This window comes from Vigna radiata, chromosome 5, assembly GCF_000741045.1.
Source record: "Vigna radiata var. radiata cultivar VC1973A chromosome 5, Vradiata_ver6, whole genome shotgun sequence".
NCBI lineage: Eukaryota > Viridiplantae > Streptophyta > Magnoliopsida > Fabales > Fabaceae > Vigna > Vigna radiata.
Window position 1 is genome coordinate 14,437,341 of NC_028355.1, and position 72,089 is coordinate 14,509,429.

The 72,089-nt window shown below is 31.3% G+C and overlaps 3 protein-coding genes and 2 non-coding genes across 7 annotated transcripts; 1 reads left to right on the forward strand and 4 right to left on the reverse strand.

Annotated features, from left to right (window-relative positions):
- Positions 1-780: 780 nt before the first annotated feature.
- Positions 781-4,632, reverse strand: LOC106761085 (protein ROOT PRIMORDIUM DEFECTIVE 1). Of its 2 annotated transcripts, XM_014644585.2 has the most exons (3): positions 3,378-4,632; positions 1,039-1,073; positions 781-953 (listed from the first exon to the last, which is right to left on the reverse strand). In XM_014644585.2, the coding sequence occupies exons 1-3, from the start codon at positions 4,488-4,490 to the stop codon at positions 917-919; spliced, it is 1,185 nt and encodes a 394-aa protein (XP_014500071.1). In that variant the 5' UTR covers positions 4,491-4,632; the 3' UTR covers positions 781-916. The 2 variants fall into 2 exon arrangements, with proteins under 2 accessions (XP_014500071.1, XP_014500070.1); XM_014644584.2 differs by lacking the exons at positions 781-953; positions 1,039-1,073 and having other exon boundaries at positions 3,017-4,628.
- A 27-nt stretch (positions 4,633-4,659) lies between these two features.
- Positions 4,660-4,744, reverse strand: TRNAY-GUA. The gene is given in 2 exon segments: positions 4,660-4,695; positions 4,708-4,744. It is a non-coding gene; the product is annotated as a tRNA-Tyr (tRNA).
- Positions 4,745-5,930: 1,186 nt separating this feature from the next.
- LOC106762510 (probable pectin methyltransferase QUA2) lies at positions 5,931-14,204 on the reverse strand. 2 transcript variants are annotated; one of them, XM_014646473.2, is made up of 9 exons: positions 13,870-14,204; positions 12,295-13,124; positions 12,077-12,209; positions 11,263-11,503; positions 9,855-10,068; positions 9,186-9,361; positions 8,753-9,056; positions 7,168-7,306; positions 5,931-6,419 (listed from the first exon to the last, which is right to left on the reverse strand). In XM_014646473.2, exons 2-9 carry the CDS (start codon positions 12,993-12,995, stop codon positions 6,261-6,263), a joined length of 2,067 nt encoding a protein of 688 aa, XP_014501959.1. In that variant the 5' UTR covers positions 12,996-13,124; positions 13,870-14,204; the 3' UTR covers positions 5,931-6,260. The 2 variants fall into 2 exon arrangements, with proteins under 2 accessions (XP_014501959.1, XP_014501958.1); XM_014646472.2 differs by having other exon boundaries at positions 13,729-14,204.
- Positions 14,205-30,705: 16,501 nt separating this feature from the next.
- On the reverse strand, positions 30,706-30,790 carry TRNAM-CAU. The gene is given in 2 exon segments: positions 30,706-30,741; positions 30,753-30,790. It is a non-coding gene; the product is annotated as a tRNA-Met (tRNA).
- Positions 30,791-59,048: 28,258 nt separating this feature from the next.
- On the forward strand, positions 59,049-63,353 carry LOC106761191 (RNA-binding protein 38). The gene is made up of 6 exons (XM_014644716.2): positions 59,049-59,649; positions 59,743-59,866; positions 60,144-60,252; positions 61,799-61,838; positions 61,964-62,219; positions 63,195-63,353. Exons 1-6 carry the CDS (start codon positions 59,401-59,403, stop codon positions 63,269-63,271), a joined length of 855 nt encoding a protein of 284 aa, XP_014500202.1. The 5' UTR covers positions 59,049-59,400; the 3' UTR covers positions 63,272-63,353.
- The last annotated feature ends 8,736 nt before the right edge of the window (positions 63,354-72,089 follow it).

Below are 72,089 nucleotides of genomic sequence, written 5' to 3' on the forward strand. Positions count from 1 at the left end.
TTAATCGAACTATACTCCCAGTTGATATTATAAGATGTAGTTATGTTGTTTAACATGATAAGTGGGGGGATTGGGTTCATATTAGCATTACACCAATGTGTCCTTGTGTTAAGAACATGGTTATGGTCATGATAATAACTATTTCTGAGAGTGAAATATGAAGTGATAAGACAATGATCCCTGGTGTGCAAAACTCATAACCGAAGTACCCACTTATTCGAATTACAGTCCCTGTTGATTTTATAAAATTACTTATGTTGTTTAACATGATAAGTTGGGGGGCTTGGGTTAATATTAGCATTACACTGATGTGTCGTTGTCTTAAGAACATGATAATGGTCAGGATAATAACTATTTTTGAGGTTTAAAAATGAAGTTATAACACAATGAACCCCTGTGTGCAAAACTTCTAACCCAGGTACCCACGTATTCGAACTATAGTCCATCTTAAAAAAACTGAACTTAAATTTCATTTTGAGAACACAAATTTTAGAGTAAAATTCCAGATTGCTAACCAAATTAATTATTTGTGCGTAATTAATTTTTTTCCATTTTAAACAACTAAAGACAGTGACAACATATAGTTTAAAATTTCCCATTGTAGGACGTAATAAATTATTAATTATAACTATAAGAATAATAAAGGTTTGAAGTAGAACAAAGTTAGAAATACCTCCGTAATTAAGACAAAGAAGTAAGACAAACATTTTCATTCAAACTTAAATAATGAAAAACATGAAGGTAAAATTCATGATGTTCTTCGTGGTTTACACTGAAATAGGATCTATTACATTACACGAACATCCATTAATATAAACTTCAACTATTAAATCATCAATTGCACAATTATCAACCTCAAACACCATCACATCTCCCTCCTTCAAGCCATATTCTCGTAATATCCCATTAATGTGGACTATAGCTTTTGTATCACTCCAAGCCCGAACTCACAACTATAAAGCATTATCAAACCAAAAACCTATTACAAAATTGTTTTCAATCAAAGATATTAAATGTCAAAACAGTTCATGTACTTACATTTTTATAATCTTCATTTGTTGTGCAATCCATAACTGTGAATTAAACAAAAACAATTAATCAACATTCACTAAAGTAATCCACATTTACGAAGTAAACTAACTTAATCAACAAACAATGATCAAAGTTCATAAACAACCTTAAATCGACAACAAGAACAAATATTAAGTCATGTTTCCAACCACCACATGGAATTCTCTTGAATAAGAAAAATCATGCTATCACAAAAGGTATCCGTTGTACATCACTCATTGTTGGTGTAGTGGAAAATTATTTAGCCAAACATCTTGTGCAATTGGACCCTTCTTTAATTTGAATCTTCCAAACATAACAAAGCAATCCGACAAGGTAAAATTACCTATTTGTCAACCAATACTAAAAAAAATTAAATATATAACACGTTTGACCAATTCTATCACTTACCTAATGACACCATTAAATTTGAAATAATCTCTTAAGCTAAACTCACTTCAGAAAGAAAAGCCTTTCACGTGAGTGGGGAAATACGATATTCCAGAATACCTTAATTATGTTCTGTTTCAGGTGATGTTAGGGACAAAACGAAGTTCAAATGATTTGCTTGACTGCCCAAAACCGAGTTAAGCTTGTTTTGTTTTGCACAGTGACTTTTGTAACCATCAATTTTGGTTGGGACACCTTAAAACCTAGAACAGAGTAAGCGACCATTTTGGAACACGCACCTAACTGCCTGGGAGACTCTTTCAAATTTGGAGTTCCATCACATTACTCTATGTTCATCATATTTCCTTTTTATGCAGCTTCTCATCAACAACAAACATAAATAATATAACATTACAAGGTGGAACTTCAATCAAACCCCAACATTCACGAATCGGAGAAGACGAAAAACAAAAAATCATTGTTTTTGCACATTAAGCACATGCCTCAGAAAACAATAACCACAACTCAAAAAACCAACTCGACAAACTCAAAATGGTACCGTACCAAGTCACCGGGATTAGGGTTTAGGGGGGATTTACCTTCGACCAAATGGAAGCGAAGGTTCCCGGCGGTGATGCGGACGGTGACGGACAACCGGAGTGCGGCGGCGACAGTCTTTCCGGTGAGCAGGAGATGGTCAGAGGTTGGTGACGAAATGGAAGGAGTTCGAAATGGGTGTGACGAAATGGGAGGGGTTGTCGAAAATGGGAATCCCAAATTTGAAACCAAAACCCTACACAAATTCAAATTTCAGAACCAAATTCACTTTCCTCTCTCTGCCACGCGTCATGATCTGAGGGAATGTTCAAAAAGCAAGCCATTTCTCTCTCCTTGCCACGTGGACCAATGAGTGTGTGACACGTGGGGTGTGTCTAAATGTTGTCTGAATCTGTTGTCTACATATCATTTTCCATATTTTTATATCTTTAGCTTTGTGAGAAAAGTTCAGTACAACTTTTGAATTATTTTCAATTCAACTTTTGCATTTTTAAATCTATGTATTTAAACGTATCTAGTCTTGTTTACTTATCAGTCTATGATTTCCTCAAATAAATTTTATTTCCTGAATCTTCGATAGAAATGACCGAAATCGATCACAACTTTCTAATCCAATATTAGATTAGTAGATCTTAATTCTTGCGTGCTCAATATTTCCACAGTAGTTTCAAAAAGGGTTTAATTGATAGACTATTTCATCCACCCATTAAATTAATAATTTTCCAGGCGCTGTTTATGATGTTTAGATTACTTTTAAATAATTGCCTACCTGAGCAACACCAGTGGTTGCTGGTTACACAATGTCACGTATGCAATAGTAAAGAACTCCCGAAGCAATTTGCTTCAAGCAGAAGCAAAAGATAAAGAAAAATAATGCAATAGTATTCATTTCAAGGGGAATGTCAGCAGACAACATCTCATGGTTATCACATTTAAAAAAGTGACAGAGTCTTGAAAGAAGAAGTCAAACCTAACAAATTTCAATCAATAACAGAAAAACTACTGAATTTTTATGCAATTGAGGAAGTATTGATTGTATTTATTTTACTTTAATAAGTAACGAAGAATTACAGTGCAAAAACTATGGAATCGAAGAGGAGCCGTGAAGCAATTAACCAGAATTGGTTAAATTGTTCAAAGACACTCTAATCTTTTTCAATTCCATTATGAAAAAATCATTTGATTTCTGTTTAAGAGCACCCTTCCAATCAGTCTTTCTTTTCTTGACTTTCAAAAACCCATTTCATTCTCCTCAGTCTGCATAAATTTGTCTTCCTGGGAAGCAAAAAAAATCAAGTAAAATGCTGCACTTCCACGGCGGGATCATGTTCCATTTGGTCTACCTGAGCATACTTATAAAGCTTCTCATTAAACAGTACCTGGGGATCCTTGTCAATCAAAGCCCCATTCTCGTCATAGGCATCCTTCAAGAACACAGCCCAATTCATCTCAGTCCCTGCCAAGTAAAACGCTCTGGGCTGTTTCCGCAGCATCTGATAAGTATGCTTCGTCAAACTAAACTCCTCCTTGAACTCCACAAGGTGATGAATGGAAGCCCTCTTCTCCAAAGTCAAGCTCAAGAACTCATGAATCAACCCGACCCGATACTTTTCCGCCTCCAACGTCCACAAATCAAACCTATGCCCATCCGAATAGGGAGACACCAAGGGAAGGGAGTTCAGCAAATCAAGCTTCCTATTATCGTCCAATTCCAATTCCAAATCCTTCCCATACTTCACCGGAAACCTAAACCTCCGCTTAGCCGAATCCTCGTCAACAACGAACTCCCTCTCAAGAGCACTCACGGCGAGAAGCGGGTCCCACTTCACCAACTCCAGCACCCTCTTGCCGTCGCTGTCAACCACTACTTTGAAAAAGTCAGGGTATTTGGCGACCCTGTCGCGGAAATCATCGGGGATGCCAAAGAGGGTTCTGCAGTGGTGGATTTTGCTCAAGGGGATGCGGTTGCGCGCGGACATCATAAGGAGTTTGCGAACCTTCTCGACGCGGTTCAGTTCCATTGCGTCCATGAGGGAGTGCTCCTCAGCGAGAAGGTCCTCCATGAGATCAGTGAAGCCGAGCCAGGACTTGCCGTCGGTGTGACGGTAGGTTTGAAAGAGGAGGGGGTGGCGCTGGAGGAAGCGGGAGACCTTACGGCCGCGCGGGAATCCGAGCTCGCGGTGGAGCTTGCCGGCGTCATCGAGGCGGAGGACGTGCTCCGGCTGGGCGGAGAGGAACTGCTTGGAGCGCGTGACGAAGCGTAGGAGGGCGTCGCGGTGGAGAATGCGCTCGAGCGAGGGAATGAGGTTGGGCTGGGTCTGGACCGGAGAGGTTCGAGGGCTGGGCTTGGGCTTACGTTTTTTCTTGAACTTTTTGGGGGTTTTGGTGACAAGGAAGGAGGTGGAGAATGGGGCTGTGGAGGAGAAAGGGTTAGGGTTTAGGGTTTTTGAGGATTCGACGGTGGAGACGAAGGAGGAGAAGCGCCAAGCCATTAATTGAGATGAAAATCATTGATCATCAACACGAAGGAGGAGAAGCGCCAAGCCATTAATTGAGATGAAAATCATTGATCATCAACGGTTTTATACGTGAGGATAGCAATCAACGGTGATTAGATGATCTAAAAGTATGTTATTAAAAAAATATATACAAAAAATATTTTCCGACCTGCCGGATTCGAACCAGCGACCTAAGGATGTCTGTTAACAACTACAGTCCTCCGCTCTACCAACTGAGCTAAGGTCGGGATTTGAAATATTAATCAACGGTTATTAATAAATAAAATTATTTGATTTAAAAAAAATCATTGTAAATGATCTTCACAAAACTTTTTTAGTTTAAATTTGGTGTTAAATAATGCATTTTTTTTCTGTAATATCATCAAAACCCTTGTTGTATATACAGAATATGCAACTCTTACTTAGCACTTGAGTTTAACTACTTCTGTGTTTATTTTAGTCAAACTCTCTCTACATATATAATACTTCTGTATGGAACGTATAAGGTTTTCTAATAAGGGAGTTAGAATGCAAATATCTTAACTTATAATTCTTCTTATTTTGTTTTACTTGTTGCCTTCTTAAAATGATATTTTTTTTCCAGATTAAATGTGAATTTTATATATATACTCAGGATTTGTTCTTAGTTATTAGCCCAATTCAATTCCAATCAATGAATTCCTGATTAAGTAGTTTTAATAGGATTCTCATTATTTATTAATTCTGATTTATCTTCGAATTAGGAAGATGGAAACTACATATCCTTTTACATTTGATGTTAGACCACCATCCAATGAAACCAATCCTTAATACGTAGTGCTTCAGTTTTAAACTATTATGATGATGGAACTTGAATTATAATAAAAAAATGTTAAATTAACTATTAACTGAAATTATTATATATATATATATATATATATATATATATATATATATATATATATATATATATATATATATATATGTAAAAAAACACAAAGATGCGAGTTTATATAACATAGCCGGACATGCACATAGTGAAGAGGTAGTTATCATTAACTGTCCAATTCAAGTAATAACCAATTCACTTCTTTAATGTGACTAAAGATGGCATTTATACTAAAATTTTCAAGTCAAGTGAAAGATTATTGAAATTAGCCTGAGATGGTGAAAACCAGACAAAAGAAAAGTACGCATACACTGCGCCTTAATTTGGAAAGAAATGAAAACTTGGATCACACACTAAACTGATTCTCCAAACACGGAAATATAACTGAGTTTTAATCATATTAGGTAATTTTCACAGGCTAATGTTGAAAATGAGCTTGATTCCACGTTATATATATTGACAAGATTTATCAAAACATGGTTTTTCTGGGGTTTTACAGGAATGAGAGCAGAAAAATAATTGTATAGGGATATGAGGGAAATTTACTTATTCTATCATCATTCATCTTGCCAATCTTAAATCATCATGTGTGTAACTGTAACCAGATATCACATGAAAAATTGAATGAACCAGTATATACTTTCTTCATTTCATCCGCTCTGCTCTGCTCTGCTCCTCGTTTGATAATTACAAGGCCCTATGTATATATGCCTTACGGCTACATAGGAGTTGGATGGTATCATTGACGAGAATTCACTGTTTCCTCTATGATTTCTTTTTTCTGTCCAAAATTTTCAATCCCCACCTTCTATGGTGGAGCATTATGATAATAAATGAACACTGTGAAAATGAATATATGAATATTATGGTCTAATTTACTCTGGACTTTTAATGAATTAATTTGCCTGTTTCTTAAAGAAAGGTTTCTGACAGATCAGGAGTCTCTGATCGCTGTCACTTTCAATTTCTACGACTCGAGCATCCCACTTTAGCCGTTTCGTTAGAGCTCTGGCTGACTCTATTATAGGAACTGTGTCACGAATTATAATCCAACCCTGCAAATATCATCACCAATTGTCACCATATCAAATGGCCTAAAAATATACCAATCCATTCAATAGGAAGTACCTAAGCTATCTGCTAATAGCCTCCTGCAAATCTAAACCCCTTAGTACCTAAGAAGAATCCATTTTAGCTTTATGCTTCCACAGGTGAAAAACAAAAGTTAAAGCTTTCCCAAATGCACTTAATTTGATGATCACATTAGAGTTACTGGGCTGACCCTAGTGATTCTTAAATGGAGATTGAACTAACTGCACAATGAAGATGCATACCCTACATATATATATACACAATACCATGCTGATAGTAAAATTTTTAAAACTAGCGTCACTGACAAAAAAAAAAAAAAAGTAAGGCCATAAATCACACAATATTAGGCAAATTGGCAATAAATCTTCAGCCAAATTAATATCCAGTTAGTATTAAATCATATGCTCAAATCCAGGCCATTATGATTTAATTTAATAAAGAAACAGAATCTATTGCATTGCTTTATGACAATAAAACCCAACCAAAGTGAAATCACGAGACTCCTTCTTTTGTTAAGTGTTTAGCTATGGTTATGAAAAGGTTATCCTCACTCCAGTGTTTATAACAAAAACGTATTCACGTATGTTCATAGCTTTATATATTTATACCTTATAACATTATCGGATGAAGTGAGTAGGAAAACAAAACACTGTAAAGTTAAAAGTTAAAGGACCACAAATGGAAAGTCAAAGCCCGAGTATATTTACATACCTCCGGCCGAAGTATCCTGTCAATTTCAATGAACACGTCAAGCATCGCACATCTGTGCTGCTGAGCGAATTCAAGGGACAAAAGTCCTGCTGCATGCACCAAGTCATACGTTCTAGGGTACGTTGGAAAGGCCTCACACCTAGAAACCACAGAAGATCAAAATTGTAAGAGATATGTAACTGGCGACAAGTGTTCAGAAACAGTGCCCTTTTCAATTATCGGTGGCCCTTTCACAAGGAAGATAAGTTTAGAATATTTAATCTAATATGCAAAACTTTGGCATGTGATAGAGTTTAAAGATATAAACGCATTCCAAAGCATCGTTTAAAAGCTTAAGTTTAAAGATGAGTCAGTCCTTACAGCTCCTATTCACAATTTAATTTAATTTTGGCGTTGAGTGGTATAAGGTTGTTCACTGTTCATGCTTAAGCCCGAATAGCTTTGTGATTAAGGGAATGTTAGAGATAGGTTAAACTAGTCCTTACTGATACAATCTTCAATATTTGTCAACTATTTTCCAAGAAACAAAAGAAAATAACTTGGGAAGTAAAAACGGGAAGAGATGCCATATCACAAGTTTTGAAATTCAAATTTCTGGGATCGATATTTCAAATGCTAAGATGGATAAAGGACGATACACAATATTTCTACACAAGGAAATATAGCTGTGATACCATTTGAGTCAAGAAATTAAGGAAATAAACTAGTATTTTGACATGTACAAAAAGGCCATTTGATCAATAATAAAAAGAGTATTTTTTATGAATTTTAGTCATGCGAAAAGGGGGAGAAGGAAATCAAGAAGGACAGTGGAGAAGGCTGCAAGACTAATCTCATCGTGAACGATTATCTCCAAGGATTTTGTCTTTTGACAAAACCAAATGACGTCATGATTCCTGTGGTCATCTTACCCAATGAGATAAGGTTTTTGTTGCTGGATTACCATAATTTTTCAGACAAAACAGTCAGCAAACTGAATTTACTTATTTTACATCAAACAAAACTAAAAAACAGAGAATATTCAAACTTAATTGCAAATGTCATATCCTCCCCACCAGAACTTAAATAAGTTCTGATATGTCAGTACAAGGCATTGACCACGGAAAGCTTATGTCACAAGGAAAAATTGAGTAACTGTAAGAAGTTAGTTTAGAGGGGCAATTATGTGTGGATGAGTTATTTTATCAGTTATGTATTGTCATAACATAACTATTTTACTGGGCAGTTATTATATTAGACAGTTACAGATGTTCTAGTGATATATGGAGGTTTGAATGTATGTTCGAAAGAGAGAACTATAAGTCGTCGGGGCTTAGGCCTAACAATCGTTGTCAATAGTCGGTGAAATCTCTTCAGCCTAATAAGTACGGTACACACAACCTAGTTCAATGCCCTAATGGTTACATTTTACACAAGGAAATCTATAGTTCTATGTATTATGAAGGTATCAAAATGTTAAAAGAAAATTGGAAGAAAAGGCAAGGAAGAAATACTTTTAGCACATGGCCTAGAATTTCAGCCAAACAAGAAAAGGGCAAACAAAGAATCATGAAATTCTAAAATAAGAGAAAGAAGCTTAAAATACCAATCATGCATAACGCCAACATATCCTCGGTCCAGGATCAAGGGAAGGTAGTTGGGTGCATTCAAAGGTACCACATTCATTACCCATACAGATTTTCCAGCGTGCAACAGTGCAGAATTAAAACCACCAAAATGAGCATTCATGTCTAGCACATTTCTTAGCATGTTATAAGGTGGCGGAGGATCCTCATCACCAGGTCTCTTTGGATGATCAGAAAATATTAATGGTGATAGAAGAGACCAGTAATTATGGACTGATGCTCTCCAGCTCTCAGAATCCTCAGAAAATTCATCAGATTGCAACCCTAATGCAAGTAAATAGATACGTATTAAGATAACCTACCTGACAGCAGATTTCGTTCAGTTATATAGTACAGTTAAATCCTTCCGTTAAGAGAAATGTAAAAGTAAATGTCAAAGAACATAACAATTACCAAAGTGTTCAAGATCCTTTTTGTTCAATTGATCTATGGAAGGCCAAGTTTCCCTCTTTTCAATAGAAATCCAACGGCTGCTATGTGTTCCTCCTATGCAGTTTTTCAATTCTCGATAATATGGAGACTCTACATCATACCCTCTGCCACATAAAGGAGGGGGAGAACTGTTCTTTCTGGAAATCCAAACACACAGAAAATGCAAAGTATTAGGAACGTTATAAAATTGTATGCATTATACGAATTTGGAATAATGTGTTGAAATAAGTGTATAGCGGAGATTGAATAATTATTGAAGATTTATTTAAAACATTTAGCAGTCCAGATGTGACTCTTTATATTTATAACTGTCAGAGCATTGTTATAGCATTAAAGTTATTTTTCAATCTTTGAAATGTCCTTGAATGTCAAATTGTCATGAAGAATATAAGCAGAAAGGAAAAAAAAAAAGAGTGATTCAGTTTCAAATTATCGCCCTCTTGTTCTAAATTTTCAGCACAATTTTAAAGAACGTATTTTTCTTGGGTGTTAAATACCAGCATCACCTCTCGAACAACACCAACACAAATTCATATTCTCATGTAAAACAGATCCTGGTTGTTATAAATTTCTTCCACGGATATACAAAGTGTAATATATTTTTATCAATACATGTTACAACAGTGATACCTTGAGCTGTAGCAATCCTTTGTACTTGTTTTCTTCCATACGACAGTTTCATCTTGCTGTGGAATCATGTCCCAGCAAAGATTTTCAGCAAAACTTTGTATGAACTTCCATCTTTCTTGACTAACTCTGTCACGAGCATTTGTAAGCGGTGAAGTCCACACAACATAACCCCCTGGCCTTAAAAGTCTATCAGCTTCAATCATGAGAGTGCCATCTATGACATGGAATATGAAGGTTAATAAGATTTAAGCAAAGTCCAGATATTCAGGGAATTCACCTCACTGACTACAAGGTAAAGTAGCTTGCAAATACCATTACAAAATGCAGAAATTAAGGCCAAGTTAAAGATTGCAACTAAATTATCGGATTCTTAAATTTAAACTTTGAAAAGGGAATACTAATTATGAAAAGAGGCAGCTTGATGGATGAAATGCATGCAGAAATGTGACGAATACATTAGCAAGTAAACTCCAGTTTGTTGGGAAGTTCAATGACTAGGAAAATAAACATATAATGTATGACCATATTTTTTTACTATTATGAAGTTTGCAGTTAGAGAATGGGAATATTATTTAGTAATAACTCTAATCTAATGGATTTTGAATAAACATTTTACAATACTAAACGGAAAAAAAAAAAAAAATATATATATATATATATATATATATATATATATATATATATTTTAAGTACAATGTTTTAGCCTAAGATGGTTCAGACAAACATTTATTTATAGTGCAAGCAACATAAATGGATAGAGTAATAATTTAATAAAAATGGGAAAAACAATTTGGATTAGTTGGAACATCCAGAAAGAACATAGAAGGCCATATTTAACTATCATTATTTATTTTTGTTTCCCAAACAGTAATGTAGACATAGGTGGGGATCAAAATACAACACAGGAGGAAAAACCCAGTTGAAATAAATCAACACATGAACTGTGTCCAAAATTTCAAAATTAAAATAAAATTAAAGAACATAAGAATGAATACATTGCAATAAGAAAAATACTTAGATTGAAATCGGAAATCCATGTATAATCATATTTGGAAGATAACCATAAATGTTCTATGACTGTCAACAGTTAATATTTTCCGTGGTTCCAAAAGAGTGTCGATGGATGGTCTAAGTTTACTTGTGAAACAATGGAATACCACAAGAGACAACCAGCCCTCAATGTTCAATTCCCGAATATACAAAAATGGAAAGGTATAACTTGAGAAGCAGAACGAATAAGTACTACAGTCTATAAGAACAATTTTTTTCTTAATTTTTGTTATCTAATTTTTTCTTTTACTGGTAATCATAATCCAACATCTTCTTTGGTGTTGCCAAATAAATGTGCAGAATGACAGAATTACAATGACCTTATAGAAAATAGTAGGAGGTAGGTTTTCAAAGATACCCTTTCGGTCCCAATCGATGCCACATCTGGCACAATGCAACATGTCAAAGGAGAGAGATGGATATGGCAATTGTTTTGAATTGAAAGAAGCAACCATAGCAGGAAGACCCCTCTCAAGTGTAAGCTGAACTTGACTGCCAGAAGGCTCATAGCTTGCAATGCACATAGTTAAAAGTTGATTCTGAAAGAGGTGTGCTCCAAAGCTACCGTAACCACAGTCAATATCCAGTATTGTTCTAACCTGTACATTCAGAATCTCAACATGTTCAATCAATGGAATATCATAAACAAACTTTAAGAACTACGTTCACATTCAATACCACTATAACCCTTCTGAAAATATATCACAAAACCCTCTAAATGCAGGGTACAAAAATACTGTGAATGCATAGACCCATCAAGTAGATGACGACATGCTGTTACACCAAAAATGTGAGAGACTTATTCCATTAGCCTATTGGATGCACTTAAAGACAACCAATTGAATCTTTATAAAGCAAGGTAAATAATAATAGGACGGTTCAGATATAAACAAGATTAACACTTCAACCAAAGGGAGAATATTTGGATTTTCACTCGTTGTTTGAACAAAATACCTTCAAGATAATTAACAATGATATCTATTTTATTATTAACAATGGCCTTAAGTCAATGCAGATGTCTACCCATATATCAACATTAAGCAAAGTAGACAAAGTTTCTACAACTAAATTTCACTGAAATAGTGGAATACGACTATAATTGATCACCACAAGAAATAAAGTAACAAATCCTTAATCACACCATTTTCAATGGAGAATAAACATCCATTTACCCCTGCTTTTACGAAGTTGGATTCATTTCTGAGCCCAATCATTTCAGCGATTTGATGCGAATAGTCTTCCACACCACCAAACATAAGAGAGGCTGAGCGAAAGGAAATTTGCTCTTCATCAAGCATCATCATCCTATAACCAAATAAAATACATGAAAACTTTAAGATGAAACAATAGCTCAAAGTATGGCAGCAAATAGGAAAGTCATATCACTCACCTTTTGGTTAAGCTTCCAGAAGAAAGAACCTCCTCTGCAGTGAGTTTAACATTAGCAACCCAGATAATATCCCTTCCAGTAGGCCACCTAAGAGGAATTTTATAATTTGGTGGTGAAAGTAATAAACAATCTTGCCTGAGCTCATGGCCACATTGCCGGTCAAACTCATTGCCATCAGAAAAACCAAGAGCTAGATTGTCGGAAACATTAAAGCAAGGAACATAATTTTCAAACTCCTTATAACAAAATTCCAATTCTTTCAGCCTTGAGGGTGCATAAGATATCTCCCCTATATCCAACAGGTCCGATACAAGTTGCTCATGGAGTCTTCTATAACCATGATAAATGTGACCCCTTGACGCAGTTGAAATTGAGATGGTCCACCAAAAAGACCCCGCAAGAGCAAGAATAACTACAAACACTAAACTAAACTTCAAGAAAAAAAGAATCAACTTATGCCTATTTCTTGGAGTGCCAATAATGTAGGGGTCAGATGATAAACCATTCTCAGTGATACCTAACATGGAATTAGAATTATCTGATAACAACCTAAAGGGAGACCTCAAGGGTGAGGGGTGAGCAGAGGAAAATCTTCTATCAAAACCTTCCTTTTCTGTCTTATCTTTGGATTGGGAGTCCCACGAGTCATTGTTTCTTTCAGGGATCCGAACAGGTACCCCTCTGTGTAGAGGCCTGGACATTCTCTACCCAATAAGCTAAATGCTTAGCGTGCAAATCCTCTATGAATACACCCAGAAACCAATACCATCATTCAATGTGAGTAAAGAAAAACATTGAGTGAATCCCCCTCCAATTCAGCAAGCACAAACCTAGCATTTAAAAGGAAAATTATGGTGTTCAATTAGAATTTGACGAAGCAATTCAAAACAACAATCTAGAAAATAAACAAAAAAAACTTCCTATTCAGAGATTAAAAACATGGGAATAGGGGAAAGAAAGACCTTTAATAATTTCAAACCACCAGATCCATCACATACCCAATGTTCAGATGTATAGATACCAACACATGATTTAAATCATACAAAAAAAAAGGGATAAACTTGAGTGGCAATTACAAGTCTGAACTCCGAAAGAACAAGATGGAAAGAAGTTAAAGTTGAACTAGAGAACAACATATGTAGGTGGATAACAAAAGAGTTAAATCACTTTCAGCTACTTCCATCAACATTAACTAGACTCTCATTAAAGCGTAAGCTCATTTTTCTTCTTCAAAAGACAAAAATCGTCGTCTTTGAGTTTCCGAATCGTAACCCAAAACCGAATCACATATAGTAAATAATAATTTCCGTAAAAAAAAAAAAAAAACCTTCGTTAGCCTTCCCAATCGAAACCCGGAGTCATACAAAAACGAAAGCACACTTTGTTATTTAAAAAAGACGGCGAACCAAAACGAAAAAGAACAATTTGACGTACCCCAATTGAAATTGAGAGAGCAAAAAGAAAATCCCATTTAGATCAATGCAGGAAGCAACATGAAAGAGCGAAACATTGGGGAGAAGCGTCAGATCAAAGGCAGTGAAAAGGAAGAGCTTTGGAAGGAGCAATGACGGGTACCTCCTCCATGTTTGAGACAAAAAGCGAAGAAGAAGATGAAAATTAAGAATCCCGAGAAACCAGGTTGAATTTTATGGCCACTTTCGTTGCTTGGTGCACACCACTCACAGAAACAACACAACACGTCCCTCTCTCTTTATCTCTATCCCCAGTGGTTTGAGATTTTGCTTTGGTTTCCCTCTGTAAGTATCTCTCTCTTTCTCACACACAGACACACTCGCAGCTTCCAATACTAACTCTGCTTGTGAAACAAACCAACGAAAGCATAAGCAACCAGATTTTGTACTGATCCGATCGTGACTCGTGACACTACCCCCAGAGCCAAGCATTAATAAAAATAAATCCCACAAATAAATAACTAATGCGAGTATTTAATAACCATCATGAAAAACATTACTTGTTTTTATTAATTCTACTGCCAATTAAGAGCAGCAGTAAATAATGTTACTATCATAGATTAACTTGAATTAATTATCTGGGATGAACAGAAGAAAAAGTGAGAACTAGGAAGCTACCTAAAAAGGACCCTAATTAATCTTCTACAGGAAATGTTTCCCGCTAATCGTGTCGTGTCTCTAGACATAAAAATAAATAAATAAAAATGCACGCATCTTGTGGGAAAAGGTAGGAAATTAATCCAAGCCCCACATCATTCCCTGTGCCTCTTCATAACATTAACCATAATTTTAAAAGGTGTCTGTTACCAAATACTACATTTTTTTCCATAATTAATAAATATATCTAATATGGGTTTTTAAATATTCATTTTAGTAAATTTATTAATTCATCTGAACTGATTTATCTGTCATTGATAGTATTTGGAGATCATTAAGTAGAAGTTAATATTTACAATAAATGTAAAGTAATTAATTAATTTAAGGTGCATTAACTATAATTTATTAATGCATTTATGGAGAGCTTATCATTGAACCAAAATATTATATATATTATTAAAATTTCAATTTTGTTCATACAAATTGTAAAAGTGAATTCCATATTCTTTTTTAGAAAATATAAAGCAAGATGGTAAGAGAAGAGAAAAAGAAAGGACTGAGAATTGTTAAGTTGCTGTAGGAAAGGGAAGCCACGTGTAGATATAAGAGAGAGGAAAAATAAAAAGATTAGTTTAGTAGTTTAAGTTGATCTAAGGTTAATGTATATGTGTTTTGACTTGAAAGAAATAACAGAACATCCCTCCTTATTTATTTCACATTCTTAATTTCTAAACTCTTTTACCTTTTTCCACCATGTTTACGACATAATCATTTTAGTAGACATGGTCATAAAAAAAGAGATAATGATGTTTTTCTGTTTTTTTATTATTTATTCTTGTTTTGTTTGAAATTACTATTTCATTTCAAAATGATTTAAAATTTGTTGTTATTTATGCACATGCATTTAAGACTGATACGACAAATATGAGAGTCATTTGAAAATAAAAGAACAAATACAAAGGTGGAATAGGATAGTTTCACCTGGAATCTTTTTTTCATGCTTTTGTTTTGGGTTCTGTTTTTAAATGAAAAACATAAATAATCTTTCCATTTTATAAAAGTAAGTAAAATTATCTTTTCTATCATAACTTTTATTGATTGAATTTTTAAAATATACAAAACTAAAACCACTGTGCGAAAACAAAATTTTAATGGTTAATTGTAAAAAATAAAAAAGAAATGGATGAGTCGCATTTTTTTAATGAATAGAGAACAAATAAGTAATTTTGTTTATAGTTCTATGTTTCCACTGTGGAAAACATTTTGTCAGTACAAAAGAATAGTTTCTGCATGTGACTTGCACGTAGATTTGCTTCAGAGTTGAATTGGTTAAGGACAAATAGAAATAGAAACACAATAACAGTGCATTGGAAATGCACAATAATAGAATAATGGAAGACCGTCTAAATGCTGCTTGAACTTTCATTGAAAATTTTAACATATATATATAGTTTGGTAACTTATCTAATCCCTATTAAATTGATAAAAATATTTTATTTATAAAAAATATATATTTTAAGATAATTTATTAATTTTCATTTTTAACTTAAAATAAAAAATAAAAAAATTGAAAATTATTCAAATATCTTTAATCTTAAAACTTATAATTCATAATATATTTGAAGATATATTTGTCAACTAAAATTTAGTAACTTACATGAATTAACAAATATATATATATATATATATATATATATATATATATATATATATATATATATACTAACATTTTTGTTTATTTTAATAAATATTATAATGTTCACTTCAGATGTGAGGATTGAGTGGTTAATGTCTTATAGGTTGTAAAGGATCTAAATGTTAAGTTCAATAGTTTGTTTCTATGTTATTGTTCAAATGTGTCATTGGTTTTTAACTCTTGAAAATTATTTGTAGAGAGTACTCTGATACTCAAGATCAATAAAGATAGATTTGACAGTTCAAGTATTAATGGTAAAGTAAATGTAAAATCACATACCTTAAGTAATCACATTTTACCTTAAGTTGTTCAACATTAGGGATAATTCCTATGTTACATGACCGTTCAATTTGACTTCATGACTGCTCGATCACGAGTAGATCACTTGATTTTATATGACTAACGGTTGACCACTCAGTATGTCTTTAATCGATCGGTCATACGATACAATGTTTAATTCTTTTTTTTATATTCTATGGGCATAAAAAGTGGGTACACATAAAGCACAAGTATTTGTATTGGTATAATACAGTATTGTTGGGAATCCAAGTGAGTCTAAGTCTCACATTGGGTAGAAATAAGAAAGTGGAGCACAAGTTAAAGGTGAAGACCCATTAACCCATAGTCTTGAGGTTTTTAGGTTGAAAGTGGTGTCAATCCCTTATGTAGTTGGGCTCAGGTCTCATTGATATTGTATTTTCATAGTGGACCAATATGGAAGAGACTCACCCTTGAGGGGGAGGTGGAACGCTATATAAAGGTGAAGACTCATTAATCCATTGTCTTAAGGTTTTAGATTGAGAATGGTGTCAATCACTTATGTCGTTGGGCTCAAGTCTCTTCGGTGTTGTGTCTCCTCAGTGAACATGTTCTTGTTAAGATGAACGACGGTACGAAAATAAGTACACGTGGTTAGTAATACTTCCGCTAGAGGGAGAGTATGGCAATGTGGAAGAGACTAACCCTTAAGAAGGAGATTGGTTGAGCAGTTGATACGAATCTATTCTATTTCCAAAATACATCAGAACTAGCTTTTGAAATTTAAACTCCACATTAACTACTTTTAAGTTAGATAAATAAGATCAAAAATTACCGTTTTTAATATTACTAAAAACATACTAATTTTTTTCCAAATCTTTTGATGATACAAAGGAAAAGAATTCAAATTATTCTTCCAAAATTATGTCAACTAGTAATTAATTTCCTATAATTAAGTTAATCAAATTTATGTAATTAGATTATTAAATATTTTGTAATTATGTAATGCATAATTACATTACTTATTTAGATCATATTTTTAATGCAGTATACCTATCTCCAATACATAATGAGACATATTTAAATCATTTTTATTTCTTAAATAATATCACAAGTTTCTCTAATCCAGATCTCACCCTTTTGCATTTGACGTTGTGCACTTTTTCTTTTTTTCGTATCACCTCACACTCCAAGCTTGTCCTTTGCATTGTCATCGCTCTCAATCACCATCATGCCTTCCCTCCACCAATAACCTACTTATGTGCCCTCATTCACTTCCTTTCCCAACTTATGTGTTGCCCTTTTTTTTTCGGCAATCGTGAGTCACCCCTCCTTTCCCAGTCACGTGTCGTCCCCTAGTCCCACCAACCATGCATTGCAACCTTTATCCTGTCACCAATCTCACTCCTTTTGCTGATCTAGATTTTGATGTTTAGCATAGTCGTCTTGGCCATCTCGTTTATTTTGTTTTGCAATATCTCCTTGAGAATACTTTAAGCATTTGAGTTCAAAAAATGTTTTTTATTTGTGTGTTTGAAAAACATGTTAAGTTGCCTTTTGTGCTATCCAATAATATTATTTTGATGCCTTTTGATATTTTACACAGTGATCTTTGAACATCACCTATTTTAAGTTCCTATGGTCATCCCTATTATGTTTTGTTTATAAATGTTTTAATACTAAAGAGGTAATAATATCACGACATGCCATTTTTTATGAAACATAGTTTCCTTTTGCTTATATACCTTCCTGCCTTATCTCTACTAATAACAATTTTACTAGCGACGTACATCCTTTCATTGTTCAACTCCAGCCAAACCTTGACCCGAAGCCTTTACCTAACCCACAACTTGCAAAATTACGCTCCCCTTAATCCAACACATCAACCTCCATGACCAACCTATCTACCTCTCCTACGTCAAATCAATTTTCCCTGCCTTTGAACCCTATCCTCCGTCACCACCCACCCCTCCTATAAGGACTACGGCCACTAGTGGCGTAATTTATGTCTACATACCCAGAAAGCTCTTTAACCTTTTTTGTTTCCATTGTCAATCCGATAATATCACCTTTTCCCAAAAATCGTGTGGAAGCTCTCTTGGAATCCAATCACAAACAGCCTCCAAGTCCAGAGATGGCAGCGGAATGTAGGTGCAACATGAAGCACGAAAGGTGTTTGATGAAGGCTTCAATGAAGGTGTGTGGAAGAAGCAAGGATTCTCAAGCTCTGAAAGCCTTCCAAGAGGGAAGGAAGCTAGAGGAGAAGGTGCATAATAGGCATAAACAAGTTGAACTCTGAAAGTAATGTCTGGAGAAATCTCAACAACATTTCATTATCAATTCAAAGTTGAATTTTACAAAGAGAAGAGTCCTCCTTTTATAGATGAAGGAGTGACTCAAAAACGTGCTAAGCAAGCTACTCTAAGTGTAAAAGAAGCTTGTTGAGGAAGCTATGCAGTTGGAGAGACTTGGGACACAAGGTATAGCATGTCAGGTCAGCAATCCAAGTGAAGAAGAAGATTCTGCAGTGTCTGGCGTTGGGGCGCCCTGAAGAGGGGCGCTGGGGCGCCATCTGGCTTCCTTTTGTGATTCCTTGGTTGTCCTTCTTGGCAGCCTTCCTTAGTTGTATGTACATGGTGTCTCCTCTTTATTAAAGGCCTACAAAACAATGTAAAGTTTATTTAGTAAAGAGAAAGATGCTAAGACTTTAGAAAGAAAAGATTAAGTTTGTATTTAACTTCCCTTTCATAGTCTTAGTGTAGTTGATGCTTCTTTGGATGGGAAGTCCCTTTAGGGGTTGCCATCAAATCGTATCCTTGCTTTATCTAACCCTAATTAGAAATCTATCATGCAGTGTGAATTTGAGGCTCTAATTAAAAATAATATATGAGCTTTGGTTTTGCGACCTTATAATGTTAGTACCATTTGTTCTATATTGATTTTCAGACACAAAAAGAAATATGATTGTTGCTTTTAGCATTACAAAGTTCATTTTATAAGTGATGAGACTTCGATCTTGTGGTAAAACTCGGGACCACTTGTATGATTCTCACAATTTCTCTCTCCAAATCCTAGCTCATTCTTCAGTTGGATGTTAAGAATGTATTTATCCATGGTGATCTACACATGACTTTATACAACTATTTGATTTTCGTTATCCTTTTCACCTTAATAATGTTATTCACCATAGGAAATCTCTTTATGGTCTAAAGCAAGTGCCTTGTGCTTGGTACCAACACTCTCCTGACTACGTTTCTACCATTTCGTTCCAGGATATTTTATATCACTCTCTTTTCATCTACAAGTGTGGCTCTAACATGGCATACATGTTTCTCTATGTTGATGACATCATTCTCATCACCTCATCCTATGACCTTTGCCAATCTATCATCGCACTCCTTGCCTCTAAATTTTCTATGAAGGGTCTCAATGCTTTGAGTTATTTTCTTGCGATTGTTGTGACAAGACATGCAAGTGGCTTGTTCCTTGGTCAGAGAATCGATGCTAATAACATCATTGCATGTACCGACATGACCTCTTGCAATCCTTCTGCTACTTTGATTGATACTAATAAGAAGCTAAGTACATCTTCCAACACACTGTACTAGGAATGGCAAAAAAATCGCACATGTGGGTATTCGCAAGTAAAATCCGCTTCAGGTATTTAGTACTCGTGGGTAAGAGGTATCCACAGGTAACGAGTATTCTAATACCCGGTTATTAACTGGTCGGGTTTCGGGTATCCCATTATCCGTACCCGCGGATAACCGTTACCCGTTTGAAAAATAAAATTACAATTTTATTTATTAGTTTTCTTTAACTTTTCAATTGTATTTTTTTTTTTTGCAATCTATAATAAAACTTGTCACACCCCATTTAATACCCCACTTAAGTGGAGTACATGTGTCAACCGTCCGGTTCTCCCCTGGTAAGTGGGAGACAAACTCTGCCAACCTTTTTAATTCCCTTCCCTCGTGATCCGTGCAGCAGCAGCAGAGCAGTGAACCCCAACAAGTGGAAGTCAGGTGTCACGCTGGAGTTGGCTAAACCGTTCGGATTGGAGGCAATATTTAAGGTGAGAATGAAGACCTGACGCCACTTTTGCATGCAAACTTCATCTCCTTCCTCAAACTCAACTTTCTGAAATCTCAAACTCTCCTCCTTCTCTCTAAAACCTCCTTACCTTCTCTCTAAAATCCTAACCAAGCTACTGTTCCGATCACCATTCAGATCACACCTGAAGACTCCTGGTGGTCTCCTCTTTCACTTAAACCGTCCGGTTTCAAGTTTGCACCTGTCCTTGGGAAACTTAGAAGAATAGTTCATACCAACTTATTTTCAAGACTTAGCTGGAATTAGAGGTAAGGGAAGCTTATAAAGTTTAATTTATGATTTTCTGTATGGTTGAAAATATGTCTGATTTAATGCATGTTTGATATCTAAAGTATGTTGCTTGATTTCTTATGACTTGAATATGGTATGTGTTGTATGAGTTGTATGATATGTATGAAATATGAATTCTGTATTGATAAGAGTATGTATGAAACTTAGAAAAAAAATATGAATCTGAGATCGAAGGTCATTAGGACCGTTCAGTTTTCCCTGTTCCGTTCGGTCTATTATGACTGATCGGCCTAGTATAGTTACCAAAACTAAATTGATTTCCTTTAAGTGTTTTCTTTTATAGCTATTTAAGAATGTTGGTCATAAACCAAGCGTTCGGTCTTACAAGTGTTTGGCCTTAGGCTGACACTTAACATTTGAAAACTTACAATCTGATATTCCTTTCCAAACCGTCCGGTCACTTAATGACCGAATGGTCTAATGAGACTCTATTTATTGAAACGTCCGGTTTAAATTGACTAATGTCCTTTCACTCTTTTAAAGAATTTCTTCTTTATTGATTCGTCCGGCCTGATAAGTGTTTGGTCATAGACCAACCTTTGACCAGTTTAATTCCTACTTTATGATATTATCGTCAAACCGTTCGGATGACTATCATTCATAGTAAATCCATAAGCTTCGATCTCATTCTTTGTCTTATCATTCTATATATCATTGACATATATCTGTTATTCAGTCTTACCTTTGCTATGACCGTCCGGTCAGCTAATGGAGTTCTTGATACTCATCTTACCCTTTTGATTTAAATCGTTCGGTCACTGTTGGTTATGATTCAGTATTGGATATCTGGTATTATTCTCAACGTCCTAATAGTTTGAAAGTAATATTGAACATTGGTTGAATTTGACTAAGTAAGAGAATTCCACTGGCGGAATGACTCATGAATTGGTATTGATTGGTAAAGTATGAATGTGAGAATGACTCAGGTGTTGTCCTTGTTCCTGATATTCCGTGAGGACGCTTTCTCAGGTAGAGAGAGGTCACTCATGCGTGGGAATGGCAGGAGGTCCGCNGTTATNTGAGTAGATAACCGTTTGAGGGCTAACCTCGGGTGGCAGCTGATCAGAGAGACAGTTACTACACCACACCGGGTGCTAGGGACGACCGAGCTACATGTTCATACGTCCGGACAGTGTCGTCGTGGTCGGTCATAAATGGATGAACTTAGTATGCATGTGTAGTACTTGTGTGTATAACATGTTGATTTGGTTCTGTTTATTTGTTTATATGAATGTTGAAATCATTAATTAAATTTACATAAGCTTACCCTTATTCTTTGTGTCTTTGCCTATGTTGTCGTTCGGTATCCGACCGTTCGGTCATTCTTTTCAATTGCAATGATCACTCTTTTTGGGTGTGAGCAGAGGACAACTTAGAAGTTACCTTGGAAGCTACTTTGGAGGACACTTTGGAAGATGTAGTAGAAGCCGTGCCCGAGAGTTATGCAGGACCGTCCGGTCCTTAGTGTGGTTGTTCCTTTGTTTTATATTTTGTAGATGCCATGTATAGGAACCTTTTGATGATTGACCATTCGGTCAATGAACTTGGTCTAAGACCGTTCGGTCTAACTTGTAAAGATTTTACTTAATTGAACCGTTGTACAGTTTTAAATTAAAATGCTATTTCTCCTATCTCTTTCACCTCTCGGTTTATTCACTACTGTTCTCCTTTATTGTTCATGTTAACTCCTGAAAATGAATTATAGCTTTGGTTATATTTATTGGGATGTTACAAAACTTGGGCCAAAGCCCAATTTTATTTAGGGTTTCTTTTCAAATCTAAACAAGAATAGGAAGTTGCCCCTGTTCCTCACCTTTGCCGCTTCTGCTGCTCCGACACACCGTCACGAACCACAAACTTCAATCGCATCAACCTTTCAACACCACAGTTTCATCACCTCTCACCAGTTGAAATCGGAATCTAGCCTTTACACCGAATAACTCTTCACTTCCAACCTTTTCCACCGTTTAATCGGACCATTTCACCGATTAAACCATCATACCTCACCAAATCTTGAATCTACACCAAGCAAACCTTTAGATCTTGGGTTTGTTTGAGCCTTTTCTTCTTCGACACCAAAACCTAGGGTTCCTCGTTCTGATGGCTTCTTCCCCTGTTTCTCGGATTGTCAGCTCGCTTTGCGCCAACTTCTCATGGTTCCTCCGCGACGCCTTCCTCACCAGGTTTCGCGGTGGAGCGAGAGTTTCATGACGCCTTCCTCTATTTTTCTTTCTTGCTTTCTAGTGAAGTGCTTCAAGCAAACATTAGACATAGATCCCCAATCATGATGGAAGAAGATATCTGGAGCAGCAAAACTTCTTTTGTGTGCAAACGGGAACGAAGGAGACAGCTGCTCTTTGTGCGAACGGGAACGAAGGAGACGACTGTTGTCTTTGAAATGAAAAATTAGGGTTTCTGGATAAGAAAATAGAATGGACTATTGGGCTTGAGTTTGGGTTTGGTGAAAAACGGGTATCCGCGGGTTGAAAAAAATTCGCGGGTTTTTTTTATGCGGATACCCGACGGGTAACAGGGCAGGTACGAGTAAGATTTTTTAAATGCGGGTCGGGTTGCGGGAAGGCACTTATGCAATCCCTACACCGTACGAGGATCCTATTATGTCTTGCCAACAATATCTCACCTTCACTTACCTTGATATTTCATATGTTGTTTAGTAGGTCTAACTTCACATAATATTGTCTGTACCTTTACTGACAAACTTATTTCTTACATTGTTGCTGATTGGGAAGGATGTCCTGATACCATACGCTTCACATCTGGTTACTATGTTTATCTTGGTGACAACCTCATCTCGCGGCCTTCAAAGAGCCAACATACTCTCTTTTGTTCTAGTACAGAGGCTGAATACCGAGGTGATGCAAATGTTGTTGTTGAATCTTGTTGACTTCATAATCTCCTACTAGAGTTTCAATTTCCTCTCCTTTAAGCTATTTTGGTATATTGTGATAACATTAGTGTCATTTATCTATCTAACAATCTTCTGCAACATCAATGAACAAAACATATTGAATGGATATTCACTTTGTTCATGAAAAAGTAACACGTGGTCAAACATAAGTTCTTCATGTTTATTTTCGTCACCAAATTGCTGACATTATCACTAAAGGTCAACCTTGAGATTTTTTTATAATTTTTAGTCTTTGTAAACATCCCACTTAAATTGCAGAAATATGATAAAATCCAAATTATTTTTCTAAAATTAAGTTAATTAGCAATTAGCCTCCTCTAAACTAATTAAGTTATTAAATATTATAAAACTGTATTGTGTATATTGTTTATATATATATATATAGGATAATGATATTTAGACAACATTTTTTTGACAATATTTGAACATTGATTACATGTCAATATGTGATTGGTCAAAAATTACTCCTCAATAGTGTTTATGATTATTATTATTGATTATGGAGTAATTTTTGACCAATCACATATTGACATGTAATCAATGTTCAAATGTTGTAAAAAAAATGTTGTCTAAATATCATTATCCACATATATATATATATATATATATATATATATATATATATATATATATATATATATATATATATATATATATATATATATATCCAATACATGATTACACGTTCAAATCATTTTTCAATGTTCTTCAGAGATAATGTGTACGTATCCATTTTCTTCAAAAGTAATTGTGGTTAACGAGCTTTATATTGTTTTTCTCATGAAAAAAAAATTGCGAGAACATGTATATTTAAAATTAAATGAAAAAAATATATTAGGAAGAATTCTTTCTACTTACTCGGAACAAGTGAATCCGTTCTCGTTGGTAAAACATAACATAATTAACAAATTGAAATATAAACTTTATGTATATATAAAAATAAATCAAATTTACTTGGATAATATTTTAAAATAAGTGAAATTAAAATTTTCAATATAATACAAATTTAATATAGTGTCTAAAATATAAAGTTGTTTTTAATCATTGATACCATATATTCAAATCTTAGTATAATCGTTAAGAATATAATGGGTAAATTATCATAAAAGATTTTAATTTTATAATTTCCTTAATTTCAATATTTAAGTATGGTATAAAATCATATACAATTTTATTAAATTATATTTATTGTTTTGGAAAAAAGCCAAGAGGAATTTATAAAACACTTAATACATAATAATACGTGAACATTTTCACCATTTTCACCTTTCTAATAATGAAATTCTCTCAAACAGTTGTTGCAACTCTAGTGCATTCTGATCCCATACTCCTATTTTTATGTTTTTATTCTTTTATTTTTCCAACTCAACAACTCACACCTAATCATATCTTCCATTTCAAAACATGCATCTTATATTAACAAATCAGTAAATAAACTAAATTAAAGTCTAATTTATAAGCTCTTTATAATTAAGATGCTAAAACACAACTTATAGTTTAATAATTTTCTTAAAAGTAAATTTATGCTGAAAAAATCAATTAATAAACCACTAAATAAAATCTGTTTATGTGTAAGCATTTTTTGTTCATGAATAATGCTGACCGACAAACATCACATGTGACCAAGGAGTCAAAATTGCTAAAAAGAGATGCCATTAAAATATAATATTAAAAACAATATTAAATCCTTAAAAAATCGTAAAACACAAGATAAAATCATATCGTGACCTGGCATGGGAAATTCTGTCTCACGAGCAGTTCACAGACATGTAAAGGAACAAAAATCACGTGGAGTTATTGCAAGACACGTGTAATAACGAAAATGTCTACCATTCCTTAAACAGAACTATCAGATTATGCACAAAATATATAGAACTATTGAATTGGATAATGTCGATTAATTTTTTTTCTTTATTAAAATTTTGCATGAATAACTGAAAATTCTTAATTAAAAAAAAATAATAAAAGAATTTCATATGAAATTAAGGAAACAATAATTTTTGTTGGTCTATCTTCTAAATCAAATAGAAATATTAATTTGTCATAACACTTTGATGTATTAGACAAAATGATCCTTGTGTTCATCATTCGTTACTTATCATGTCAAATAAACAGTAACGTTATCTGAATATTAAAGTTGATTTTTCTATTGTTTCCATAACCATTTATTATCAGCCTCTCACGTCTTTAAGGTCAAATTTGATAGTTATGTCTTACCATAACTAAACCAATTTACCAGAATAATAATAAAGCAGATTAATCATCTTCATTACAAAAATTAAATTTAGATATCCAGCTATTTTTTAATCTGACTTTTTCCTTTGTAACATAAATTTTAAAAACAATCACTGTTTTTAACTTCTATATTATAGTTAACTTATTTTTAGTGAATATTATTTTATTTCAAACTCACAAAAGAAGTTTATTTTAACTTAAAAATAATGTTTAATAGTTACAAATCTTAATTAGGGTTATTTTTCCAAAAGAACTCCTTGCGTTTATCAATATAATAGTATCCCATCCATCAAATATACATGAGTTTTCCTCACATATTAAAACAACAAGAAATAAGTCAATGAATAGAAAATTTTATTAAAATGTCTATATATTATTGCTTTATAAATAATTAAGATATTTGTAACTTACAGAAAAATTATACTATTTATCGAAGAAGAAGATAAGAGTTAATTTAAAATATTATATAAAGAAGTTTAAAGAAACATAAAATTAAATGGAGTTAATATTCTTTAATTTTAACTTATAAATTAACTGCTTGCAATTTGAACAAGTTTTCAAAGTGATCCATCTGTAGCGTTTTTTTTTTTCACCCTGATTTAATAATTTTTTAACATCTTTTTAACGAATGTTATTATTTTATTATTAAAAAAACTATTAAAAAGACTTTTTCTTTTTTTCTTTGTCGGTTGAACAAAATCGTGACGTACCGGTCAGGTTCTGGTACTGGAGTGTTGGTTTTTGAATGGAAAATAAGTATTTAAATATTATAATAGAATTATTGAGCATGACAATTTATTATAAAATAACAATATAGAAGAATTTTAAATATTGCAAGGGAATTAAATATTGGTAGGTACTGACGGCGCAATGTGTCACGGGACCCTTAACCGTTCCTTGTTTCCCGTTTTTAAATTTCTCTTTCCTACCACTTTTGTAAGTTTAATTTTTTTTAGATGATAGTAGTTAAAATATAACCAGGATGTTTAATATTAAAAATATTAAGATATAAACAAATAAAAGGATATAGCTAAATAATTTTTTTTATTTTCTTATGATTTTAAAATAGTAATTAAAGTGGATAGATTACGAGCTAAAAGGAAGTATCTTTTTTTTTTTCTGAAAAGAAAACTCTCTATCCATTGACTCTAATTAATATTAAGTTTAAGTTATATTTTAAATAATATATAATTTGGTTTAAAAAATATATATTGTTGGTAAAATCTTATTTAGATTAAAGGTTGACCTGAATACTCAATAATAAAAGGTTAACAAGGATGTAAAACAGTTAGTTATTAAAATAATGGTTCCAAATTTAATAAAAATAATTAATAGAAAAAAAAATATTATTGAAGAATGTCAATAAGAAATGACATGTCAATAATGTTTGGGGATTCAAATGAAATCTTAAATGAAAGGAGATAATAGAGAGAAGGGAGAAGACTTGCAATGCTTTAGTTGATATGTCCTTTCATCTTTTTAACTAAAATATTTTGACATTTACTGAGATCGAAAACGAGGCTCTAAAGATAAATTATGGATTTTTTAAGCCTTCCATTTCCATTGGAGATTCTCCTTAGATTTTGTGTAGAGAGCTTACGTTTTCGTATGTCCAAAAATCTTACATCTCTTTGTAGGTTTTCATCAATAAAACGAGAATTCAATCAACATAAAATATTTACACTACCTCCTATACAAAATCTTAAAACAATCGATTTGTAGGTTTTCATTCACGAAAGATATTTCAAAATTGGTTTAAACTTCTTTTTGGTCCCTAAGTTATGAGCAGATGTTCAGTTTAGTTCCTGCTTTTAAAAATGTAAACTTTTGATTCTTAAGTTATAAAAAATGTATCAAATGAGTCATTTTTTGATGTTCATGGTCAAAGTACAAAGAGCAATCTAAAATGTTGTTATTATTAAGAAACAAATCAGAGCAATTTAAAGATGTAACATTTGTTAAGAAACAACCAAAAACAGTATTTCAAGTTTAAAAAAGGACTCATTTGATACATTTTTTATAACTTAAGGACCAAAGATTTACATTTTTAAAAACGGGGACTAAACTGAACATCCGCTTATAACTTAGGGACCAAAAAAAGTTTAAACCTTCAAAATTTTATTTTTTACTCTATATAACTTAGACTCACATTTAAATTCTTAATAAAATAAAATAATTTTTTTAAATTTAATTACTAAAATAACAAAAGTAAATTTAGAGAATTAAAAACAAACATAATCTAAATTTAAGAATTGAAAAACACACTTAATAATTTGTTAAAAAGCTAAATAAGCTGCAATCTGAACTTTCCTTATCTTCCTCTCTGTGTTCATGTTTGGGTATGGAACATCCATGGAAGAATCACTGCACCATAAACACACCGTACTGCAGGACTATGCCATCTTCATTCCAATCCTTTTTGCATCCTCAATTATTGCTTACCCTCCAAACTTGCAACCATGGTGGGGTAACCCAAATAACTGCCTCCTTTTCTGTTTCCACTTTCTTCTTTTATACTCATTTTTAATAATATCGCATTTATAGGAACATATCTATCGTTTTCTTCACGGTTCTTATAACCCGTTACACTTGCCCTATGTCACGATCTTGGAAATATAACAATTTTCTTTTTTCCACAGTTCTAAAACAACATTTTGTAAGTCTTCATCTGTACCAAATATGTAACAAAGTAACATGAAGGTGCGCAGATATAGCGAACTTAAGTTCAAATTTCAAACCTTATGCCTAATCATTGTCAGTCAACCTTTTGGAGATCTGCGATTAATAAATGCAGCTGTAGAAAAAAGTATAACAAATGAACTTTTTAATAAACTTTTTTGACAAGAACATGGATGTAACAGAACAGAAACAATTTGCAGTTGCGAAAATCTAGATGGATCTTAGATCCCTACCTAGTAATTTGAGTTTAAGGTGGGTGGTGAGTGATAACGTGCAGAGGATTCATAGGAGAATGGAAGCCCTTATATAATAAAATGGAGTTCGGTGGATTTCATTTGTCGGGTTTTTTCTTCTTCAACGTTCGTGCAGAGAATTCTGTAATATTGATTTAATTCTAATTAAACTATTCATCAAGCTTCAGAGTCTTAACCTCACTATCTCTAATGAATATGTTATATAACTAGTGCTAATAAATCAGTTTAAAAGAAAAATTAGAGTGAGGTGTATGTAGGACATTAGTCATCTGGGTCAAAATTTATTTCTTTCATCGATTCCATGTGGTGATAAGAGTGTCGGTCAACTTAGCTTAATGCTAAAGGTTTTTGTAATTAAAAAAAAGATAACATTTTTATTTAGTTTTTATTCTTATATAAATAATTTTAAATTAAAACTTAACTAAATACAATATTAATTGACTTAGAAAATATTTTTCCGTATTCCTATGAAAATGTTCACCCATCAAATTGGAACTGATAGTATAGTTTCTTTTGGTGTCGTTCTTGCATATAGGAAACTTGTTTAATTTTGTGGATATGTTCTTTAGCAAAAAATAAAAATACGATGATACGGTTGAAGATAAAGATATATAATTGATATTTTTTTGTTATGATCTTTTTTTTTTTAAAATTATGATAATCCACCACTAATGCAATTAATTATTAAGAAAAACAACTAATGTTTTTTTAATATTGTGGACATGTTTAAAACATTTTATACATATAGTCGCGCTATATCTTAACTTTTTAATAAATTTTATACCTTTTTATAGAAAGAAATTATCTTATTTCCTATCGGTTTTGTAGTCATAATATAATGTTTGTTTTCTAGATATACACGTACATCAGTTAATTAATTAAATATTTTATTAAGATAAATATGTTTTTAATTCTTAAATTTAAATTTAAAATTGAAATTCGTTTTGATACAGTTTCTTAAACTTGAACCCCAACAAAGATCATACATGACGCGTGAAAATAATTCAAGATTCCTTCCAGAATTTGAATTCACCTGAAGATTTCAAAACGACTAAATAACAGCTCCAAATCTGTGAAACTAAACTATTCTTGTAACATCTGTATTAGGTCATAGGAACTAGGTGTATGATTAAGAGGACATAAAGGATAGTATATATATATCTGTTATAAATATGTAGATATATCTGTAGTTTCCATCGCACTTATTTGCTACTTTTAACCTTTCAACACCATAATTAATTAAAGTAGTGTGAGTAATTCCCTGTTGTTCTTTTGTTTTACCAAATGTAGTTGTTAACGGATAAGTAATGATGAATTCTTGAGACATAAAGTTAAAAAGATTTATTGAAATGTTAGAAGAAGACAAAATTTATGTATGAAAATGGGGCCCAGGCAATGTTTTGCCCTAGCTCAAGGGTAACTAAATACTCCTATAAAAAGTTACACACATTGTCATATGGTCCCGCATTGCATGTTAGTCGCTATATATTTTCACTTGATTTGATGCTTAGTGAAAATCATAAACTTTTACTGCACTGCCATCTCTGTAACTACGTTACTGTACGTCGTTTTCACTCAACTAAATGCATGCACGTTAAATCATGCACATAAATAAATGTGCTTCTCTCATTATGGAATATGGATAGCTAGCTTTTCATAAATAAATATGCCCGTTAACTTGAGGAGCAGTAATATTGCCATGTATTTATCTGCTCCAACACTTCCAACCTCCATTCCATGCAAAATCTCAATTCTTTGAAAAACCCTAAATTTTAAGAATAAGTTTAAATTTCATCTCAGCGATATATTTATTGCTCTTTTTAATTGCAAATCAGATAAATCAGGTTTTTTACTTTAACAAAAGAAGTTTTCAGAAAAAAAAAAAACTGGGGTGAGAGAGGCTCGAACTCTCGACCTCAGGATCACTCAGAAGCTATGAGACCTACGCGCTAGCCAACTGCGCCACCACCCCAGATGGAAGCAAGTTTACATATTTTGTTTATAATACCAGGTAAAAGAAACGTATGTCTGTTAAAATTTATGTGTTTCTTTTTACCGTTTTACGAATTTCTTTAATATTAGTTTCTGCTTTCTCAAAAGTTTATTCTATAATAAATATGATATGGTAGGAGAAATTAGAGAGGTGAAGGAAGTAAGTACCAACTTTATTTTATAGGGCCTCGGTTTAAGCCCAATCACAATATGAAATCTATTTCTACATAGAATGTTTCTCATTAACACTTTTTCCTGCATCTCAAGTGGACTCTTTTGCTCTTCATTAAATAAATAATAAAAATAGGTAAGCAATAATTACTGTTTATCAATTCAAATTTAGTTATTAGTCAATATATTTACGAAACTCCTATACTCTCTTTATTCATTTTCTATTTCGTTTTTCTTCTTTCTTATTTTTGTGATTCGTGGTTCCTCTGTTTTTATTGGTCATACTCTGCCATTCGTGATTTCTCTTACTGTTTGAGTTTTGTTGGTGGTCTCATGGTGGTAGTGCTCCTGTTCATCTTATTTACAGATAAGTTGGTTTTACTTAGTTTTATTATATTTGAAACTTTTAGGAAATGAATTAGATGTCGAAAGCCAATTTACAAGATCAATGAATTTCGATATCATGTAAAGAAAATTGTTCAATTTTCAAATTTGATTAAAAAATTGTTAAATTTCATAAATAATTGGATTTTAAAATTTGACTAAAGAAGTCTTTTAATTTAGAAATCCGGTCTAGGAAACTATTGAATTTGGAAATTTGGTTAAATTGAACATCAAATTTTAAAATTTATTTAAAGATTATTCTAATTCTGAAATCTAGTTAAGATTTCACCAAATTTTAAAATTCGATTAAGACTTTATTGAATTTCGAAATTCAATTAAGATTTCGTTGGATTTCAAAATTTGTTTAAAACTTCATCGAATTTCAAAATTCAGTTATTTTTTTAATTTTTTTTATTTGTTTTTTATTTCTAATTTTATTTATAACTTGTTAGATTTTTTATAAGAATTTGTTGAGGTATTATTATTAGTATTAAGTGGGGTATTGCGTGGTGGAGATGTTATGTTATACGTGTTTAATATTTTAAGATGAACAATTATCCTTTTGGTTTGATGAATTCACAAGTGAATTCAAGCTTTGTGTCAGATTTCTCTTCTTTCATCAATGAAGTGTGTGAAGGATATTATACAAATAATTTTACAACCAATCAAATATTTCTCACACATGACGATTTAATTAAATTTAAAAAAATTGTGACATTACAAGCATTTCAAAAAATAAAATTGGAGTTTTCCTTTAAGATAAAGGGCAAGTCAAATTCTAATGAAGAATGATGGATATTGAAGGCTATTTGTGGATATCATAACCGTGATTTGACACAGAGTTTAGTTGGTCACCATTTTACTAGGAGGTTAAATCCTAGTGAACAGTTCTTACTTGTTGACTTGTTGATATGACTAAGACTTAAGTGAAGGCTACAACTGAAAGAAAATAATGATTGTAATGTCACAATAATCAAGCAAATATATAACGGAAGCATATGCCTCCTTCAGTGAAAATAATGATTGCAGTGTCACAATAATTGTGACATTATATAACTAAATTAGGGTCACATTACAAGCATTTCAAAAAATAAAATTAGGGTTAAATATGTTTTTGGTCCCTTAACTTTAAGTGAAAATTGGAATTAGTCCATCTTCAAAACTTTAGCCTAATTTAGTCCCCTAACTTTAGATATGCATGAATTTAGTCCTTTTAACTAAACTTTGTTAGGTTTATATGATGTTTCAAGCACGTTTCATGATACATTTGGATTGTTTACACTATTTGACCCATTTTTGTTTCAATGTTAACTAAGAAACGCGTTTGAAACATCAAATAAAGTTAGTAAAATTTGGTTGAAATGACTAAATTCATACATCTCTGGAGTTTGGAACTAAATTAGGCAAAAGTTTTAAAGAGGGACTAATTCCAATTTTTATTGAAAGTTAAGAGACCAAAATCATATTTAACCCTTAAAATTATGGAGGTGTAGAAAGAAATGGCCTTAGTAAACTTTTTATTGGGTCCAAGCTTTTAAATCCAACGGTTAACCCACAATTTAAATCAGCCCACATTTATTACCTTTTATTTTGTGTATTATTTTGCCTATTTTTTTGTTGGGCTGATTAATACAAAAGAGTTATATGTTTGAAAGCAAAACTTGAGTGTTTCTATTTTATCATATGATGTGAGTCGATAATACAAATGAAAGTGATCTTAGTGTTAATTAAGAAAATACTAAGCGATTTCAATAAGTCACGAAATAAAGAAGAAATAATTAAATGGATAATTAGTGTAAAAAGAATCCTAACCTTAGAAGAGAATGCATTTACGTGGTCATAGAAAACATTCGAGAGCCACGTGTGATAATGAGTTGGTAAAATATACAATGTTCTTTTTTTTTATTTCAATTTTATGAATACATAAAACAGAAAAAAAAATCTATTTTTGTGAAAATCTTGATAATTAATATTAAATAATAATTAAGATTATAATTAAAATATTAATTATATTTTTTTTATTAATAATAAAAAAGTATTTTAAATACTAATAATTTTAATTTATAAAATAATATCTAACTTAATAAATATAATAATTAATTATTTTTATTTTTTAAATTAGTTAATATTTAATGATTTTTTTTTTTCAATAAAAGAAAAGTGATTTAGCATATAATAGAAAAAACATGAAAACATGTAAAAATAAGTTGAAGTTATTATTGGTTGACCGTTGGATCAAATTCTACAGTTATTTAGTTTGTTAACATGCTTACAGGTTGATCGTTCCATCTATGACTAATCAGACATAATTTACTATTAATAACATTTATTAATATTATAAAAGAAAATAAGATTAATATAAATTGAATTTAATTAGAGTAAATAGATGACACTAGTAAAACAAATTAAAATGTAAATTTACATATATATATATTTAGGATTCATTATTAATTTGGTTCTTATAATTAGTTTTATGATTCATTTTGATTCTTATACATTTTTTATTCAATTTAATTGTATTTTGATATTTGTTAAATAAATGGTTATAATTAATTTGACTTTAACATATATGTTACATGTCAAAATTTGAATATTTTTTTTTTAAATATGTTAAAATCAAAACGATTTCAATATAAAAGATAATACAAATTATAATACATGATAAATCTAGATTTTGATAAGTAACAAATTTCGAACGTGATTTTAATTTAACAGAATTAAGTTCTTGTTTAAAAAAATTAAAAACTCAATTAAATATTTTTTAAAAATAAAATTTTAATGAGTCAAAAACAAATATAAAAATCAAATAAAAAACTTAAATAGAAGAAACCAAATTATTAATTAAGTAAAATATTTAAATTATTATTATTTAAATTATTCCGTTGATTTTGAAAACCGAAAATCTACTATGTTAATTTCTATTACTTTCATAATAGCAATACTATTGCATTTAATGACGGTCTTCAACAAATTTTGACTATGGTTTTCAACCAGTTGTTCATTGAATTATCATTGAAAACAATATTTCTAACGATGTTGAAACCGTGATCATATGAAGTATATATAACGTGTATTGAGTTAATATTTATAATAATATATAAAGAATATATCTTTTTACACATTTTATTTTCTTATGTATTTTCTAAACTAAATAATTATTTTACCAATTTTAGTTTTAGGTGAATTTTTTTTTTAATTTAACCACTTTTTCAATTTCATCAGTTTTTTCTACAATTTTACTATTTTTAAAACTAAAATAACTATTTATAATATCAAAATTACTTAAAAAAGAATTAAAAATTATCTATAATAAAATTGTATTTTTTTAAAATTTAAATTTATAATTATAATAATAATAATTTTATTATTTTTTATAAAAAATGTAAATACATATATGCACTTGTGCTTTCACTAGTATGTATATAATAATAATTTTCATCACGTGGCAATGAGTTTAGAGTATACATTTATTTAGATCTGAATTTTGATATGGAAAGTTTGATATAAACTTAATTGGGATGTCTTATGAAATATTATGGGTCATATAATTATACAATATTAACTATCATAAAATTATAGAATATTATGATTCATATAATTATATGGAATATGAGGGATATATACTAAATCTTATATTTACAAAAAAAATAATTCACCTTATTTTAAAAGATACCCAAAACCCAAAGATCAAGATGTACGTATGAATGATCGTCCAACACTTAAATATTATTGTTTTGATGAGAAATCTAAATCACAATTTATATGAGTGTTACTCGACAATACAAAATTTTTGTATATTTGTAACATCCCGACAACTTATAGGAACTGTTGACTGTCGGGATGTTACAAATGGTATCAGAGCCTAGCCTCTCCCAGTACGGTGTGGTTCGAGGACGAACCATGCGGAAACTGGTGGACATGTGAGATCCGGGCACTGACGAGGGCAGGGAGTGATCGCTGGTGCAAGTGGAAGGGGCACGTGGACGAATCGAACATACACCGGAATGAGAGGGATCTAGAGACTGTATAGGTATGAGACTATACAATTGAAGGATAACTTAATGGAATTGATTTGGCTACTCATATCAACAAATGCATTTGCTTTTCGATAGCCTAACTCATAAGAACTCCATGGTTAAGCGTGCTTAGCCTAGAGTAATTATGGGATGGGTGACCTTCCGGGAAGTTTTCTTGGAAAGTGTGTGAGTGAGGACAAAGCATACTGGAAAGCCTCGTGTTGATGTGTGGGGAGTAATTATGGGATGGGTGACCTTCCGGGAAGTTTTCTCGGAAAGTGTGTGAGTGAGGACAAAGCATACTGGAAAGCCTCGTGTTGATGTGTGGGGACAATCAGCAGTCCCTGTAAGTTGCCGGAAGGGATTTCACCCTTTTATAATCCACCTATGCACTTGAAACGATGCCACCTGGAAGCGTCAGCGTGCCACATGTTCAAAAACTTCACGGCGTTAACTGCATTTAACATAAAGGCTTTTATTGATTCAAATTGACAAAATTAGGGACCTAATTGATCACTTCAAAAATTGGAAGACCCAATAATATAGGGACCTCCGAACCTATTAAACCTAAAAAATATTAAATGAATATATACAAAGTATTACAAATGTTAAGTATCGAGGCTTTTCCTTTTTATTTTTCGTTTTTGCAATTGATATGTTGAGTATATTAAAGTTCCCATACCATATATTCAAACCAAATATTTGATTAAAATATCAAAGGAAAAAAGTAGTCAACTTACCAGTGATTAAACACTAGTAGAAAAACGTTGTTTAATGTTAGTTATTTTGGATTTTTAATGTCTCATTCACAGCCGACGTCATTGCCAGTGACGTTAATGAGACGTTGGACATCCACATAACAGATGTCTATACTGACGTCAGTTAGTGCCAAGACCGACGTTAGTAAACGTCGATATAGGCCTAACCCGATGTCTAAAGGCACTATGTAGACGCCGTACTATGCATTAACCGACGTCTAAGAGCACATAAAGACTTCGAACATGTCACTAACCGACGTCTCATGTCACCATAGACGTCGGTGTGTGCATTAACCGTCGTCTAATACAGTCGGTTTGTTTTAGTGCAGTTTTGTTCCTGTCTTTGGATAGCTCAGTAGCACACTCTTTCTTTGCTAGTTCCCCCGAAAAAAAGCTTGGGTCTTTTGAATTTTTCATGACATTTCAACCCCAAACCGAACCTAGGTCTTTGCTTAGTTCCATTTTCAACCGCAAAAGGGAAAAATTACGGTGAAACGATAACTAGGCAACAACCCAAGGTCGTTTTTGGGTCGAAACGCCACGAGAAATCCAAAAGACGCCGCTTTTTCTGGGAGACAGCTAGCAAAGGAAGAATGTGGTACTGTGTTACCCCAAGAGAGGAACAAAATTGCACTAAAACACAAAACAAGAAAACAAATTTTATCAGTTGAACCATAAGATAATCGATGAAAGACTGAACAAAGTTTAAACGGTAACCATAAAAAAACATGCACATGGGATGCAATGCCACAAGAGAGAAAAAGGAGAAGAGGAAGACGATGATGTTATCAGAAATAATAATGCAATGCCACAAGAGAGAAAAAGAAGAGGAGCCGCAAGAGAGAAAAAGGAGAGGAGGAAGACGCGATGATATCAGAAACTGCAATGCCGCGAAAGGTCTGCGGTTTATTTAAAATGAAATGGGGCGTCAGTTCCCCCAAAACCTGACGTCTATAGTCACCTAGTCGTCGGTTATTTAACTAATTTGACGTCCAATATAACATTTAAAGTGACTTTTTGAATGCCATTAGACGTTGGTGTCCAAGGAGACCAACGTCTAGTGCGCTAAACCTTTCATTTCCTGTCAGGGACGTAGACGATGGTTGTGAAGGGGCGCCGACGTCTCTAATGCTATAGACGTCCGTGCTCTGCTACCGGACGTCGACGTGCCTCGGATTTTGGTGAACATAATTAATTACAGGCCTATAGAAGTCGCGGTCCCCGAAAAGCGACATCTATTTTGCAGAAATTTTCATCTTCCCGCCTTCCGGACAGGCTATAGACGTCGGTGATTGACCACTCAACGTCTAAGCGCCTGGGAATCAGGTGACGAGCATTAATTGCACCCTAGTAGATGTCGGACCCCCATCACAAGCGACGTCAATGGCACAGGAAAAGTCTGTCTTCTCGCCTACCTCATTACATTGGACGTCGGTTTAGGACAAAGCGGACGTGTATTATATAATAGACGTCACGTCCCCTTGAAACCGACGTCTAGGTTACCAACTTATTTACGCTAATGCCACCGTGCACTCATATACGTCGGGCTACTCGCTAACCGATGTCATTTGGGTGACGTTAAACAACGTTTTTACACTAGTGAAAAGTGGTAACTATGACATTAAAGTCTTGTGTTTTTTTTCTTTCATCCTTAGACCCTAACACCAACAATGTATCAAAATATAGGACTTTGCGAAAATAGATGACAACAGACAACGCAATCCTGAGAACTCGATAACATTAGTACAAAAATCGCATACAACGTCAAATATTTTGGGTTTTTAACGGCGAATTTGTGAATAACATCATATAAGAAGACGTTAAATTAACGTCACGTCGAATTTTGTTAATATACGACGTTAACTTAACTTCGAATTTTGTCAATATACGATGTTAATTAATTTTTTAAAAAAATTAATTGCATCATTTTTTACAACTATACGAGACTTGAAAAGTAGAAAAAAAACAAATTTCAGTTTTTTGTATTTTATAAAGCATGAACTATGAACGTGTAGTGTAGTATCAACAACAAACAACAATAACCAACAACAAACAAGTTCAATCAAACAACAATAACAAACAAGTTTAACCAAACAAAACAACAAACAAGTTCAACAAATAAGTTCTTCAAAACGAAAACGAAAACTAACCTTCAAAAGTTGGGTTTATCGGAAGAAAGTGTCATCACCAGTGAGAGAAAGCATAATGCGCCTATGAAGAACAAGAGCACGAAAATAATCAGTCAAAACAAACGAAAATCATACATAAAGTTCTTCAAATAAGTTCTTGAAAACGAAAACGAAAACTAACCTTTAAAAGATGGGTTCATCGGAATAAAGTCACTGGTGGGAGAGAAAGCAGAATGCGCCTATGAAGGACAAGAGCATGAAAATAACCGGTCAAAACAAACGAAAATCATACATAAAATAGCTAATTAACATGCATTTGTATCAAATAAGGGAAAGATTACATGTGACGATCGTCAAACTTCATTCGAAAAAAGTTTGAGAAGAGAAGAGGGTCTCACGCGCTAAGATAAAGTGAATAAATTTTCAATCTCCTGCTCAAATTTTTATTGAATTCACTAACCTTTTGACGTCTAACGCTAGGTCATCCGACGTTTTATATCCTTTTACATCGAATTACAATTATAAACGACGTTTAATAATTGTATTTATTTACGAAAATGCCACCGGTCATTGTTAACATTGGTTATTCAGTGGTTGGACGTTGAAGGCGTGACATTGTACGCTGTTTTTGCACTAATGTATAGGGTTGAGCGCCCCTGTAGGGCGCTGAGACCTATAAAACCAGAAAGCTACTAAGTTACAGGATGTTGGGCGCCACTTTGGGTACTGACTGTAGGCGTTGAGCGGTGGAATTTGGCGTTGAGCACCACTTTTACGCTACAACTCTGAACCTCTTTTTCCTTTTAAATTTTTAGGCGTTGATGTATGTATTGTTTGAATTGGTTTAAAGTGCATATATTTTGATATCTAATAATGTTTTTGGAATGATATAATTATGTTTATGAGAACAAAAGATATATGTTGTGAGAAGAATCTTAAGGATATATTCTATATTGAGTATATTGTGGTGAATGTTTGACAATGAGATTTTTGAGAGGAGGTGTCCTTATATTCTACCAATCTTTCAACTCATGTAAAGATGAATGAGGTGGTGGACAAAATGGTAGAAGGTCTTTACCCCAGACTTTCGGGTCTTAGGAGTTGAAGATTAACCTCATGTGTAGTAGGTCGAGTTATTCTTGTTTATAATTCTGCATAGTATAAATACTAACATGGGTGCACACCTTCATTGATGTCTGTGTCAAAACATCATATCCGGATAGTTGAGTCTAAAGTCAAATTATTATGTGTTTTTATGAGTTATATAATGTTTTATTGTTGAACTTATATGTCGTGCATGAAATTGTGTATGAAGTTTTGTTTTAAACACTAGCTCATCCCGTTGTCTCTTTTGTTGTTTTTGGTGTGTTGTTTGTTTCTTCTATGATTACCACCTTATTGGTGAGAGCAGAGGGATAGGTGTTAATGAAGAATAGAGTCTTCTTGGTGGTCTAAGTGGTTATGTTTAATACTTTTAGATATATTTGTTGATATAGTTTTTTTTTTTTCTGGATAATTGTATTTACAAGTGTTGACAAATCTATTTTGTTTTATCAATTTTAAAACATCTTATTTTATCACTGGTAAGCTACTTAAAATTGGGATGTTACATAATGCGTTTTTTTAAATTTTCCTTTTATACCTAATTTGTTTTTAAATACAAAATATATTATATACAATTAATTTGTTTTATTAAATTAAATTAAAAAAGTTTATACTAAATTATAGTAACTTTTTTGTATTAAACTAAATAAAAAATTTATCATTTTCAATTAATTTTTTTAAAGATCAAGACTTTTATGAAGGTAACGGACTATAATAATATATTGATATTTAAAAAAAAATATTTTAGTTAAAGAAAAACAGTCACTCGATTAATTGTTTGAGTTTTAACCATTTAACTTCGATGAATAAAATATAAACAAAAACTTAGGTAATATATTAGTATTAGTTCTTATATAGTAAAACAAAAATATTAACAATATTTATTATATGAAAAATCTATAATCCATCGTATAAGATACAAACAAATGTGGTTAAAACTCAAACAAATTATGATTGCTATAAATGGATTAGATAATTTGATATTATTGAATTCAAAATAAAAAATTGTTAATGTATATTGTACAGAGAACCAGACTATAAACTTAAATTTCAAAAACAGATTGTAAAAGGTGTTTCCCAAATTATAAATATATAGTTAAACACCATCTGTTTACTAATCAAAATGGTACTGAAATCCTAAGTAAACATCTCTTGAAACTAAATTCAATTAAAACACTAACATGAAAATTTAAAATATCTAAACAAATCCTAGTATTAAGACAAAATGTAGTCATAAAAGTGGGTCCTAAAAAGGCAAAGTCTAGTCAGCAGAAGGATTTGGAGGGTTGGTGTCGTGGTTGCAAGATGCTAAGGAAAGACAGGTGGCGTTGTTGTTGGAACGTGACTTAAAGTTAGAATTAGAAAGAAAAATTCGGAGTAAGAATAAGTTTCTTTGAAGAGAATTTACTGAGGAAACATTTTGGACTCTTTAGTAGGTGCATTTAGAGGATTGACGTTGTGGTTGCAAGATGCTAACGAAAGATAGGTATTATCATAGGAAAATGACGCCAAAGAAGGATTCGGGGTAGGATTTATGTTAAGACTAAGATTAAGATTAGGAAAATTTGTTTGCATTATGGGTAGATTTGTTTGAAAAGAGTCTCCTAGGAAAAGGAAAGGTGTTGTTGTTGTTTCCTTTAATCCACCTCACTTGAGTGAGGGAGTGAGATCTAGTTCTCCTCCTAACTCCATTGAATTCTTCCATTCCATTGGTCCAAAAATTAAGACGAATTTTATTTCTTCAAAACTGAGAAAAATTGTCAGAATCGAAGAATGTATAATAAATAAAAATATTAACAATATTTATATATGAAAAGACTATAACCCACCATATAAAATATAAATAAATGTGGTTAGAACTCAAACAAATTATGATGGCTATAAATTGATTAGACAATTTGATATTATTGAATTCAAAATTAAAAAATTGTTAATGTATATTGTTCAGAAAACCATACTATAAACTTAAATTTCAAAAATAGATTGTAAAGGTGTTTCCCAAATTATAAATATAGTTAAACACTAACAATTTATTAATCAAAGTGATACTGAAATCATAAGTAAACATCTCTTGAAACTAAATTCAATTAAAAAACTAACATGAAAATTTAAAACATCTAAATAAATCCTAATATTAAGACAACTTAGTACAAAAGTGGGTCCTAAAAAGACAAAGTCTAATTAGCAGGCGGATTCGGAGGGCCAACGTTGTGGTTGCAAGATGTTAACGAAAGAAGACGGGTGTTGTTGCTATTGGAACGTGACTTAAAATTAGGATGAGAAAGAAGTATTCAGAGTAAGAATAAGTTTCTTTGAAGAGAATTTATGAGGAAACATTTTTGGCCGCTTTAGGTGCGTTTGGAGGATTGGTGTTGTGGTTGCAAGATGCTAACGAAAGATAGATATTATCATTGGCAAATAACGCCAAAGAAGGATTAGGATTAGAGTTTAGTTTAAGACTAAGATCAAGATTAGGAAAATTTGTTTGGATTAAGGGTAGGTGTGTTTGTAAAGAGTTTCCTTGAAAAAGGAAAGGTGTTGTTGTTTCCTTTGATCCTAAGAAAAGGAAAGGTGTTGTTGTAGTTTCCTCTAGTCCACCACACTTGAGTGAGAGAGTGAGATCTAGTTCTCCTTCTAACTCCATTGAATTCTTCCTTTCCATTGGTTAAAAAATTAAGACGATTTTTATTTCTTCAAAATTGAGAAAAATTGTCATAGTCGAAGAATGTATATAAAGAACAATATGATAGGATTTAACAAAAGATACAAGATTTGTTTTTATGTTATATCTATTAAAAAGACAATAGAGATAATAAATGTTATATAATAATTGATTATTTAATATTTAAAGATGAAATATATTTTATTATATCTTTAATATATTATTATATAGTAATTAATTATTTAACACTTTTAAATATAATACATTTTATTATATTTTCAAAATAATATGATATAATAATTAATTATTTAATATCTTAAGATATTACATTTAATATCTTCAAGTAAATAGAATCTATTATAACCTAGAAAATCTATAAATATAATATCCCAAAGAAATAAATACTTAATTATCATATTCAACTATAAAACTCAATTTTCATCTGTTTTACCTTCATCATATATTACTATAATTTATAACATATCTTTATTCTTTTATTAACTTAAGTATTATAGAGTTTTTTTAATGAAACCATTTGCTTCTCTTTAAACTCAAAGCTCTCTCACCGAAATACAATAATTCAACTCTGGAAAATATCATCCTATTAAATCAAAAATTATCTGGTTCCATTTACTTTACTAAAATCAACATGTCAAACTATATAAGAAAAATAATACTTTCAAGTAGGATAATGATATTTTGACATACTTTTTAACAATTTTTTGACAACAGAACAGGTGTTATTATTTTATTGGTTTGTTTGAATTTATATTTAAAAAAGTATTTGAAACGGACCAATCATAGAGTACCACGTATGATATTTTGACACTAATTTTTTGACACCATTTTGACACTGCACACGTGTCAAAACGTGGTTGGATAATTTCAAATTAAAAAAAGAACTTTGGTTTTTTTCTTCCAAATATGTCTTTGTTTCAGTTTTTTTAATTTAAAATCGTCCAACCACGTTTTGACACGTGTGCAGTGTCAAAATAGTGTCAAAAATTGGTGTCAAAATATCATTTTCCTTATAAGAACTGTAATCTAACAATTTTATTTATTAAAATATTATTTTATCTATCAAATTATTCATAAATTTTATACTTATTTTTTTTTTTATTTTTATATTTCTAATCCAGTCCCTCGGTATACACATCAAATAAAAGATTAGATATTAGTTGATGATGTAATACTTCTAAAATGACAAAAATACATATATCCACATATATTCATAAATAAAATTCACAATAGATTTCTGATAGTATAAATATTAATTATTGATAGGTAATGAGTATTTTATACTCATCTATAAATAAACAGATGTAAATATCATATTATCTATACATGCAAGTATACGTTATCTTAAAACAATTAAAATTAAAATTTAATTTAAATTTTATTAAATTTAATTAAAATTAAAATTTAATTTATATTTTATGAGATTAGATTTAATTAAATTTTAATTTAATTTATATTTTATATTTTTTATAATTATATTTATATTTTGTTTCAAAAATTTATAAAAATATATTTTTTTAAACATCAATTGATATGCACGGTTACTTGCAGCATTTTTAAAATAACTGGTATTTAAATAAACAAGTAGATATTATCTCTCTCCAACAAAATCCATTGTCATTATAACAGTTGACATGATAGGTTTAACAAAATCTGATTAGTATAAACTCAAACTCATAGTTTTCGTACTTTGTAAAAAAAAAAAGTTTTAAGTTTAATTTAATTTTATAAAATTAATTAATAAGATGAAATTTACATCCACTTATATATTATAAATTTATTTTATCTTTATTCAACATAACATTTTCAAATATTTATGCATTTTAATTTTAAAATTATATTATAACTTATAATTATATTTTGTATGTTTGTAATATAGTCATTGAATTGATTTTCATTAGTTACTCTTTTTTTTCTTTGTACTTTCATCTAAAAAGGACATTATTCAACACTCGTTGTGAATAAATTTGTACTTTAGATATGTTTAGTATTTTAGATATAGAGTTTTTTTTTCGGTCTAAAGTGGTTATCTTTGTATATATTAACAACTTTTTTTAATAATATTTTGATAATTGATTATTTGTTACTATTTTTTGGTGTGTATATTTAAAACGGACCAATCACAAACTATCACATAAATATTGTAAAAAAATTGTCAAAAATAAATGGTTAAAGAAATATTTTCCCTTATGTTTAATACTTTTAGATATATTCATTAGTATAATTATTTTTTCTAGATAATTGTATTAGTCTTGTATTTACAAGGGATGGCAAATCTGTTTTGTTTTGTTAATTTTATAACATCTTACTTCATTAGTTGTAAGCTGCTTCAAATTTGGATGCTACATACTGCATTTTTTAAAATTTTCCATTTTTTACCTAATTTGTTTTTAAATACAAAATTTATTATGTAAAATTAATTTGCTTTATTAAATTATAATAAAAAATTATATTAAATTATACTAACTTTTTTGTATTAAACTAAATACAACAAAGTTATCATTTTTAATTTTTTTTAGATAAGACTTTATGAAGCTAAATATTTAATATATTGATATTTGAAAAAAAAATATTTTAGTTAAAAATAATAAAAAAATATAGTCACTAGATTAATTGTTTGCATAAATCAGACATATATTAATCATCTAACTTCGGTGAATAAAACATAAACAGAAACCTATCTAATATATTAGTACCAACCAATATTTTACCCTTATTATATACTAAAACAAAAATATTAACAATATTAGTTATATGCAAAAACTATAACACATTCTATAAGATATAAACAAATGTGGTTAAAACTCAAACAAACTATAATTTTTTATAAATCAATAAGACAATTTGATATTATTGAATTTAAAAATAAAAAATTGTTAATGTATGTTGTACTGAAAACCAGATTATAAACTTGAATTTCAAAAACAGACCAGGAATAAAATTATAAGTATAGTTAAACACTAACAGTTTGTTAATTTTGGTGCAATTTGCTTTGAATATGCAACACTTCACGGATTAGAAAATATGATTCTGATATGATTTTATATATTCATTATTATCACTCAGCTTTTAGAATAGTAGATATATTTTCCTCTAATGTTAACCGAAGGTATAGCTATATAATAATAACTGAGTTAAACTCATATATAGTTACTTCAATTTTTGTGCACCAATCTAAAAAAACCCTTTAGTTTTACATGATACTAGTTTAGTGGAATTCCAATGGAAAAAATACATACATTGTTTAAGGATACTTGAGATTCAACTCATAAACCAAAAAATCTTAACTCTAATGGTTATTAAGTTAAAAAGATAACATCTTTTGAAAAGAGAACGTATATAAGAACCTTTATACAATCAAAGTGATACTGAAATTATAAGTAAAACATCTCTTGAAACTAACTTCTATTGAAAAACTGACATAAAAATTTAAAATATTTAAACAAATCCTAATATTAAGACAAAGTTTAGTCATAAAATGGTTCCTAACAAGACAAAGTCTAATGAGAATCAAACAAAGAAACCAGGTAGAAGTTGATTGACGAGGCTTTTATAGGTATCATAAAGAAGACGATCTTTTGCACCAGTTCGATGAACCTCATTGTGCTTGCAGAAATATTTTAGATGATTAAGTGTGCAACAACAAAGCATCTGGCCAAGCAATAAAAACAACCAATTAATCTCCTTTTTGTTTTTGGCAATGATGGGTCTGCTGCTGCTTTCTCGTTCGCAAAGAGGGCATTTTGGAAACACCGGACTCATCCAAACCCGTGGAGCTCTATTATGCCACTTATGTTTTCCTTTGCTAATAAGTTGACATAAGTCATTCAATTTTTCTTCCAAATTCAGACTCAACTCGAATTCATGCTCGCACCTCTTGCACTGAACCTTTCCTTTGATGGTGTTGATGTTATTCTCCAATAGATATTCCTTACTGTGGACGCTAGCTCGCTGATTCTTCGCCCAAGGAAACAATGCAGGAACAATTTCGCTCCTTCGTTTACTCCCTCGAGTACATGAAGTCTGACGAGACCTACCCAAAGAGCGTGTAACCGTGGAAACATTTTTTGCCGCTTCAGCAGGTGCATTTGAAGGGTTGGTGTTGTCTTTGCAAAATACTGACGAATGATTGGTGTTGCTGTTGTTGGAAAATGACGGCAGGGAAGGATTAAAGTTAAAGTTAGGATCAGAACAAAGTGTTTGGAGTAAGGGTAAGTTTGTTTGAAAAGAATTTATTGAAGAAACATTTTCAACCGCTTTAACAAGTGTGTTTGGAGGGTTGGTATTGTGGTCGCAAGATGCTAATGAAAGAAAGGTGTTGTTGTAGTTGGAAAATGCTGCCAAAGCAGAATTAGGATTGGGGTTTAAGTGAAGATTAAGATTAGGAAAATTTGTTTGCATTAAGGGTATTGGTTGCAAAGAGTCTTTTAGGAAAAGGAAAGGTGTTGTTATTGTTTCCTCTGATACACCACCACACCTGAGTGAGAGAGTGAGATCTAGTTCTTCTTTTAATTCCATTGGATTCTTAGTTTTCGTTGATCCAAAAAATTAACACGATAGGTGTGTATGTCTTCAAAATTGAGAAAAATGGACAAAGTCGAAGAATATATATAAAGAAAAATATGATAAGATTTGATAAAAGATAAAGATATAAGATTTTTTATATTATATCTATTAAAAAATAATAAAAGAAATATATAAATAACATATATATATATATATATATATATATATATATATATATATATATATATATATATATATATATATATATATATATATATATATCCTATTGTCTTATATCTCTTTGGATTCTGAAATTCAAAAAGTAATAAAAAGGAGTTAAAACCTTTTGAAAATCATTCATCCAATGGTTCCATTCTGTGTATCCAATATTATTTTAATTTATTACAGGCGTTTGATAGAAGGCAATACAACTAACTTTGTTGGAAAATTTGAGAAATTCTAGGCGTTTAAAAAATTTAAATTTAAATATCTTATGAAATATTTCTAAAATTTGTAAGATATTAATATGTCATAATATAAAAATTTATTATTATATTATATTTTTAAAATATTATTATATAATAATTGATTATTTAATATTTTTAGATGAAATATATTTTATTATATCTTTAATATATTATTATATAATAATTTGTTATTTAACACTTTTTTAAATTTTATTGTATTTTCAAAATATTGAATAATAATTAATTATTTAATATCTTAAGATATTATATTTAATATCTTCAAGTAAATACAATCTACTATAACCTACAAAATCTATAAATATAATATTCCCATCACAAGAAATAAATACTTAATTAACATATTCAACTATAAAACTCAATTCTCGTATGTTTTACCTTCGTCATATTACAATAATTTATAATATATTCTTATTCTTTTATTAACTTAAGTATTATAGAGTTTTTTTTAATGAAACTCTGCTTCTCTCTGCTTCTCTTTAAAGTCAATGCTCTTTCACCAATATACAATGATTCAATTTTTGAAAATCTCATTCTATTAAAACAAAAATAATATGATTCAACTTTAAAAAATTAACTTGACAAACTATAAAAATAAATAAATAATGAGATTTAATTATTTTAGTATTAAATAACTTTAATATAAAATAGTTTCGTTATAAATGAATTTCCTCGTAATGTCTCGAAACTATTTTTTTAGAGCTTTATGACTTTTTTCAATGGGTTCTTCCTCTCTATTTGTCTAATTAAAGAAGTGTAGGATTCATCACTGCGAAAAACTCTTTAATCTAAACCGATCAGTTTCTCTATTTGAATAAGTTGAGTTTCCAACCCTTTTCCTTAATATTTTCTTATATTTGTTGCATGTGGGCCCACTTAACTTGTATGTGTCCTTTGATTCTTCAGTTTCTCTTGATCAATAATTCTAATGGTGTACCGTGAGTATCATGTTTTTGTTTTTCATAGGAGTAGAGCCTCCAAAGCTTATGGAGTTGTTTTAGGACCTTAGAGTTGTTTGATCATAAAGAAAACTAGTTTTCTTTTATTTTGATTTATAGGCAAGTTTTATTTGATGTTTGTATGATGGTATGATGGTTGATTTGTGAAATTAAATTGATTCATGAGATTTTGTATGTTAAGTTGTTTGTTGAAGTTTGGTATGTTGAGTTGAATTTTTTGAATTCTTGTGTGTAAATGAAATTTTGATATTGTGCTTGATATTTTGATGAATTAGGAATGTTAGATTGACTATTTTGTTTTGGTAGATTGTTGTAGAACCTTGGTCTAATCATAGGTTAGAAGAATTATGCATTTCTGGTCAAAAGTGGGGATTTCAACGGGTAAAATTCAAGAGTGATTATTAGGGTAAGTTTGAAGTTTGGGGACTATTTTTAGCTAATTTAAGACTTGGTTGGCTTCTACCTTTGCAAAAATCTAGTTTCTATGGATTGAAAACCGTTATATGAGTTTTTAGGTAGGTAGTTTAGTTTAATGAACTCAATTCATGTTCAAATGAGCAAATTTGCATTCAATATGAGATATAAACGTGTTTACCTATCAATTTTAGTATTAAGAATACCAATTTGGTTATTTGAATAGCTCTATGATAAGTGTGAAAATGAGTTATTTTTACACTTATAAATGATCTCAATTTTATAATTATTCATGTTATTACTCAGTGAAAAGTTGTAATAGGAAGTAGATTGTTTCGTAAATTATTGTTCAGGAAAAGTTGTATAAATTGGAAGTTGTCAACCAATTCTCGCAGAGTGGAAGCAAAAATTCGCAGAGCCAACAGAAGAAATTCGCACAGCGCACCAGTATTTGTGCGCTAAGCGAATATCACAAGTTAAAAGAGTGCAAATTGAAAATTCGCATAGCGCACCAGACTTTGTGCGCTAAGCGAATGGCAGCAGTTGAAGTGCAACCAGAAAATGGAATTCGCATAGCGAACACACATCTGTGCGCTGAGCGAATTATGAAGTTTAATGAAAATTAACTGGCTCTTAAGAGACGTGACAGAGAGGCAGAAACTATCTCCTGACACGAAAAATAGAAGAACGCTCTGGAGAACTGGAGAAGACCATCAGGAGAACCTTCAAGACATCAAGACTTCACTTTCTGCAAGGAATTGCTGTAAAGAGTACGTTTTAGATGTGTAGGAGAGGCTAGTTTTTCTGTTCATTGGAATTGGTTGTATGACGATACATTAATGTAAATTTCCTGTGCAATATATGTCTCTGTTCTTGTTCTTTTCTTGACTTGCTTTAGATTATACAGAAGTATAATTCCTTTTAAAGGTTCTTTTGTACTGGGAAGTATTTTTAGAACCAGAAACGTAAGAAAAGAAACTAAAAGGAACGATGCTAGAAATAACTTTTGTACTTTTGGTCATTCTAAACATCTGATTTTAATGCAAAATTATCGGTTGAATTAATTAAGGAATTAATAATTTAATAGATAATTTTAAAACTTGCTTTAAGGAATTAAATCAAGATACGCTTATGTGAATGCTTGAACAGAGAACGTATTTTATCAGGATGTTACTGTAATGATAGTCAAAGACCAATTCCTGGCACACCAACTGTGTTTCTTGTATTGTTTTGTGTATTTTGATGTCTAATTGAGTTATAAAAGGAAAAATTGTCATGTGTTGCACAAGTCCCTTGGGAGAACGATACTTTACTTATCCATTGTATTACTTGTAACGATTTGGTATACTTGCCAAAAAGTTATCACTCTAGAGTAAATCTAAATCAAATTTTAGAGTTGTTGTCATCTGATATAGCGTTGAACGACCTTGTAAGATGTTGAGCCCTATAAAACCTGAAAGCTACTAAGTTACAGGGCGCCACTTTAGGTACTGAGAGCCAGGTGTTAGAAGTGGACTTTAAGCCTAACTCAACCCCACAAAACTGGCTTGTATACATCTCGAGCGTGGGACAAGACATTAATGGGGTGGTCCTATAGCGGTTCGATAGCAGGTGGAACAATATGCCCAACAAACAACAAATATCGCTAGGATAGGCTTTTTAACGATGACTTTGATACCATGTTAGAAGTGGACTTTAAGCCTGACTTAACCCCACAAAATCGGCTTGTAAGGTAAGGTTTGGACCTCACTTATATATTATAATATGGCCTTATCTTTAGTCGATGCGGGACTTCCAACACTAGGAAGTCAAAGAGCTTTCTAACTTGTAGCAGTTGAGCGGTGGAATTTGGCATTGAGCACCACTTTTACACTACAACTCTAAACCTCTTTTTCCTTTTAAATTGCAAGGCGTTGGCACTCTTTTAGTTTTATTAATTCATTTGAAAGCATTCTGATGTACGTATTGTTTTAATTGTTTTAAAATGCATATATTTTGATATCTACTATTGCTTTTGGAATGGTATAATTATGTTTATGAGAACAAAAGATATGTGTTGTGAGAAGAATCTCAATGAGATATTCTATATTTGAGTAGATTGTGGTGAATATTTGATAATGAGATTTTTGAAAGGATATGTCCTGATATTCTAGCAATCATTCAACTCATGTAAAGATGAATGAGGTGGCGAAGAGAATGGCAGGGGTCTTTACCTTAGACTTTCGGGTCTTAGGAGTTGAAGATTAACCTCATGTATAGTAGGTCGAGTTATCCTTGTTTATAACTTTGCAGAGTATAAATACTAACAAGGGTGCACACCTTTGTTGATGTATGTGTCAAAGCATCATATCTGGATAATTGAGTCTAAAGTCAAATATATAATGTTTTATTGTTGAACTAATATGTCATGCATGAAATTGTGTATGGAGTTTTCTTTCAAACGCTAGCTCATCTTGTTGTTCCTTTTGTTGTTCTTGGTGTGTTGTTTGTTTCTTCTATGATTACCACATTATTGGTCAGAGCATATGAGGGATGTGTTTAATGAAAAATGGAGTCTTCTTGGTGGTCTAAGTGGTTATGTTTAATAAAAAATGGAGTCTTCATTAGTATAGTTTTTATTTTCAAGATGCTAAAAATTGTTACATGATGCATTCATTTTTTTAAAATTTTCCTTTTATACCTAATTTTTTTAAATACAAAATTTATTATATACAATTAATTTGTTTTATTAAATTAAATTAAAAAAGTTTATACTAAATTATACTAACTTTTTTTATTAAACTAAATACAAAAAAGTTATTATTTTCAATTAATTTTTTTAAAGAACAATACTTTTATGAAGCTAAGTGACTATAACAGTATATTGATATATGAAAAAAAAAATTAGTTAAAAATAATAAAAAAATAGTCACTTGATTAATTGTTTGTATAAGTCAGACATATACTAACCATCTAATTTCGGTGAATAAAATATAAACTGAAACCTAGGTAATATATATTAGTACCCGTTATTATATAATAAACAAAAATATTAGCAATATATATGAAAAAACTATAATCTACCGAACTCAAACAAATTATGATTTCTATAAATCGATTAGAAAATTTGATATTATTGAATTTAAAATTTAAAAAATTGTTAATGTATATTGTACAGAAAACCAGACTATAAACTTAAATTTCAAAAACAAATTGTAAAGGTGTTTCCCAAATTATAAATATAGTTAAATACTAACAATTTATTAATCAAAGTGATACTGAAATCATAAGTAAACATCTCTTGAAACTAAATTCAATTAAAAAATTAACATGAAAATTTAAAACATCTAAATAAATCCTAATATTAAGACAAAAATTAGTACAAAAATGGGTACTAAAAAGAAAAAGTCTAATTAGCAGGCGGATTCGGAGGGCCGGCGTTGTGGTTGCAAGATGCTAACAAAAGAAGACGGGTGTTGTTGTTATTGGAACATGACTTAAAGTTAGGTTTAGAAAGAGGTATTCAGAGTAAGAATAAGTTTCTTTGAAGAGAATTTACTGAGGAAACATTTTCGGCCGCTTTAGCATGTGCGTTTGGAGGATTGGTGTTGTGGTTGCAAGATGCTAACGAAATATAGGTATTATCGTTGGCAAATAACGTCAAAGAAGGATTAGGATTAGAGTTTAGTTTAAGACTAAGATCAAGATTAGGAAAATCTGTTTGCATTAAGGGTATGTGTGTTTGTAAAGAGTCTCCTTGAAAAAGGGTCCTTGAAAAAGGGAAGGTGTTGTTGTTTCCTTTGATCCTACAAAAAGGAAAAGTGTTGTTCTTGTTTCCTCTAATCCATCACACTTGAGTGAGAGAGTAAGATCTAGTTCTCTCTCCAACTTCATTGAATTCTTCATTTCTATTCGTCTAAAAATTAAGACGATGATATTTCTTCATAATTGAGAAAAATTGTCATCAAAGAATATATAAAGAAAAATATGATAGGATATGATAAAAGATAAAGGTATATGATTTTTTTGTTATATCTATGAAAAAAATAATAGAAGAGAAATATAGATAATATAAATGTAATTTAAAATATCGTTTCGATGGATGTCTGTAACTTTGAGATACTATTTGAAACATTGAAAGTTGGATGTTCGAAATCTGATATTAATGAAACTGGTGTTTGGAGTAACAGAATATTATTTACTATCTCCTGTTATCTTATATCTCTTTTGATTCTGAAATTCAAAAAAAGTAAAAAAAAAAAAAAAAGAGTTAAAACCTTTGGAAAATCATTCATCCAGTTCTATTTGTTTAAAGAATTTAAATTTAAATATCTTACGAAATATCTCTAAAATCTGTAGAGATATTAATATGTCATATTATTATATTATATTTTAAAAATATTATTATATAATAATTGATTATTTTATATTTTAAAATAAAATATATTTTATTATATCTTTAATATATTATTATATAATAATTAATTATTTCACACTTTTAAATATAATAAATTTTATTCTATTTTCAAAATATTATAATATAATAATTAAATATTTAATATCTTAGATATTATATTTAATATCTTCAAGTAAGTAGAATCCACTATAAAGAAAATCTATAAATATAATATCCCCACCACAAGAAATAAATACTTAATTAGCATATTCAACTATAAAACTCAATTTTCATATGTTTTACCTTCATCATATTACTATAATTTATGACATATATTTATTTTTTTATTAACTTAAGTATTATAGAGCTTTTTTAGTGAAACTCTGCTTCTCTTTAAACTCAAAACTCTCCCACCAAAATACAATAATTCAAAATAACTCAATTCTTGAAATTGTGATTCTATTAAAACAAAAATAATCTGATTCAACTTTAAAAAATCAACTCGAAAAATTATAAAAATAAATAAATAATAAGACTTAATCATTTTAATATTAAAAAACTTTAATATAAATAGTTTTATTATAATGATATTTTGTATAAAAAAAATTGGAGTTTCTAAACCTGATATTAATGAAACTGGTTTGAAGTAACAGAATATTATTTACTATCTCTTTTTATCTTATATCTCTTTGGATTCTGAAATTCAAAAAGTAATAAAAAGGAGTTAAAACCTTTTGAAAATCATTCATCCAGTGGTATTCTGTCTAATATTATTTTAATTTATTGCAGGCGCTGGGAGAAGGCAATACAACTTTGTTGGAATATTTGAGAAATTCTAGTTGTTTAAAAATATAATTTTAAATATCTTATGAAATATTTCTAAATTTTTTACAGATAATATGTCATAATTTAATAATTTATTATTATATTATATTTTTAAAGTATTATGATTTGATAATTGATTATTTAATATTTTAAGATAAAATTTATTTTATTATATCTTTAATATATTATTATATAATAATTAATTATTTAATATCTTTAGATATTATATTTAATATCTTTTATTATTGGAAAAAGATGATTCCATGATGAACTATTATGATAGGTAATTGGTAACAATTTTATAATAAAGCTAAGATATGTTATGATGTATGTTAATAATTTTATAATAGGAGTAGCGATGAATTTTCATAGAAAAAATTATATTTATTATGATAAATAAAAAGTCAACTATTATTATTATAAGTTGAACGCGACGACAAAATAAAAATTAGGTTTAATTGTTTTTTTGTCTCCAGTTTGGTTGAAATGTGTCAAATTCGTCCTCCTTTTAGAAAAATGTCAATTTTGTTTTCATATATAAAAAATTTGTGTCAATCAAGTCATCTCCGCAAGGATCCCATGAAGTGGTTTCTAAAAGGGGACGAATTTGACACACTTCAACAACTAAACTGGAGACAAAAGAAGCAATTAAACCTAAAAATTATGAAGAAAAATATATTATGATAGATATTAAAAGAATTATTATAATAGTTGCAAACGCTCTCTTCTTTTCATTTTCGCACACCTCTCTCGTCTCCATCACATAATCCCCTAAACCTTTATTGAGTGTAAAATTTAAAAACCAAAAAGAATAAAAGGGTGTTACCAAAGTGTTTTAAGAAAGATATATTTCGTTAGTCTCTTTAAAAATCGAACCTTAACTAATAATAGAAAACAAAATTAGAATGAAAGACATTATTATCAATTGATCAAATTCAAAGAGAAACCCCAATTTGAAATAATTCAAACCAAAGAATGAACCAAAAAGAGTTTTGGCCTAAAGTTTCTTTTTCTTTTTTTAAGAAAAATATCATCGCTTTGGCTTAAACAATAATGTGTAGATATTGTACCACTAGAAAAGCCATATTTTTTTTTTTATTTATTTTCTTGACTCAAGCCAAAGAGGGAACCAAAAAGATATAGGTAAGAGGTTAGAGTTAAAGAAAAATAGGTATCATGTTTTTAGCTTGAAGAAACACAATTTTTTTTTCTGACTCATTATGATTGTAGTGAAGACAAATGACGGTTGTAAGTCTCTATTTTGAAGCTATTTTTTTTTTTCTTCTACTCACAAAGTATACAAAGTCTTCTTTACTTATTTTTTTCATTGGCGGGTTCACAGTATAGGCAATAACAGAAATAAAGTGAAAGTATAAAGTTGTTTAAATTTCATATATGTTAAGAAGACAACTAGGTTATAATATTATAAATTTGTTAGTAGTAAATATAAAAATTAAAATCAACAAACAATAAAATGTTCGAAGTTAAATTTCGAATGTTTGTCATACCAGTGCAGGAAAGTCTTTTTTGTGTATATTAAAAAATAATTTTTATGTCACTTTCAGAAATGACATAAATATAATAGTGCTGTCAAAATGGGTTATAGTTCATGAGCCAATCCGTTTCATCACAAATTTGAGTCGGGTTGGGTTTGAAAAAAAAAATATAATTTTTTTATATGGACTAGTTTTCAACCCAACTTACTTAGAACCCGACTCATCGGATTGAACTCGTGATGAGCCAGGTTGGTTCACCAACCCACCTAATTTAATTTAATTATTTATTATTTTGTATTTCAATATTATTTGTTAACATTATTTTTATTATATATTGTACATGGTGATAAAGAAGAAGATGTTTCAAGAGAGAAAAATATTATAAATTTATCTATTCAAAACTCTAATATTATAAATGGACATGTGATACAAAAATTATCAATATTAAAAACTTATTTATTCGTCTTTTATACATGATTTTGGATTACACTTCGATTGTATGATACTTTTTTTTTTTAATTTTGAATTGTCTTTAGAGTTTAACATAATTTTAAGAGTGACATTTATTTAGATTTGAATTAAAAAAATTGTAATTTTTTTATTTTAAAAAAAAAACTTATAATTAATGAGCTAGTAAGCCAACTCGTTTAACCCACCAACCCATGGTGGGTCTAGTCGGATTCGAATTTTTTCAGCTCGCTAATAAGTGAGTCAGGTTGGGTTGGCTCACTAAGTGACCAACCCATGGTGGATCGGGCCGGGTTACCCATTTTGATAGCTCTAAAATATAGATGATATAAATCTTGTTCACTTTTTATATCGGTTAAAACCACAATCAGTATAGAAAGTGCTGACATCTTCTTCATGCATAACAAAGACACCTAACTTATTTGTCACCCAACAAAGTTATGATCTCACTACTCATCTCCTTTCTCCTCCAATTTTTTCAAAAGGTAAGCACACATAAAGAGCTTCGGACACTACCACAATGGGCAACTGCTGGAGCATAAACGCGACCACTACCTCACAAACAAGCATCTTTACTGCAGATCCACTAACAACCTATGATGCAAACCTACACTTTGTTAGTATTCACAATAAGCGACAGGAGTCATTATTAGTCATCGTGCCTTTCAACACTAAGCAGATCGTGAGCTTCACATCCTACACACGAAGAGGTAATGCCAATTGCACACCTACGTACATCACTGCGGCCCACACGACGCAGAAGCATCAACGAATGAAACACAACAAAAGTCTAGATCTAAAACTGTGAAACCTCACCTAAAATCGTAGCAACAACCATAAATGACAACATTGAACAATGGTGTGGACAAGCTGACAAACACAACACAATCCTATCACAAATGGATTTGCTACAAGGTACAAACAAATAACTCTCAAGTGAGAGGATATATTTTCAAATATAATGCAATCCTATAACACTTAAAAGAGTTTCTCTATTTACAAAGATTTTTTTTCTCAAAAGATATCGAGCATTAGAAGATGTAAGAATATTTTAAGTTTTTCTTTCTTTTCTTATTGATATTCTTCTTATGTTATCGTGCTCTTTTTCATCAATCACTCTTCTCTTCAAGCTTTTTTCTATATATAAATATCTTTTTTTTGAAATATGACCATTAGACAAAGAAGTTGACTTTTGAAGAGTTGGTAGCCTTTGGATGTGAAGTCTGACCTTAGACTATTCAGAGCTTTTTCTCATAACCTTAAGCGAAACTTGATTTTGTATGATATGACAAGATAAATGACTTCAAGAAAACATTCTTAGAATGTTTTTCTTTCTTCACGTCTTTTTCTTGGATGTCGTGATTTTGATCATATCTTTTTGTTTTGTTGATTTGCACAGACAAAGTATACAAACATCAAAATACTTTTTTGTACATGCATTAAATGTTTTGAATGTTGATAAGTGTTAAGTAGTGTAGCGTGTTCAAAACATTTTGTCATTCGTCATTTCATCAATAAATTCATTGTTTGGTAAGATAAATGTATATTCATTAGATGACATAAAGATAAGATGATGTCTCAAGGCTAAAGCTTTTGATGGTCACTTGTTGTCTTAACAAAGGAAGTGTGAGTGAAGCTTGTCTATGCAAGAGAGAAAAAATTAAACATCATTTTCTATGCAAGTTCTAAGTCCAATTAGTAGTATTTGTATTACAAAATTGTCATTGTGTCATTTCCTATATTAGTTTTAGGTTGGTAAAGAAAGTCTTTGTAATTTTTTAAAAAATTATCATCGTATCACTTTCTATACTATTTATAGGTCGAACTAGTATAAAATGTTTTTGTAATTTATTATAAATTTGTCAGCACATAAAAAAAATCTCGATTGTATTTAAAATTGTGATAAAAAAATCTCGAATCGGTATATTGTGGGGAATGAATTATATCCATTAAAATAAGTTGTCATGAAAAATTATTTTTGCAGTATTTGAAAGTAAATTTTAAATCTAAGTAGTAATATAAAAGAAATTTATAAGATAATGTTTGCATCATTTATATATTCTAACCTCGTCTTTGTGAGATAATCAAGAAATTTTGATGAAATGAGGAGGGATGGATTGCATGGCAATGAGTTGAGTGAACAAAAGAAGAAAGATTAGAAAAAGGCTAATAAGGGTGTAGGAAGAAGTATATCTGCGCAGAGAGATTTTTGCAAGCTTAAATGGTGAATGATCGGTGGGTGTTGGTTGATGAAAGCCAGGTTGGGAGGTGACATATAATGTGGATGTTCCTAAAATAAAATCCCTTAAGTTTGAGCATAAAAGCAAGTAGATGGAAATACAGCTCATAGTTCTTGAGCACTGATATGACCCCATGTGGAGAGGACTGCCAGTTCACGGACTAACTTATTGTTTTCCAGAGTTTTTAACATAAAACTAAAGCCTCCTTATAGCTGTCTCCTCGTCCCTAACGCTGCCAACAACTTAGATAATCACTCCTTTTCTCTCTGTATATGTGTATCTCAATGTGTGCGTGTGCTCACGCTCACTTGCAAGAAAAGTCATGCAATGCATAATCATTAACCCAAGTTCTACAACAACACCATCAGAGTGCCAAACATGTATGATCCAACTATAACTCTCTCCAAAAGTATTCTTAATTATGTGCCGGGAACAACATCAATTTGTGGTTCTCATTTCTCGTGGGCTTGTGGACAACATAATGCTCTACCATTATTGATAAAATATATATATGTGCGTGACATGTTATGCTATGTTATGGTCGGTATTAGAGATTGTTACTGTCACCAATCACGATTGACTAGGGAATGAAACGATGGTGATGTTTACGTATTATGTATACATATATAACTCGGTTAGAAAGGAATTTAATATTTTGTTTTCATCGCAGCCGCTAAATGCTTTGCTTTCTCATCATTTTCCATTGGCCTTCATCTACAACTGAACTCTATATATCCTTTTCTTTGCTTCCTTTCAAACCTCAACTGTTACCTTTCCTATTCGTTTTGGTTGATTTGCGGATAGTTTTTGACTTGCGGATTGAGGCACAGGAACATGGGATCATGTGGGATATGTTTGGTCCCAACATAAAAGGAAAACGTTGTGTTAGGTTGCTGCACTTCATAATTAACCATAGTACATTCTTATTACCATAATCAAATATAATAGACAAAACTTGTAAGGAAGAACTCTTGAAGAGATTAAACTCACTTTTTTACTTTTTTAATTGCCTCCTGCGGTAAGGTAAATGTTTTGTTAAAGGGTAATTTAAAAGAGTGTTTGTTGTAAATGGTTTCAAAGAGAGAGGAAAAAGAAAGGAAGTTTGGTAAATGTGGTTGAGTTACAGAAAAAGCGAAGCGAAAAATCTAACAGGGGAGAAGAAGAGAAGGAGAAGCATATTAAGGGTAGTAAGAGTGAGTATATTAATGCAAAGACAGTGAGGACACACTTGACAGTCGTAGTGAGATGGTATATAGTAACACAAATCTCTTGTCTTTCTTCCTTCGCTTTTTCTGCCAGCAAATTAGAGTTAGCACCTGTCAGATCTCTCTCACTCACACACCCTTTTATTGAAAATAAATTTGTTTACTCTCTCCTTATATATTTTTGTTGCAATCAACCAACGCCTCTGTTCCAAACAACCATCATAAACCACGCCCACCTTCTTCTCTCACCCTCTTCAAATGCAATGATTCCACTGCTCCAAAAACCAACACACTAGTGAAGCCACACATATATACCACAGAGCAGAAATATTTTATGGAATTTTCGCCCTCAGAAGAGTAGAACAAACAGCTTAAATGAGTGAGACAGCCAGTCTTCATGCACAGACAAGGACACCCATTTCTTCTCTTGAAGCCATGGCTCATCACCACCCTCATTATCGATCACCCTTCGGAGACACTACCTTCACCAAACTCTTCGTCGGAGGACTAGCCTGGGAGACTCCCACCGAAGAAATGCGCAAATATTTCCAACAGTTCGGTGACATTCTTGAAGCTGTCATAATCACTGACAAGAACACCGGAAAATCCAAAGGCTACGGTTTCGTATGTACTAACTCCCTTTCTTTTCATCTCTACGCTTCACATACCTTCAAGTTAACGAAACTATATATATATGTACTATGAATTCAACAACAGGTAACATTCTGCGACCAAGAATCAGCAAGAAGAGCATGTGCTGATCCAAATCCAATAATAGATGGCAGAAGAGCAAATTGTAATATTGCTTCTCTGGGAAGGACTCGACCTTCACCACCTCGAGGTTATAATCTACATCCTTTCATACATTACTAGTATGATCTCTGTTAACGTATAAAACTGAACTATATACTACGTGGTTTTCTTTTGGTATGCATCATTTCATACTGCCTGTCTTTTGATATGTGAGTACTTTTTTTCTCAATACATGTTCATCATCACTTTTAATAGAAGAAAATAGGAGAGAAAAGTGAAATAATTTACCATAAAAGTAAGAAGAAAAAAAAAAACTATTGTGTGTCTTTTGATATGATAAGGTATTTTGGTGGGTGGTAATGCAGGGAGGAATATAGTTCAAGGTGGAGGAGGAACAACAGTACAGAGTGTTCCGGGAGCGGGAGCGCCGCCGTCGCTGCCGCCAGCACCTGCTGTTCTGTATCCGCCATATGGGTGAGTTGAGTTAGCTTTGTTGATTCAGTGAAGGCATTAATAAAACATAATTTGATAGCACTCATAGTCAAAGGAACTGGTCCATGATGTTAATGGGGAAGTGCATGTAGACGCACTACATCTTACTGTCTGCATATGTTGCTCACTGCTCCTCACCAGTTATAGTAGGCATCAGTGTCAGCCTAAAAATCATCTCGTAAATAAAGTACAGATGGGAAAAGGTTGCTCTGCCATCCACATCCACATCCACATAACGTGCATTAGTGCTCCTTCTATTTTCCATAATCTCATCTCACTTCCTTAATGCTTAATCAACTGCATTTTTTTAGCTCGTTAATCAATTGCTTTCATTATTTTTCGCCTCATCTTTCTCTATATCTGTTTGTAATAGTTTTAAATTTGTAAATGCCTTAAATTGAATAAAGCGTATGGAGACTTTATTACAAACGTAGCATCATTGATATAGATAGTTACAGACGACTATGGTAATAGTAAAAGTGCTAGTGATAACAGCTACGATCGGTAGATATGTGACCCCTGACAGTGCATATACGTGTATATATGTATATATGTCTCTGTGGTCCTTCAACAATTAATTTAATTTATGATCTTGTACAAGATAAATCCCACAGCTCTCGGTACTTTTGCATGTTCTCGATCATTGAGTCATTTTCGCACCAGCATGTACTCTTCAGGGCTCTAAAATACTATAAATGTAAAAGTTTAGCTTAGAGTTCAAAAGTAGGCATGGAAAATTGTATAAAAAGTATAGAGATGCAGACTTTTTCTACTTGGTACCTTTGACTGGAAAATGCTAATATTAACTTTAGATGCTTTACACTAAAGCAAAAGCTATTATTATATTGAAATACTTTGGTTCTTAATAAGCTATTCAATTTGATGAGTTTCATATATATATATATATATAGTGACAATGATTACACAGTTTCATTTCTTCGAAAGACTCATCAGCTTAACCTTAGTATACTGAGTTTACCCGGTCATATATATCTTTTCATGTTAGTTATACAACATAGTCAGGTTAACTAATGATAAAAAAAATCTGTGAAACTTTCGTGAAGAATGATTGATCTTTATTAATTGTTTTTTCAAGGGTCTCTCTTGTTTACAAACCCGAGATATTGACATTAAAGCTAATCCCTCTTTCTATATATACTCTCCTTCCTTTTCTGCTTATTGGTTGGGCAACCAGTTATTCATAATATGCAACACCATCTCTAAAAGAAAGCAACCACTGAATTAAGTCATAGTAAATTCAAACTTGGGAACTGTGTATCGAGGGCCTCAATAGTAGCACACAAACATCAATCAAGCTCTCTTTCTTCCTCCCTTTAGACACAGATCAACGAGGGACCCACGACAATATACGACGGATACTGATGTTACCCGAAAAACATTACATAATTCAAAACTGCATATGCCATTTTGAATTATTACTTTATTCTCATAGAAAAATGCAGTAATGCATGCAATTTACATTTATTTTCCCACTGATTAAACTCCTTTCGACTTTACTCTCTCTCAGCTACGCAGCCTACACTCCTGATTATGGATACCACCACCAAGTAAGTCTGTTTCTTTGTCATTAGCAAGATATGTAGATTTTAATGAGCATATCTGAATTTAGCAAGTATTAGTGGAGAACAGTTGGATAATGTGAAGTTAATGAATAATGATTGTACGAAAACAGGCCACATTGTACAACCCACAGATTCAGCAACCACAATACTATCAACAAGTATACGGAGCATCATCTTCCACCATGAGCACCCCGTATTACTATGGTTACTCTGTGCAAGCACCAAGAAACACATTTTCCTCACCCCAGGCAAATCGCCTATCACCTGGACCATCCTATCTGTACTATCCTACACCCGTGGAAGTCTCATTCTCTGCATATCGCCCACTCCAATCACCAGTGACCCAAAACTTTCCTTCTCCAACTGGTACCTTTAATTCATCCCTTATACTCTGTATTTAGTTGTTTTTAATTACTTTTCATCATTCAATTATTCTTTCTTTCAAAACAATATTCCATTCACACACGTACCACAGTCCACAGAGATGATGCGCGAGTGAGAGAGACAGAGACAGAGATGTATGAATTATGATGCGTTTACTGACACACTATATATTATGATTTGGCTGCAATATATGGGCATGGGGTCCACATGGGCAACCACAGAGCCATGTGAATGAGCTGTCTCGGTTGTGCCATGAATCAATAGGTCAATGTGGAATGGAAAGTCATGACAGAGTTAGAGAGGGTCATCGTGTAAAGTAACAGTGGATACATGTGATTTCAGTAGCAAAGAAAAAAATACAATGGGCTGGTTAATTTTTATTTATATATATTACTAGATAGTTCTTTAAGGCAGTCAAATCCTCTGTCATTCATGCGTTGGCCCACATGCATGTTAGATTATATAAATTTTTATTTTTTAATCAACGAGACCATCACACATCAAAGCAAACACAACCTCTGTGAGTACAATTTCTGCTGTATCAACTTCTAATTTCTGTATTTTACAGAACTGAAAAAACAGTTTTTACATTTCTTTCTGTTCAAAATTTTCACATTCCTAACCAACAAAAGCTACATGCAAGATCCTGTCAAATGTTTCTTTACTATCTCACATAAACATGTTTCCAAGAGTGAAATAATTGTCTTAATGAGAAGTGAGATGGGAGTGACTTTCGTCAGAGACTAGCCGTGGTCTTACTTTGTTTGCTTTTCCTTAAAGAGTCTTATCTGGTTTACCATTTTTTCTTTGCCCATGTGCCCAACATATTATATAGTAATAACAAAATAATTGTCGAAAATGACATTGCTATCTATCATTTACGTACCTGCTTATGATATCTATATTTCAGCATAACTTCAATTATTGTTTATTAATTATGTGCTTGATCTTGATCAGATTCACAGAGTCAGCAGCGTATCTCCTCTGAAACAGCAGCCACTTCAGAAAGTTCAAATACCCAAGGGAAGAACTAATAAATATATAATATATATATATATATATACCTACTAAGTTTCAACTGTTTAATCTTCATCAAGTTAATTCTCATCACATTAATTCTTCATCTTTTTCCACATTATATCATAATTTTTTTTTAGTCCACAAGCTTTTGCTTTAGGAAATAATGGCTTAGCTATTACCGGTGTTCTCCACACCTGTGGCTTTTTCGAAACATGGACTAAACAACTTCTTCATTCTCTTCTCCTTTCCTTTAATGATTTTCGCTTACATATTAAAAGATTATATCCTCACACACACGTAGAACGTACGTACTAATCAAAAGTGAGAAGTGAAATTAATGAATGAATTTTTGTTACTATCAAAAGTGTGAGAAATCTACTATCATGCACGAAAACTATATATGTAAAAATACAACCAGTTTTCTGAACCCAACTACTCATCTGCAACATTTCTGTAAATGAAACAAAAAGAGAATCCATAACTCACGTCGTTAGGAGATGATGAAAACCAAAGTAATTCTCAAACAAAACTTCTTTGCAGTGTTCTTCACTCCATTTTCCATTTTATCACGTCGCTTTCAGTATGTTTATTCCGCTTTAATAACGCGCGTTCGTGTGAATTTCCATGCTGAATATACCCATAAGTTAATATATGTTGGATGTGAATTTCTCGATTGATTTTTACAGTATGTATAAATAAGGGAAATGTCAATTTAATTATTTGCTTATTTTCTAACTTTATGGCATTTTTTTATCAACTTCTTTAATATAATTAGTCAATTCTTCAAAGTAGAAAAGAATGAACTTGTGATGTTATTTAAAATGTAATAACTAACAAAAATATGTTAATCGTAAAGTAAATAGTAAAACTCAAATTCTTTTCACCTATTTACTTTTCTCTATTTTCTTTCACTCTACAACAAACCAATGCATGCATAGTTGAAGGTGCAGCAGATGATACTGATACTGAACCTATCCATGAAAGTTCCTTTCATTCCTGTCCTTGGTCACTTCCAATTCCTTCACCTCCACTTCCCAAACCTCAGAATCTAATATTTACTAATCTATCAGAAACCACCACTGTCTGAAAATGATGATATTCGAGTATTTAGATATTTTATTGTCTCTGTTTTTCTATATGCGTCATCTATCACATCTTTCATTCCTCATTTTTCCACGTACATTTCGACAAACGTAGACCTAAGTGTATCTTGAATGAAATCAGAGATACAAAGCTCTCGTGCAAAACAAAGAACAGAAGAAAACGATAAGAAGATGAACAATAAATGATTTATTAGTTTACAACAGTCGGGGCATTCCTTCCGAAGATTCGAGCCAAGAGAAAGGGACCACTTAGGAGTAAAAATGGACGAAAGAAGCTCCAAAACTTCAAATGTGTTGAAAATGATTGCAGAAGCATGCTTAGGTCTCCCACACTCTGCAGCATAATGTCATGTGGGTTCTGAAGAAACTGGAGAAATCTCTCGACAAAATTTCTTTGATACCAGGTACCCAATCAATGGTGGTCTCCAACCAGAGGAAAGTAATGGACTGAGTTCGTGTCAATTTTAGAAAAGTTTTCAAAATAAAAATGTAAACTTAAAATTTATTTGAATCATAATATCCTGAACGAACAGAAATTAATATATAGTACCTTTGAGGGGTGCCAGGCCCTTTGGGTTGATCAAATTCACTATAGTGAAGGAAACACACGAGCCCACAAGCGTTTATAGTCCAAAAAAGAACATCATGGGATGCTGCTTCCCTGACAGCAATTAAGGTGAAGTTCATGTCATGGTCAGAAACTATGAAAGTTACACCAACTAAATGGATCAAAAAGCATGTTCTTTTTAAGAGAATCAATCGCACGGCGTATCCTGTGTGGACTCCTCCTCAGACTCAGGAGTGGTTTCAAAGCCGAAGGAAGGGAAGACGTTGATCGAGAAGACGTCTAAGTGTCTTTAAAATTACACTTCAATTTGATTATTGTCAACTCGATCAAATTTTAGATGTAATTAATTTAGTCTAATTTCATTGATTTTTTATTAGAATTGACTGATTAAAATTTAATCCATTTTTCATAAAAAGTGCCTCAATCAAATTTTAATTGAGTTTAAACAAATTATTTTTTGATTTAGTATAATTTTTAACACTTCAATTATAGTTATGCTTACTAGGCCATTTTGCAAAATGCATGAGTTTCTTAAGTGTATTATTCAAATAATTCATTTTCTTTTCATACACTTGCTAAAATTTATCTTGTGTTAGTTTTGCAACTTTCTAAAGTGATTTAAAAAGTGTGGTCTTAAGTGTTTCGAATGTTAGTTAATATCGTGACTACACATATTTTCTCATAAAGACATTTGGTTGTTTTTTATAATTCTTGCTGAATTATGATATTTAAACAATATGTTTTTGATAATATTTGAATATTATGTCATTTTAAATTTTATTGGCATCCTTGCTCTATTCTTTTAAATGGTAAAGTTTTTATTTTTAACTTACCAATGGCTGAATTTACTTATATATATTGATTAGGATTCTATTATTATTTTTTAAAATATATTATCGAGAAATATAATTTTATTTTTAAAGATTTCTTTTTTAATTATAAGGCAAATTTTTAACGAAAAGAAAAAACAAATCATAATTCCTCGTGTTAATATTTAGATTGGTTACTTTATTAACTTCAGCTTTATAATATCAGAGTTTTCTTCTTTTTCTTATAATCACCTTCTTTTCGTTAAGCATCATCTTTCTTTATATATGGATTTTGAATGATTAATTATCTTAGATTTTCTTTATTTAATTCAACATACTTTTGTAAAATTAGGGAAAAATCAAGACTCGTGCGTCTCAAAGTCCGTAAAATTTTGGTAATCAACAACAAACAAATTATATACATTATACATTATGAAATAAAAATGTATTATTGATGATCAAAATTTGTCAAAAATTTATTTAAAATGACCTTTTGTAAGATATTTTTAACGAGTCAACATTCTCGATGATAGTGTAATTGGTAATATTTATTGATAATCTTACATTTTTAATAATTATCAAAGAAAAAATTTATCAATAATTATAAAAAAAATTCATTGATAATTACCGAAAGAAAATTATTGTTGGTAAATATCAAGAAATAAAATGTGGCTCGTAGAGAGAAATAAATAGTGAACAAAAAATATGTTGATAAATAAAATATATATTACTGATAAATTTATCAAAAAAAAAATTCATTATTAAATATAATATGTTTTACTCACGGTTTTATTGACTTAAAAGTTCATCAGTAAATACAGTATATTATCAATGAAGAAATTTTCGATAAACAAAAATTTACCAGCAACTTTATTTTTGTCGACAAAATTTCGTCAATTGTCAAGAATTTTGGTAGTGATAAAATTAACATAAACAAATTTATAATCACAATAATTTTGAAAGAAAAACAAAAAAAGCATTATTTTTTACATGAATGCATAAAAACTCCTGCTCAAGTAACAAAATCTATTATTTTGGACAGATTTTTCTCTTGTTTCAGTCCTTATTTATTTATATATATATATATATATATATATATATATATATATATGTGGATCTTGATATCTAAGAGTCAAAATAATATATTAAAAATATTATTTTATCAATATTATTAACAACAAAAATAAATATATAATTTTATATAGATATAAATATAAAAAAATTACACATATATAATAGATTGTGATACGTTATTGTTGAACCTATCAAATTAATAATATTTTTCAAGACAACTTCAGTATTATGAAGTTAGTAGTCAAAAATGTAGATAGGGTCAAAGTAACCCCTATTAACTTATGAATGTTATGGAATGCTGAACAGTAAAAGTGAGAAACTATGTTAGTAAAATTAATGTTTGAAGAATGTTCGAGTTTAATTGAAAAATAAGTAGATTCTCAATTAAATGCCAGTGATCTATTAATTATAGTTGAAATTTTTACCACCAGTAAATTTTGAATTTGTAACAAAAACTCATTTAATAATATCAAAGTTCCTAAATTCAATCAAAATGAATTCTCAATCAAACCCTTGAACTCATATGATTAATATACATATAGATTCAAACACTTTATGATGCAAAAATCATTGATTTTAGTATGATTGAGAGAAAGACATAGAAAAAAAAAACTCAAATCAATAATAAAAAAAACAAATAAATTAATTCAACTTAACCTAATAACCCATACTGAAATTATAATGGAATAACCTTAAAATTTTAATCCTCCATAAATGACATAGAATACATGGTAAAATAAAAGTAAAAAAAAGCAGTGAATATTTTTCTCAAAATTTGGTAAATATTTTACCAAATTTCGAAATTCGATAAAAACTTAATCAATTTTAGAAATTCGATAATAACTTAATCAATTTTTGAAATTCAATGAAGAATCGAATTTTAAAGTTTAGTAAAGTTATCCAGTGAAGTCTCAATAAAAAAATCTGATAAAGTTTTGATCTGATATCTGATGAGCTTTTAAACTAATTTTTAAGATCTGATTTGTTAAAGTTTGATTAAATAATGAAACAAACTTTAACGTCGGATGTTAAATGAAGGAGATGAATATCACACCAAGAAAATGAGTATGAAATCACAAAAGAACTCAATAAATAAAGATAGAATAAACGTGAGGTTGCAGGAAGAGTAAACAAACGTGAAGAGTTGGAGATGCAGGAAAAAGCAATATGCTAAGAAAATTTTGTCTAACACTCTTGGGCTCAGATCCCAGTGAGCCCAAATCAAGAGAGCACCCTGCAAGATGCAATCATCTAAAATATTTAAAAAGCTAAACTTTATTTTTTTTTATTTCCTCTCTGACACGAATGTCATTGTCATTTGACACGTGAAAGAAGAAGAGAGGGAATGAAATTTAAGAAAAGCATATTTTCAGTTTTTTATTTTAAGTCCGTACTGCATTTTATGCTGCTTCTGAACTGTGAGAAAAGAAATAAAGAAAAATAGAATCAAAGAAAAACTGGTTAACGAATGAAATAAATGAGTATAGTTTTATTATCACATTATTTTAGTATGTTTTATATTTTTAAAAATTAAAATTTGAATAAAATATCTAACAACTTCACAACTAATTATTGCTAGCGTTTAAAAATAAAGATAATAAATATCATAATCTAATTTATTATATTACACTTACAGAGATCAAATTCGACGTATAAACCTAACAATCCCGTAAAGAAAAAGATTAGGATTATTTTTTTTTCAATTCGAGAACCCGACATCATTAATAAATTTAAATATTAATAACTCGTTTTTATTTGCAATAATACTTAAGTTAATTTCACATCAATAATATTATATTTAAATAAATAAATTATTCAAATATATTTTGGAAGCTCGATATTAATTTAGCAGATAATAATTCGATTTTATGTGTGACAATATTTGTAAGAATCGAAATATTTGAAGAAGTTGGAAAAGACAGGTGTATAGGATTAGACCGAATGGTTTTAAGAGTGATATATCAATGAAAATTTCAAAGTTTTGTTCTATTATCTGCATACACTATCTTTTCAAAGTTCTGATTTTTTCTTTTTTCTTTCTTCTCTTTACAAATTTTCAGTCGTGGCTCTTCTGTTCTTCGATCAGAAGGAGTTTTAGTGATCCTAGAGCTGAAGACTTTCTTGCCAACCGATTAGTTTCATGATTTGAGTCAGTAAGTTTCATCCTCTATTCTTAGTGATTCTGTTTTCTGGTGCATGCAAGAGAAATTTTGTTGCATGTGTTCATTAGATTCTTTTCTCAATTCTGATTTCGTTTTTGGAACCACTATTGGTCTCCTCTTCCCAATCGGTCATCTGTAGGTGTTCTTATATTTTCTTGAGGTTCAAGCGATACCCTGAAGGTGTTAAGAGTTTTTTGTTTGGTTAAAGGTAAGGGAAGCTAGTTAATTTAATTATGATCGTTCCATATTTGAAATTACTGTTTGGATAGTTGCATGTGTGTAATCCAAAATGTTTTGAATGATATGTGCTAAATTAGTGAATACCGGAAACTTGTGAACTGATTTGGATTTCTCTGCATCAGTCTGTTATGGTTTTGAGGAAGTGAGTAAGTGAAATTGAGAATTTGAGGTTAGAAGTGAAATTGATCAGTGGAGCGAATCTTAGCAAGTGTATTTGGGCCTATTGGAATCTTTAAGTCTCTCTAAAATATGTTAAAAGAAGAAAAATGGATTTTGGTCATTTAGTGGTGATTATGCAGACTGTGAGATTGAATATGAAACAAAATTATTTTGGATGATGTTAGAAAGGTTTAGGTACCGTTGAATAAGTGTAAATTGGTATAGGATTCAAGTAGGAGAGATCTGAAGTTGGAAAAAATATTCAGTTTTGTTAAAGTTAAGTGTTGTTCATAATTCTGCAGATGTTCTGCATAATTATGCAAAACATTGAAGAACGTGTTATTGACTGCTCGGTCTTATTCAGGTGTTCGGATACAACTAGATTTGGTCTTTGTAGAGTATTACCATTTATAATCGTTCAGTCTTAGTTGATAGGTGGTCTCTTAGTCGCGCTCGGTCTTGTACTAGCAATTGGTCTAGTACTGGTATTTGGTCTTGTACTGACATTTGGTCTAGTACTGATATTCGGTCTTGTACTAGCATTTGGTCTAGTACCAGTATTCGGTCTTGTACTGGAATTTGGTCTAATACTGGTATTCGGTCTTGTACTGGCATTTGGTCTAGTACCAGTATTCGGTCTTGTACTGGCATTTGGTCTAGTACTGGTATACGGTCTTGTACTGACATTTGGTCTAGTACTAGTATTCGATCTTGTACTGGCATTTGGTCTAGTATTGGTATTCGGTCTTGTACTAGCATTTGGTCTAGTACTGGTATTCAGTCTTGTATTAGCAATTGGTATTGTACTAGTGCTCGGTCATATACTAGTGCTTGGTCTTGTACTAGAGCTCAGTCATATACTAGTGCTCGGTCATATACTAGTGCTCGGTCTTGTACTAGTGCTCGGTCATATACTAGTGTTTGGCCTTGTGTTGGTGCTCGGTCTTCTTTCGATAGGACTTGGTCTATAATAGCATTCGGTTTCATTAGTACGTTTGGTCTAATTCTTAGTACTCGTCCTTATGGTAGTATTCGGTATTCTTTAGTGGTCGGTCCTTAATAGTGTTCGGCTATCTCCTCAGCCATACTTATTATTGACCGTTCGGTCTATCTTTTGGGTGGTGAGGTTCTGTTCAGTCTCCAACGTTCACAGGGTCTTGGGTCTGATACATTTTTTCATTGTTGTTTGAGGATGGTTTAGTTATTTATATAGATCTGTTGTGCATGAACAATTATGTTGATATTTAACTAATTATGAAGTTACAATTGGTATGGAAGAGACTTCCAAGGAGGAATATCTCAATATTGGTTATCAAGTTGGTAAAGTATGAATATGGACAACGAAATCCAAGGCGTTCATCATGAAATTCTAATGATTATCAATTCTCAAGTAGAGATAGGTAATGCATTTAGTGAAAATGTCAGGAGGTCCTAGCCTATAGGTTCTTAGGTGAGTTATAACAGATTAACCCTGTTGTAGTTGATGGTGTTCTAATTACTACACCCTCCGGGTGCAAGAACGACCACAAGCTACATATTCATATGATCTGGATGGTCAAGTCAAGTGGTCGGTCTTTGCCTGTATTAATGTGTTCGGTCATTGCCCGTTTGAGTGGTTAGTCATTGCATGATTTAAGTGCTCGGTTGTTACATGTTATGCACTTGTCTAAATTCAGTGTTTACTTTGATAAATTAAATTACGCTAGCTTAGCTTCTTTTCTATCTTGTTTATGTTGTCCGTTCGGTATTTCTTATTTACAATGACCACCTTATGGTTGTGAGTAGAGGGAGGTAAGTGTTCTCTGGAGCAAGCACTGGGTGGCGAGGACCCATCTGCTTAGACTAGAACCGTTCGATCATATATACAGTTTTGTATGGACCGCTCGATTATGTAAATAGTTTTGTAGTAGGATAGACTTTTATAAAATTAAATTTATGATTATTTTAAGATAACTGTAAATTAACTTTATTTAAAAAAATTTGAATTGTATTATTATTATTATTATTATTTGATGATTCTTATATATAATTTTCAACTATAATTTAAAATGTTACAATATTTAATTTAATTTTACATAAAAATATTATATTTAAATAAATGATAAATTATTCATAAAATTCGAAAATTGAGTATCAATTTGACAGCAACTTAATATCATATCAGTTCGACAAATCGTCTAGCAGTACGATGTGAAAGTGTTTTAGTCTAGCAACCTAGCGAATCGAAGTTAGACCAAATTTAAAGGGGTCACATTACCCCGTTTTCTATTTGTTTATTATTATTTTTCCACAATAAGGAAAATTGCATCTCTCCAACTTTTAAGATTTTCGGCATGGTTTGTCTTTTCCGAACACAAGTTCTTTTTTCTTCCATTCTCTGTTTATTTGATTACGGAAAAAATTATTCTGGTTCTTAAAATCATTAATCCAGTATTTAAACGAACGAAATATCTGCTTTAATATTTGAATGTAGTAAAAAGTTTTATAATGGCATTTTATTAAATCATTTTGCCATAAAGTCACAACATTAAAAAATAGTTAAAATTTTGGAGACTGAATTTAATTACTTGAATAAGTAAGTTGATAGAGTGGTATATTTAAGGACAGCTCTTTAATTAGAAGGAAATTGCTTGGTATTTTATGGGAGTGAGCTAAGGCAAAGGAAAGATGTTTGCTAAAGTTGGGAACACATGGGTACAGTTAACACACCGAATTTG

Excerpts from the sequence above, each read along its gene's own strand:
- LOC106761085 (XM_014644584.2), bottom strand. The coding sequence starts at position 4,490 with ATGGCTTGGCGCTTCTCCTCCTTCGTCTCCACCGTCGAATCCTCAAAA.
- LOC106762510 (XM_014646473.2), bottom strand. The coding sequence starts at position 12,995 with ATGTCCAGGCCTCTACACAGAGGGGTACCTGTTCGGATCCCTGAAAGA. Across the intron at positions 10,069-11,262 it reads CATCGATTGGGACCGAAAGG|ATGGCACTCTCATGATTGAA; the intron begins GTATCTTTGAAA and ends TCCATGTCATAG. Across the intron at positions 9,362-9,854 it reads AAGGATTGCTACAGCTCAAG|AAAGAACAGTTCTCCCCCTC; the intron begins GTATCACTGTTG and ends TTGGATTTCCAG.
- LOC106761191 (XM_014644716.2), top strand. The coding sequence starts at position 59,401 with ATGAGTGAGACAGCCAGTCTTCATGCACAGACAAGGACACCCATTTCT. Across the intron at positions 59,867-60,143 it reads TCGACCTTCACCACCTCGAG|GGAGGAATATAGTTCAAGGT; the intron begins GTTATAATCTAC and ends GTGGTAATGCAG. Across the intron at positions 62,220-63,194 it reads AAACTTTCCTTCTCCAACTG|ATTCACAGAGTCAGCAGCGT; the intron begins GTACCTTTAATT and ends GATCTTGATCAG.